At 36.1% G+C, this 72,089-nt stretch overlaps 3 non-coding genes across 3 annotated transcripts; all 3 read right to left on the bottom strand.

Annotated features, from left to right (window-relative positions):
- Positions 1 to 7,545: 7,545 nt before the first annotated feature.
- LOC121206422 (small nucleolar RNA R71) lies at positions 7,546 to 7,652 on the bottom strand. Its single transcript, XR_005901473.1, has one exon. It is a non-coding gene; the product is annotated as a small nucleolar RNA R71 (small nucleolar RNA).
- A 14,036-nt stretch (positions 7,653 to 21,688) lies between these two features.
- LOC121206764 (small nucleolar RNA R71) lies at positions 21,689 to 21,794 on the bottom strand. The gene has a single exon (XR_005901934.1). It is a non-coding gene; the product is annotated as a small nucleolar RNA R71 (small nucleolar RNA).
- Positions 21,795 to 48,981: 27,187 nt separating this feature from the next.
- LOC121208381 (small nucleolar RNA R71) lies at positions 48,982 to 49,088 on the bottom strand. Its single transcript, XR_005903387.1, has one exon. It is a non-coding gene; the product is annotated as a small nucleolar RNA R71 (small nucleolar RNA).
- Between the last annotated feature and the right edge of the window lie 23,001 nt (positions 49,089 to 72,089).

Raw genomic sequence — 72,089 nt, 5'->3', positions numbered from 1 at the left:
GCAAAATCTTGTCACCCTATGTCTAGGCGCACAATCAACTCCACTTAATTATGATAAATGTACTCTTAGATAGGATCTATTCCTCCTCTGAATAAGAGCTTATCTTGAATCAGTATCTTAGGATATCAAAACAAGAATTAAGAACACATAATTAAGAACAAGTTAAATATTTATCATACAATTCAGAAAATAATAACAAGATTCGTCTTAGGTTTCATTCCCCTTAGGTATTTAGGGGATTTAGTTCATAACAAAATAAGAAAACATCTCAGAAAAATAAAGAATACAAAACATAAAGAAAACCCAAAGCTCCTGAAGGGGAATTGAGGAGAGATCTTCAGTCTTGATGATGAATCTAGTTTCTGAGATGAATCAATCGGCTTCCTTGGAGTAATTTTTTACTCCCTATTCTCCGTGTGTCCCTTTTCTCCTCTTCTAGGGTGTATTTATAGGCTTTGGAATGCCTAGAAGCCCTCAAAATTAGCCTGTTCTGAATTGGACTCAACTTGGGCTCGGCAAGGACACGCCCGTGGCACATGCCCGTGTTCGATTACTTCAGGCCGTGTTCGAGCCTGCCAAATTGACACGACCGTGTGGTCTGCCTGTATGAGGAGGTCCAAGCCGTGTTGATTTCGTACTTTGGCCCATTGTCTCCGTTTTTGGCCTGTTTTTCATTCCTTTCACTCTCCTATGCTCTCCTAAGTATAAAACATGAAATTAAAGCATTAGGAGCATCAAATTCACCAATTCTAATGGAAAATCATCCATAAAATATGTTAAACATAGGGTAAAAATATGTATAAATTACAGTTTATCAATTAACGAGATTAGTGTGAGACCAATCATAAGAAAATCGGTGTAAAAAAGAAGACAAAGAGTACAAAATAACAATTCTTAGAATAATCACAATCGTATAGCAATTCAGAGTATCGATTTTTTTCAGATCAGCACATTAATATAATACTTTGGAATTCACAGTTTTGCATGTACATGTTTATGAATGACAATGCAATTTCAATTTATCAGAAGAAAAATCTTACCCAACTTCGCTACATACCGTAGTAAGAGTTCTCCAAAACTCATCCATCCCTACACGTCGTGTTGTGGATAAACCACCATTAATCTGCAGATAAACTGCCAGTAAAAAATTTTGTGGTTAAACCACCAGTATTTTCACTTAAAAAGTTTGCAGATAAACTGCTAGTAAGTTATGGATGAACCACCAGTGTTTGTAGATTATTAAACTACCACTACTTCATCCGTATCTATTGTCCCACCCCATGCAATGCAATATAACATGTTTGTAATAAAATAATATAGAAACAGTAGACATGCTTGACATGTATTCAATTCAATAGAAGCAATGGACATGCTTAACATGTACTCAGTAGGACAAAAGCAATAATATTGGTGACAACTTATCAGAATTACGATATCAATAGACATGTAACATTCACATATCATTCAATATATCAATAGCAATTCAGTCATTAAATCACATGTTCCAGCATATTCATAATATCAAAGACTCAATTAAATTAATAAAATTTCTAAAAATAATTCGGGCACTATATAAGGACTAAACTGAGCAATTCAAAAAATTTTGGGTTAAAACGTAAAACAAGGGTCACACGACTGTGCAACCAAGCCGTGGAAGAGTTTTGAGGCTATGCGGAAGGGTTACATAGTTGTGTAGCCAACCCGTCTAATAGCCTGACGTCGTGTAGAAAATGATAATTTACCCTATAAGAAGGACACAACCATGTGGCAGGCCGTGTAACAAGCTGAGACTGTATGGGAGATGAAATACCCTGTGATTTACAGCAGCACATGGTTGTGTGGGAGACCATGTGACCCTAACCCTACTCACGACCACCATCGATTCACTTGGGAAAGACATACATTTTTTCCACGGGTCAGATTGACGTTCTTCATAATCGATTTAAATTTTATTCACCTAGATCCGGTCCTTCAAATGACAACCATACAAGTATTCATATGTTAAATTTGGCAGTAAGGGTTATGGTGAATATCAAAAGAAACCAATTAAACGAATCAAAAAGATCAATATTAGGGATTGGCACAATGGATATATGGAATCTAATCATTGAAACGAAGCATACTTACCGATTCTTCGAAAAGGTAACGGGTGCTACTAACAATAATATAAACTTGGATATAAATCAATGAATGTGGAGTGATTTAATAAGGGAAAATTTTGGCAGCACAAAAGATGGAATTAGGGTGCAAGAATAAGAGAAAAAATGAGGTAAAAGAAAAGAAAAAGGAGATGAAAAGCAAATTCTATTAGGATTTTGAGAACGGATAAGATGTAAATTCTAGTTAGGACAGAACTGGTTAAATTCTTAGGGTTTGTAAACCCTAGCACATACAAACTTCCCTTAGACTTGCTGAAATTGGAAAAATGAAGGGGAAGGAAGGTGCTCAAACCTAAGATCTCTAGGAATGAATACTAACGCTTAACCATTAAGCCTATTTCTTATTTCTTGCTTAATTTAAACATTGAACTGTACATACATTTTAGGGTGTTATGACCAAAATTAAATAAAAACGAAAGGCGAAGGAAAGTCTTGAACCTAGGGCTTCTAAAATGGATGTACTATCACTTAACCATTGAGCATATAGCTCATTTCTTCTTTAATCTTATTTCTTAACCATATTTATTTCGAGGTGTGACAACTGGATTCTACTATCATTTAACCATTGAGCCTGTAGCTTATTTCTTGTTTAATCTTATTTTTTAACTATATATATTCTAGGGTGTGACAACTGGATTGCCGAAAATTCTGAAAAAAAATTGAGAGGGGAGGGCTCGAACTTGGGACTCGAAGGTGGATTCTCTAACACTTAACCATTAGGCTAGTAACTCATTTATTTATAAACGCACAAGGATAACTTTATAAATCAGGACATGGCCACTTTTACTAACCCAATTTTTGGGATGTGAAAACTCTCCCCTTCTAAAAAGAAATTTCATCCCCAAAATTTCCTTGCTGACACACCAATTTTAACTGTAAAATTTCCAAAATTTCCTTAGCTGTAAAATTTGTTATCCCTCTTTTTAAACCAACCATACTCTACTACACAACTCTGATATACTTCTCTTAAACCTCCAATGGATTCTCTTGAAGATCATATTCCCTACCATGGACACTCTCAAAGGACTAGCTACAGTAACTTCACTAACAGTTCCCTTTACCACAAATTCCTAGTCTAAAGTTTTATGCTTATCTACCATACAGAAGCAAAGTTCTTAGTCATTTCTTAAGTGTTTTCAGTCTAATGTTTTATTACAGTTTGTCTATAATTTTTATAATTATTAGTAATTGAGTTGGGAATGGCATCGGAGTCTCAAATTTGATTTCTTTAAAGAACATCATTTTTCAATAGTTTGTTATATGTTTTTTCCCAAGATACCCCTTCTTTTTTATAAAACATGCATGCAGACTCATTCAAAAATCCACAGCCTAGGTTTTGATAATCTGGCTCTGATACCACCAAATATAACATCCCTAACCCAACCTAGACGTTATAGTAAAATTCTGAAGGTTACATTGGCCATCAAAATGGCCTAATAAGATTATCGGAGTTTATGAAACAATCATTTTAAAACTTTTGTTTATCTTAATAGAAAATTTTATCATGTTCCTAAAAGATACAATCTAATTTCAAAAATCAATTGATTTTAATGATTACTTTGCAAAAATTGATTTTCAATTTTATATTTTTTTTCAAATCTCATTTACATAATAATGCAACAGAAAAGTGATATTCGACATAGTTTTAATTAAAAATTAGATTTCATGTATCATAAATTTATTATCCAAGTTTCAAAAATCTAAACCTAAGTCCCATGCAACAGTTCAAATAAAAGAATGAAGGTTTCAAATAATAGAAATTTCAAATAATAAGTCTAAATATTTTTATAAAAAAAAACTACCCGAGCTGAGCCCTCTAGATGCCGAGTCCGCGTCCTAACCTTGAGGATTATCTATAAAGATGGAAATTAAAAGAGGTGAGCTTAACGAACTTAGTGTAACTCCAATCACAAGAAAATCAATGTAAAACAATAGACAAAGTGTAATGCCCCAAACCCGATCATTAAGGAGGACCCAAGTTTGGCGTAACATTACTTTAAAATCCTTTCCCTTGAAATTGTACAGGCGTGGTCTTCATAAAAATACAGTTCAAATAAATATGAGTTGTAAATCCTTTGTGAAATTAAAGATAAATAAGGTTATACATTTCCATGGAAAATGAAAAACATAAAAGCTCCACTAGAAGCTCTTAAAACCATATTTTTCGTAAACCTATATTTAACTACAACATTGTATACATATACATATAATTAGACAAACATGAATCATTCATGGTAAATAGTCTGATACTTTGAAAAAAATAATAAATTCACTGAGGTTTCATTAAATTAACGATTTCAAAAGAATAGCTTTAGTATACAAAAAACTTAGAAATCTCATGGCAAAAGATGCCCTGTGGAGTAGTCTTCAAAAAGACCTTTACTTCATCAACGATCCTAAGAAGGAAAGGTAACTAAGTATGTTCAAAAAACTTAGTGATTTCCAGAGCAAACATCTCAATAGCTATTTATAATACCAATAAACCTTTCTAACTCAACAAGTCCTACAATTCGCCCATTGGCAAATATCATACACAAGTAGATTTACTACAGACAATATTCCTTTGGCGTATACACTACACCCAAGTAACCATGCAGACCACCGTCTTCGTGCTAGCCACACCCAAGTTCATGATCAAGCCTTAGCATTCATTTCATTTGTTCTATCATGATTTACCAATCTGGTTTGCAATAACTCTTGCCCTACCAAAGGCTATATGATCTCATTTCATGTATCGCGATCTGCCAGTTCAATGCTCATTTCATTGAAGGCATCGCCATGATTTTATTTCCATAACTTAGTTTGTATTGTTCATTCTAGAAACAACAGGTGGTGGCTTAAACATGAAGATAGGTCCTTACTCTATTTACATAGACAACTAACTCAGACTTATAACCACGAACCTTTATTACCTATACAGAAACAGATGATCTTATAGGATAAGAGTGCTTACCTCAATTAAACATAAACAAGAGCACTATACACACACATAGAAACAAGAAGTAACTCACCAGAAAATGTAAGAATGTTCAAACAGCAAGACTTTTGCCCTTATCAAGGGAGCCCTCGTGATTATCTTGAGCTATAGTATAAATAGTTAAACTTATTAGTTCATTGCACCAGAAAACTAAACAAGTTCACAAAAACATGAATCAAAAAACCTAGAATTTGGAAGTTTCTTTCCTAACCCCTTAAATTGACCCTTAAGCATGGAACCTTAAGGCCCTGTAAATAACCATGAAAATAACATGAGTTTCATCAATATTTATTAGGTACTAAGAAACAACGGAGTTAGCTGAGTATAATGAACCCAAAATCTTCAAGCAAGTCTTAAGTCTAAGATTTTCCACGAGAAAATTTCAAAGAAGGTTTAGGAAGAAAATATGGTTGCCAAAGAAAGCAACAAACTTGCTCAGGAAGCCGAAGCTTGCTTTGTACAAATTGATAAACCATAAAAGTAACATGTTTTAATCCCATGCTTGGCATGTTTTTGGATGATTTATTATGTGAATTAGTGAATTTGATGCTCCTAATCCTTTAAATTTATGTTTCTATACTTAGGTAAGCATAGGGAAGTGAAAAGAGCGAAAAAGGGGCCAAAATTGGACAAAAAGAGCTATCTTCAGGAACCACAAGTGCCAACCCGTGTCGATTTCAAACCATGCTTCTCTTTTATGCCGAAAAACCAAATTTTTAGGGCTTCTGAGCATTCTAAAGTTTATAAATACATATTAGAAGAGGACTACATGGGGCACGCAGAGAAGAACGAAGAATTTACTTGAAGAACACCATCGGAATCAACTTAGAAGTAGATCTCCTTCAGGATTGAGTTTCTCCATTCAAATTTCCTTTGAAGTGTTATTGGGTTTTTTATGTCTTGTTGTTATTATAATTTTGATATGTTTTCCTCCCAGATTATGAACTAAATTCCCTAGATACCTACAGAAGAAGAAACCTATGATGGATCTTATTATTTGATTTTTTGAATTATATGATAAATACTTGATTCTTGTTCTCTATTATGTATGCTTATTTCTTGCTTTAATATTTTCAAGATATTAATTCAAGTGTGATGTGCTTAATTCAATGGGCCAAAAGTCTATGTTTAAGAGTAGATCTACCATAATTGAGTAGAGTTGCATGCAATCCTAGAAATAGGACGACATAAATCTATCGGATTAGAGTCAAATCTAATAAGGGAATCCATAGATTGAGTTAATGCAACAATAAGGGTTTTAATTAGAAAAAGATTTCAATTAATCAACTTAGAGTCAGTTGTTCTTACTCTTGAAAGAGATATTAACATAATTTAGAGATTTCTATGCATCAAGACACAAATGAATAAATCGTCTAATTTAGATTCGGAATAATAAGTGAAGTTTATGTGGATTCTTTCCTGGGTATTGTCTTTATCTTTGGTTATATTCAAATATTTTCTCATTTTATTCTCTATCGCACTCTTAATAATTAGTTTAGTTAAATTTAGATTAAAAACATTGCCTTTAATTTATAGGCTAGATAATAAAAAGATAGTAATTACTAGTACTTTTAGTCCTCGTGGATACGATATTCCTGGCTCACCATAGCAATACTATTATTTGATAGGTGTGCTTGCCTCTGTCGTGATTTTAGTTAGTTTAGTGACTCATCAAGTTTTTGGCGTCGTTGCTAGGGACTAAAATATTAGGAACACTAGATTTTTATTAATTTAGCCATTTTTATTTTTTATTGCATTCTATTTTTGTTTTAGTTTAATTTTTATTTTCTAATTTTTCTTTTGTTTGTTTCTGGCAGATTCCGTTAGTTTATGACTAGAAGAAACCCATTAGGACCTTTAGTATTCGATAGTGAAATTGAAAGTACAACTCGTAGAAATCGTAGAGAAGCAAGGTAGAGTCGAAAAAGTACAGTGGAAGAGCAAGAGGATGTTATAATTATTACTGAGGAGATGGCTAAAAATTAGAATAATCAGCTACCTCCTGTGGTTGCTGTGAATCCTACAAATTTGAATCCTGCTCATCGTACTACATACGATTATGCCAAGCCCACTCCAACTGGGGTTAAATAGAGTATTGTAAGACCTGCTATTGCTGCGAATAACTTTGAACTAAAACCTAACACCATTCAAATGATTCAGTAATTTGTTCAGTTCGATGGTTTACAAGATGAAGATTCAAATACTCATTTGGCCAACTTTCTAGAATTCTGTGACACTTTTAAGATAAATGGTGTATCTGACGACGCCAGTCACCTACGGTTGTTTCCCTTCTCGTTGAGAAATAAAGCTAAATAGTGGTTGAACTCTTTACCACAATTTTCTATCACTAGATGGGAACAAATGACCGAGAAATTTTTTGCTGAAGTATTTTTCATCAGCTAAGATAGCAAGCTAAAGAAAGATATCTCTTCCTTCATGGAAATGGATTTAGATACTCTATATGATGCATGGGAGAGGTATAAAGATTTATTGAGAAGATGCATTCACCATGGGTTACCTCTATGGTTACAAGTTCAAACCTTCTACAACGATTTGAATCCTTCAAACACCTAAAGAGGCTTATGAGTTTATGGAGGAGATGTCACTGAATAATTATCAATGGCAAGTCATGAGGATGAAGCCCACAAAAGCAGCCAGTGTTTTAAACTTAGATGCGGTCACCATGTTGTTGAATCAGGTAGAACTCTTGACTAAAAAAATTGATGGTTTATGTGTTTCTACGCAGGAATAAATAATTCAGAATATTTACCCTATGGCCCTTGCATGGAGAATGAGCAATTAAATTATATGGGTAATAATTATATACCTCAAAATAATCCTTATAGTAATAACTATAACGCAGGATGGAGGAACCACCCAAGTTTCTCATGGAGTGGTCAAGGAAATCAAAGACCACAACCCTCTTTAGGTTTTCAACAGTAACCTTATCAGCAAGAAAAGAAATCGAACCTTGAAGAGATGTTGGCAAAATTTATTTTGGTGTTAGAGACTCGTTTTTAAAACACAGAGACAGCTTCGAAAAATCAGCAAGCATCGATTCATGGGCTCGAAAATCAAATTGGACAACTTGCTAAATTGGTTTCAGAAAGGCAGCAAGTTAGTTTATCTAGTAACACCGAACCCAACCCAAAAAAGCATGTCAAAGCAGTTACACTAAGGAATGGGAAAATGTTGACTGAACTTGAAAAGAAGCTGCAACAAGAATCTGATAAGGCAAAGGACAAGGAGGTAAAACCTGAAATGAGTGAAACACCGGTACTTAAGGAATATAAACCACTGATCCCCTATCTGAAAAAGTTAAAGAAAGATCGTAGGATGCACAATTCGGTAATTTTTTTTAACTTTTCAAATAATTGCATATCAACTTACCTTTTGTTGAAGTTATTTCGTAGATGCCCACATATGCAAAATTTTTTAAGGAGCTTTTAACAAATAAAAGGATGTTTGAAGAGCTATCTACTGTGGATCTCAACGAGGAATGCTCAGCTATTCTTCAAAATAAACTACTAACCAAGCTAAAAAATCCAGTAAGTTTTACTATTCCTTATTTAATTGGTAGTTTAAATATTAAGAAAGCATTAGTTAATTTAAGTGCTAGCATTAATTTGATGCCTTATAAAATGTTCAAGCAGCTTAGTCTTGGGGAACCAAAACCCACTAGGATGAGTATTCAATTACCTAATAGATCTGATAAATATCCTAGGGGTATTATTCAAGATGTCCTTGTAAAAGTAGATAAATTTATATTCCCTTTTGATTTTGTTGTGCTTGACATGGACAAGGATGTTGAGGTACATTTAATTTTAGGTCACCTATTTTTAGCCACTACTAGGGCTGTCATTGATGTGGGTGATGGTAAACTTGTGCTTAGGGTAGGTGACGAAGAAATTATTTTTAAAATCTATTATGCCATGTGATTTTCTATAGAACAAGATGATTCCTGTTATTTTATTGATTCTATTGATCATGTTATTCAAGATTCTTTATAGGAAATTGTTCATAAAGACAAGTTGGAACTGTGTCTTGTCCAAGGAGAGGAGATAGATGATGATATTGCAGTGATAAGTAAGACAAAAATGAATTTAGATTCTAATGAGTCTTCACTGAGATAGAAGAATTATGAGGGAATTGAGGTAAACAATAAATTCAAATTAAAACTCTCTATTGAAGAACCTCCTAAATTGTAACTGAAGCAATTACCAAATCACCTAAAATATGCGTTTCTTAGAAATAATTCCACACTACCAATGATTATTGCTTCAGATTTGTAGCCGGATGAAAAAGATGAGTTACTGAAGGTATTGAAGGAGCATAAAAGAGCAATAAATTGGAAAATTTTGGACATTAGAGGAATCAGTCCTTCTTTTTGTACCCATAAAATTTTAATGGAAGATGAATACAAACCATGTATGAAAGCTCAAAGACGACTGAATCCTAACATAAAAGAAGTCGTTAAGGCTGAGGTAATTAAACTTCTAGATGCTGGAGTTACTTATCCTATTTCTGACAGTACTTGGCTAAGTCCTGTGCTGGTTGTTCCTAAGAAGGAAGACATGACTGTTGTAGCAAATGAAAAGAATGAGTTGATTCCAACAAGAACAGTCACGGGACGGAGAGTTTGCATTGACTATAGGAAGTTGAATGATGCCACAAGAAAAGATCACTTTCCTTTGCCTTTCATTGATCAAATGTGGGAAAGGTTATCTGGGTATATGTATTATTGCTTCTTAGATGGACTCTCTAGCTTTCAAATCCCGATAGCTCCCGAGGACCAAGAAAAAAATGACATTTACATGTCCGTATGGTATGTTTGCTTACCGAAGAATGCCTTTTGGATTATGAAATGCTCCTGCCACTTTTCAGCTCTGCATGTTGGCCATTTCTGATGAACTCGTAGAAGAGATTATGGAGGTTTTTATGGATGACTTCTTGGTATTCGGTAATTCTTTCCATCTTTGTCTTAAAGTTTTAAAACAAGTTCTAATGAGATGTGAGGGAACGAACCTTGTACTTAATTGGGAAAAATGTCACTTCATTGTTCGAGAAAGGATTGTTTTAGGCCATAAAATTTCTAGTAAAGGGATTGATGTTGATAGAGCAAAAATTGAAACCATTGAAAAATTACCTCCCACTAATTCAGTTAAGGCTATTCGAAGCTTTTTAGGACATCATCATCAAAAGAAGCGATTCTTTACCGATGTGAAAATTTATTTTTAGGAGGATCTCTTTCTTTTTCATGTATGTGTAGATCAAGTAATTTGGAGATGTGTTACAAAATTAGAAGCGACTAAAATCTTGGAACGCTGCCACTTAGGACCAACAGGAGGACATTACAGTGGGACTAGGACAACATATAAAACACTTGAATTAGGTTTTTATTGGCCTACACTATTCAAGGACGCAGACAGGTATGTTACTTATTGTGATAAATGCCAGAGAACTTGTAATATTTCTAAATGTGATGAAATGCCTCAAACTTATATGCTCTCATGTGAATATTTGATGTCTGGGGCCTTAATTTTATGGGCCCATTTCCTAGTTCGTTTGGCAATAAATACATCCTAGTAGCGGTCGATTATATGTCAAATTGGGTAAAAGCTCAAGCTTTACCTACCAATGATGCTAGAGTGGTAGTTAGATTTCTAAAGAAGCTCTTTTCTCGATTCAGAACACCTAGAGCAATTGTTAGTGATAGAGGTACGCATTTTTGTAACGCTCAATTTGATAAAGTCCTTAAAAAATTTGGAGTGCATCATATGACAGCTACCCCTTATCACCCTCAAACTAGTGGACAAGTTGAAGTTGCAAACCGAGAGCTTGAACATATCCTAAAGAAAATCGTAGAGTCAAATAGGAAGGATTGGGTGAAAAAAGTAGATGATGCTTTATGGGCCTATAGAGCTGCTTTTAAAACTCCTATAGGAACATCTCCTTACAAACTTGTTTATGGAAAAAGTTTTCATTTATCGTTTAAATTAGAACACAAAGCATTCTAGGCTATAAAATTCCTAAACTATGATGTTAAACTTGTAGGTTGGAAAAGATTGATGCAGCTGAACGAGTTAGATGAATGGCAAGCGAATGCTTACGAGAACTCGCGATTATATAAAGAAGCAACAAAGCGATGCCATGATGCTCGTTTGAAGCAGCCCAAACTATTCGCAGCTGGAAATCTTGTCCTTTTATATAATTCAAAGCTCAGGCTATTTCCTGAAAAGCTGAAATCAAGATGTTCAGGTCCATTCGCAGTACAAATCGTTTTCCCATACGGTATGATCGAGGTAACTCATCCAAAATATGGTACAATTAAGGTAAACAGTCATCAACTTAAACTTCATAGTGTTGAGGACTTTAGAAATGATAGAGAGGAGCTTTAGCTTCGTAAGCCTTCACAATTGTGCACACAAGGTAAGTCTAGCTTAGACTTTAGATAAGCGTTTCTCGGGAGTCAACCTGAATGTTAACATTGCTAATTTCCTTATTTTTATTTCATAGTATTTTTCAAATTAATAAAAGTGTGTTTTTTGACCCATACGGCTTGGACACACGGGCATGTCCCAGGCTGTGTGCACTAACAAGGGCTCGACAATGAGTTACACGGACTAGCGACATGGCCATGTAACCCACACAGCATGGACACACGGGCGTGTCCTTGGCTGTGTGACCCACACGGTCTGAACACAAAGGCATGTCTTTGGCCGTGTGGATCTTGAGACTTAGTTTTTAAATTTAAAGGAAATCGACAGTGAGTTACACGGCCTGGCAACATGACCATATAACCCACACAGCCAAGACATACGGGCCTGTCCTTGGCCGTATGGATCCTAGGATTTAATTTTTCTAAAAATCGATAGTCACGGCCTAAAACATTCCACACGGGCGTGTGACACGGCCGTATGAATCATGCGGCATGGACACACGGGCGTGTCATAGGTCGTGTAAACTTGGAGCTAATTTTTTCAAATTTAAAACAAGTCAGAAAGTTACACAAACAAGGCAAATGACCATGTATGAGACACGGTTGAGCCACATAGGCGTGTGGAAGGTCACACGGGCGTGGAAGAAGTGAAGGAGATTACACACAGCCGTGTGACACAACCATAGTCGTGTGTACCATATGGCCTGGACACATAGGTGTCTCTGAGACAGTGTGAAGACTGGACTTATTTTATTGATCGCACATGGGCTGAACAGAGGCCACACAGGCATGTGACACGGTCATGTTGTCCAACACAGGCCTTACACGATCGTGTCCTCCTTTTTAACCCCAAACCCTAACTTTTTCTTTTACTTTTGTCTTTTTCCCCTCTTTTCAACCCTAGCTATCGGTCTTCCTTACCCTCTATAATCTAGCCACCATCGTCTCCCTTCCTTTCCCTTTAGTTCCCCTAACCCATCGACCTCAACCGCCCCACCTCCCTTCTATTCCTCCCTCTCAAAACAACCATCGCCGCACCTACCTTCTCCCCATGCACCTCTCTTCCATCACTGTCACACCATACCCCTCACCTCGCACCGCCCGAACCAACCCTCGCCTCCAGACCAGCCCCGTCTCCCTAGCCCCCTACCACATTGCACCTCCTCTTTCCCTTTACCGAACCACCACGACCACCAGCCTTCAACCTTCACGCACAACCCATGACTGTCAAACACCCTCCACGCCGCTCCACCGTCGCCCGCACCAGCCCCCTCCCTTTCTTTTTCCTTTTTCATTTTCTTTCCCACACCCCCTTCTCATTTTTCCTCCCCATTTCCCTTTCTTTCTTCCCACCATCACCCTGACCCCTCTCACCCTCTCCAACCCCAGCTGCACGCCCATCGCACCCCCACACGCTTGACCAAAGTAGACCCGACCCTCACCGTTCCCCGTCAACCCACAATACTTCGACCACTAGTATCCCACTATCAATTTTGTCCCCTTTTACCCTTTTCTTTATCTTATTTAATATTTATTTATTTGTTTATTTATTTTTATTTGTTATTTTATTTCAATTTTAGCTTATTCTTTTTTTGTTATTTTTCAGTTTATGTTCTTTAGTTTTCTATGTTAGTATTTTTATTATTTTCCTTAGTTGATGATATTGATTCCTATTTAGTACAGTTAGATTAGATAGCTGTCATTCTCATGCTTATTCTTATTAGTATTAGCTATATTATATATTATTCCTACTTGTTTCTTGCTGCTATTTTTATATTCTTCTTGCTAGCCTACTTTTTTTTTATTGCTCATTATTAGTTTTTGATTAGTCTCTTAGTTTTATTATGTTCACAGTCCACTCATTTATTAATCTAATTGTTGAGCTTAACTTAGATTTTGATCTTCTCTTAGCTTATTTCTATTTTGTTGGGTTGCCAATTTAATTTATTTGATCGCTTTATTACAGGAACATTATGACGGCCACACGTGGCAATTCCAAGTCCAAGACCGAAGTCCCCACTTCGAAGAAGCGGAAGACCCATGGTAAGACCTCGTCTTCGAGCGTTTCTGCTGAGGCCTGTCACCCCTATCTCTAATTTTTGGCGAGCCCCCAGGAGAATTTATACAAGCTCATTTGCATATGACCACTCAGCCTAGGTCGTTGTATTGATTGGGTCGTGTTGGAGCAGGTCCACCTCACTAACGATGTTTGCACCTTCATTACCATAGCTTTATGAGATAGATTTTTCTCCATCATTGAACCCACCTACATGGAGCTTACCTTAGAGTTCTACGCGACATTTATGGTACAGTAGGTCATGACGACTTATGGTAAACCAGACACCACTACTTTTCAACTCGGTGGTTTGGTAAGACATATGAGTGTCCCCGAGTTTGGTACTACTATGGGACTTTACACAGAGGAACTTATGAGCGGCAAGCACTTCCTTCGAATTTATCGACATATCTATTACTCTCCATCTCATTGTTGGACTGAGCTTACAGTGAGTCAAACACCATATGACGCAAGTCACTCGAAACCGACCTCTCTTCCTCCAGCCTTATGGTACCTTCACGCACTTTTAGCTCACACTCTGGCTAGTAGAAGGAAGAGCACTGGAGTCGTTAGCACTTATGATGCCTATTTACTATGGAGCATGGCCACTGGGCATATCTTTAATTTAGCGTACTTCATTGCCTTAGCCTTTCACCATAAGACTAACCGCCGCAGGAATGGCCCCATTGTTTAGGCCCTTATGTGACTCGCCTCACTCGACATTTTGGTCTCCTTGACACACCAGAGCAGTCTTCCACACTTACACTTGTTGGCCAGATGTCCCCATAGGTAATCTCGAGCATGACACACATGAGGATGATCGAGCAGTGTCGTGGAGTAGAACCTTCGCGGTATAGATTGTTTCATTCTGACGCTTAGAATGAACTAGAGGACTTCACTAATGAAGTTCCTTTCCATCACAAGGACCCACCACAGTATCCACCTTTGAGTCACCGTCATATTCCTATTGCTCCTACTTCAGAGGACATCTCAGAGTAGCTCACTCACTTTGAGTAGTACTGTGTTCAGAGGTTTGACATTCTTGACACGACATTACAGAGGATCTGTCAGCATTTTCATATCTCTCTCCAGCACCAACGACTCACAATACAGATGTGTCTGATGATAAGGACCATTAAGTCCATTCATTTTATTTTATTTTTATTTTTATTTGTATTTGTATTTTTATGTTTATTGTTATTTTCTTATACTTCTTTTGTTTTTATATTTTGAACTATATTTTTATTTATTATGGTTATTTCTAATCGAGTAACCTTTTAATCTACTTCAACATTTATGTTTATTTTCTTATTAGTTGCTCAAAATCATGCACCGCATTTAAGATTTTTCTACAATTCCGCTTTTCACTATTCTGGGAATTTCATCCAATATTCAGGGCAATTTCAATTATCTCCCTCTCTTATGATATTATGTTTCTACTGTGATTATTTTTGTTTCTACATTGAGGACAATGTACATCTTAAGTGTGAGGAGGTTATTTATATGATTATTATAAAATCCCTAAATTATGTCTTATGTTCAAGTAATTTTCTCATATTACTATTAGAATGAATTCTTATCGATTTGTGATTATCATTGATATGTTTTAGATTAAATTCAGAGATATTTTTGCATTGATTGTTTAAACTTTAAGACATGAGAGAACCGAGCATGATAAGTCTTAGGTTGTTTCCCTAAATTGAGATATTACCTAGAAGTTTGAGATTTGCAAGATTGATATCAAAAACCATAATTTTTTGTGAGATTTTGAGCCTTTAGAGCATACACTTTTGCTGCTCATGTTATTATTGGTTATGAGTGTGTCAATATTGATTGGTTATTCTAGAACTTGCTTCGATTATGCATGTCGAGACCACACCTTTATATTGAGATGATAAAGGTACTTAGGTCTTAACCCACTTATCATATAAAAAACCTACCCACATAATTAACCCTTAGCGAACCCCTTTGAGCCTAACACATCATTTCTTGATGTACCCATTAATGTTAACTCATAACTCATTTTTAATTCGTTGAGAATTGTTCCCGATTGATTGACTCCCTTTTTATCAAGATTTGATTTGGTTAGTTGCCTAACTATATTCTTTTGTTTTAGTTGTTAAGTTATTTCTTATTATACATTTTTGTAAGAAAAAAGAAAAAGAATATATATATACATATTTATTGATTATTATGTAGTTCCATGTTGATTGAGCTTGAACGGTTAAATTCATACTTTGAGAAGAAGCTCGTGTTATTCTTGATAAGTTTTCAATTGATGTAATTATTCAGCATTAGTTTATTTTTTGAGTTTGGCAATTTATCAATTCGATCTCAATTCTAACCTTCTTTTTCAGCCTTTCTCTACATCTTTAACCTAAGCCCCATTACAACGTCTCAAAGGCTTTTTGATTTATGTATCATCTCATTTTATAGTGGTAAAGATTTGATTTTCATGCAAGTGTAACACCTATTGCCTGCACTCAACGCTAGAGCAGGGTACGAGGCATTACTGTACTTGAACACAATCAAACACACAAAACTGAACCATTAAATTTCGTTCCAATTTAAGTCATTCAAACATATAGTTAACATCCCTTATACGGGCCTACGAGGCCCAAGACATGCATTGAGAAAGATTTGGGACTAAACTGGGAACTTCTAGAACTTTTAAAACACTTATAAAATTTTCATGTTTTGGAGAGTCACACGCCCGTGTGGGTAGGCCGTGTGGTCACACAAGCCTGCGTGGCTTGGGACATGCCCGTGTCCTTAGCCAGTGTAACTCTCTAACTATAACGTCATCAACCAAATATGGTCACACGGCCAAGGTACACGCCCGTGTCCTTAGGCCATATGGCGAATTAAATTCCAAAATCCTGACTCATCTCATTTTCAATAACCATTGTAGTCATATCCTACCTCATTCAATTTACATAATGTTCAATATAACTCAAGATCATAATTTCTTTATTCTCATCTTATTGAAGTTTCATCATTTCGTAATCTCAATAACTATGAGCTTGCCGTACATACCTATACCCTTTCAACATGATCATACATCGTCATTTCTTTGACAAATCCTTGGACTACCCGTTGAGCCAATTGGAATACTAGGGACACTCGAAATTACCATACACAATAAGATGCCAATGCCATGTCCCAGACATGGTCTTACATGGGATCTCACATCGATGTCATATCCCAGATATGGTCTTATACAAATTCTCATTTCGACGCCATGTCCCAGACGTGGTCTTACACGAAATCTCATATCAACGCCATATCCCAGATATGGTCTTACATGATAACTCATATTGATGCCAATGCCATATCCGATATATGGTCTTATACAGGATCTCATCAACCCAAACATCATAATATTTATACCCTAAGTATTCCAAAGGTTCAACCAGTTTTTATCACCTCAAATCTTTATCGAACAACATCAATAATATTAACGAAGACAATTATACAATTCATATAACATTAAATGCTAAATGCATAAAAAAAGTTGTATCAATCACACACAAACTTACCTCGGTACAAAAATATGAACAATCAATTCGATTTAGTCTAAGATTTTCCTCTTTCCCCGGACTAGGCTCGGACTCCATTTTTCTTGATCTATAATAGCAAACTTTACTTATTTAGTTACCACATTATTCAAAACAGCCCATAAATCATATTTTGGTAAAATTATAGTTTTTCCATTAAACTTTTACATAATTGCAATTTAACCCCTAGGCTCGTAAAATGAAATGTGTCCATTTTCTTGGTTACTCAAGCCTAGCCGATTCATATTCCCTCTTATAGCAGCCCATATTTTTCATCAAATCGCATTTTTAACACCTATTTTTACATGTTTTACAAACAAGTCCTTTTAGGTGTTTTCATAAAAAAATCACTTAGAAAAAGATGTTCATCTAACACCAAACTTCCATATTCCTCTATTAATCATCAAAATATATGCATGACACACATGGGAAAATTTTTGAACATAAACCCTAGCTCAAAATAATAGTGGAAATAGTTATATCATGCTTTAAGGATCTCAAAAACATCAAAAACTAACACCAAAATGACTTACATGTAGAGGGTTTATTGTGCTAAAATTTAAGCTTCCATGGAGGATTTTCTTCTTCAATTTTTGGTGGAGACAAGATGGAGAAGAAAGATGGCCATTTTTCGTTATTTTATTCATTTAGCTATTGTCATCAAATACCAACCCTACCAACTTTGACTTTTTGACTTTTCTTCTCCATGTACATCCATTCACACATATAATGGCCTATTTACTCATTAAGGACCTCAAATTTTAAGTTCTATAGCTATTTAACACATTTACCTAATAAAACACACACTTTACGTGATTTAGTCCTTTTTCACAAATTAAGCATTCAAATGATAAAGTTTCTTAATAAAATTTTTACACAATCCTATTATCATGTTGTAGACCTTAAAATAATACTAAGATAAATTTTATGACCTCAAATTTGTGGTCCCGAAACCACTGTTCCAACTAGGCCCAAAATTGGGATATTACAGCAAGCCTATGGTAATGACTTTTCATGTTTGACTATTGAGTGCTTATTTTTGAACCTTAAACACTTTGAGTGATTTGAGTGAATATTTAGCGAGGATATCAATTCTTGTCAGTTTTGAATTAAAGGTAATTACTTAGATAAGGGGAAATACCTATGTTTTCATGATTTAAAAATGCTCTACTTGGATTGTTTGAATCTTTAATGCTCTTTTAGTTGAATTATCAATGTATGATTATTTTTGAATTATGATAAAACATTATTGATGAGAATTATGAATTGAGAAAGTTTAATTTTAATTGTGAGTTGAGGATTTTGCTTGAGGACAAGCAAACGCGTAAATGTGCGATATTTGATAAACCATAAAAGTAACATGTTTAATCTCATGCTTGGCATGTTTTTTGATGATTTATTATGTGAATTAGTGACCCTGATGCTCTTAATCCTTTAAATTTATGTTTCTATACTTAGGTGAGCATAGGGAAGTGAAAGGAGTGAAAACCAAGACAAAATAGGAAAAATAGCTATCTTCAGGAACCACACGGCCTACGCACATCCACACGGGCTGGGCACAAGCCTATGTGCCAACCCTTGTCGATTTCAAACCCTGCTTCTCTTTTACAGGAAAAAACTAAATTTTTAGGGTTTCTGAGCATTCTAAAGTTTATAAATACATATTAGAAGAGGACTAGAGGGGGCATGCAGAGAAGAAAAAAGAATTTACTCGAAGAATGTCGTCGGAATCAACTTAGAAGCAAATCTCCTTCAAGATTGAGGATCTCTATTCAGATTTCCTTCGAAGTTTTATTGGGTTTCTTATGTCTTGTTGTTATTCTAATTTTGAGATGTTTTCCTCCCAGATTATAAACTAAATTCCCTAGATACCTAGGGAAGATGAACCCTATGATGGATCTTATTATTTGATTTTCTAAATTTATAATAAATACTTGATTCCTGTTCTCAATTATGTATGCTTATTTCTTGCTTTAATATTTTCAGTATATTAATTCAAGTGTGATGTGCTTAATACAGTGGAGCAAAAGTCCCTGTTTAAGAGTAGATCTAGCATAATTGAGTGGAGTTGCATCCAATCCTTGAAATAGGATGACATAAATCTACCTGATTAGAGTCAAATATAATAGGGGAATCCATAGATCGAGTTAATGCGACAATAGGAGTTTTAATTAGAAATAGATTTCAATTAATCAACCTAGAGTCAGTTGTTCTTACTCTCGAAAGAGATATTAACATAATTTAGGGATTTCTACGGATCAAGGCACAAGTGAATAAATCATCTAATTCAGATTCAGAATAATAAGTGAAGTCTAGGTGAATTCTTTCTTGGGTATTGTTTTTCTCTTTGGTTATATTCAAGTATTTTCTCATTCTATTCTCTATCGCGTTCTTAATAATTAGTTTAGTCAAATTTAGATTAAAAACATCCCCTTTAATTTATAGGCTAAATAATAAAAAGATAGTGATAAACCGTAATTTATACATATTTTTAGCCCATGTTTAACGCATTTTATGGATGATTTTCCATTAGAATTGGTGAATCGATGCTCCTAATGCTTTAATTTCATGTTTTACACTTAGGAGAGCATAGGAGAGTCAAAGGAACGAGAAACGGGCCAAAAATGGAGAAAATGGGACAAAGTACGAAATCAACACGGCCTGGACCTCATCACACAGGCAGACCACACAGCCGTGTCAATTTGGCAGGCTCGAGCACGACCTGAAGTAATCGCACACGTGCGTGTCACACGGGCGTGTCCCTCCCGAGCCCAAGTTGAGTCCAATTCGAAAAAGGCTAATTATGAGGGCTTTTAGGTATTCCAAAGCCTATAAATACACCCTAGAGGAGGAAGAAAAGGAGAGGACAGAGTAGGGGGTAAGGAATTACTCCAAGAAAGCCGATTGATCAGAAGTCGGATTCATCATCAAGACTGAGGATCTCTCCTCAATTCCCCTTCAGGAGTTTTGGGTTTTCTTTATGTTTTGTATTCTTTATTATTCTGAGATGCTTTCTTATTTATTTATGAACTAAATCCCCTAATTAACTAAGGAGAATGAAACCTAAGATGAATCTTGTTATTATTTTCTGAATTGTATGATAAATATTTGACTTGTTCTCAATTATGTGTTCTTAATTCTTGTTTTGATATCCCAGGGTACCGATTCAAGATAAGCTCTTATTCAGAGGAGGAATAGACCCTGTCTAAGAGTACATTTGTCATAATTAAGCGGAGTTGATTGCGCACCTAGACATAGGGTGACAAGATTTTGCCGGATTAGGGTGAAACCTAATAAGGGGATCCACAGATCGAGTTAATGTAACCCTAGAGTGTTAATTAGAGAAAAGTCTCGTTATTCAATCTAGGGATTAGACGTTATTAGTCTTGAATAGGGATAATAACATAACTTAGGGATCTCTACAGAACAAGTTAAATGAATAAATCGTCCGATTCGGAGCCAGAATAACAAGTACAGTCTAGGTAGATTTTTCCTTAGGTATTGTCTTCATTCAATCGATTTTTCCAAAAGAAATTTCCCAATTCCATTCTCTGTGTATTCTTAGTTTAGATAATTAGTTAGTTAAAACAAAAACCTCTTAATTCTTAGGCTAGATAATAAAAAGACAGTCATTACTAGTACTTTTAGTTCCTTTGGGTTCGACAATCCGGTCTTGCTAAAACTATACTATTGTTCGATAGGTACATTGCCTACATCGCGATAATAGTTAGCTTAAGAACGAGTAATTATAAATATTTAAAACCTATCACGAAACCTCACGATCAAGTTTTTGGCGCCGTTGTCGGGGAACTGAAATATTAGGAACACTCAATTTTTATTACTTTAGCCATTTATTTTTTCGTGCACTTTAATTTATTATTATTTATTAATTTACTTTTCCCTTCTCTTGGAAGGTTTTTATAGTCTATGACTAGAAGAAATCCGTCAGGACCATTACTTTTTGACGAAGAAATCGATCGTACAGTTTGCAAAAATCAAATAGAAATAAGGCAAAGCTTAAGATACACAGAAAACGAGCAAGAAGATGATACTCAACCCCCAACCGAAGAGATGGCTGAAAACCAAGGCAATCAGCTACCTCCTGCAATTGCGGTTAATCAAAATCCTACTCCATGCACTATGTATGATTATGCTAAACCTTCTTTAACAGGAACTGAATCGAGCATAGTTAGACCTGCTGTAGCTGCAAATACTTTTGAATTAAAACCTAACACTATTCAAATGATACGCCAATTTGTTCAGTTTGATGGTTTGCAGGATGAGGATCCCAATGCTCATTTAGCCAACTTCTTAGAACTATGCGATACATTTAAAATTAATGGTGTTTCTAATGATGCCATTCGTCTTCGGTTATTCCCTTTTTCATTGAGGAACAAAGCTAAACAGTGGTTGAACTCATTACCACGAGGGTCAATTACTACTTGGGAACAAATGATCGAGAAATTTTTACTAAAATATTTTCCGCCGGTTAAAACGGCTAAATTACGTGATGATATCACTTCTTTTGTGCAGATGGATTAGAAACACTCTACGATGCATGGGAGAGATACAAGGACCTTTTGAAAAGGTGCCCTTACCATGGGTTACCACTTTGGCTCCAAGTACAAACATTCCACAATGATCTGAATCCTTCGACTCGACAAATGGTTGACACAGCTGCTGGCGGAACCATCAATAATAAAACACCTAAAGATGCCTATGAGTTTATTGAGGAGATGTCACTGAATAACTATCAGTGGCAAGTCATGAGGATAAAGCCAACAAAAACAGCTGGTGTTTATAACGTTGATTCGGTCACCATGCTCTTTAATCAGGTAGAACTCTTAAATAAAAAGATTGATGGTTTTCTTAGTGCTTCGCAAGTTCACCCAGTAATGCAGTGCGAAGCAAGTGGAGGTGGAACAAGCCATTCGGAATACCAACCTTATGGCCACAACATGGATAACGAGCAATTAAACTACATGGATAATAATCCTCGACCTCAAAACAATCCATATAGTTACACTTACAATGCAGGTTAGAGGAACCACCCCAATTTCTTGTGGAGCGGTCAAGGAAATCAAAGACCACAACCACCTCCAGGCTACCAACAACCACCCTACCAACAGGAAAAGAAGCCGAACCTTGAAGAGATGCTCTCAAAGTTTATTTCAGTGTCAGAAACTCATTTCCAGTACACCGAGATAGCACTTAAAAATCAACAAGTGTCGATCGAAGGGCTTGAAACTCAAATAGGCCAGCTTTCCAAACTAATTTCTGGATGACCACAAGGTAGCTTGCCAAGTAATACTGAACCCAACCCAAGGGAACAGCTCAACGCAATTAATATTCAAGATAAAGAAGGAGTTTTTGAGCCTGAACCAGAACCGAGGCAAGAAACTGGGGTAAGCAAGGGTCAAAGTGAGGTAGATAACAATAAAAACAAAACGGTGAATGTAAAATATAAACCTCGTGTGCCATACCCCAATGCGACGAGGAAAGATCATTCAGATGAATAATTTGGTAAATTCCTTAAACTCTTAAAAAATTACATATTAACTTACCGTTTATTGAAGCCCTATCACAGATGCCAAATGCAATGAAATTCTTAAAAGAGCTTTTAGCAAATAAGCGAAAGTTGGACAAGGCATCGCATGTCGAGCTAAACGCAGTGTGCTCAGCTATTCTGAAAAATAAGCTACCGAATAAACTAAAAGATCCAGGGAGTTTTACGATTCCCTGCTTAGTTGGTAGTTTAGATGTTAATAATGCATTAGCTTATTTAGGGGCTAATATCAACGTCATAACTTATAAAATATTTAAGCAACTAGGTCTCGGGAAACCCAAAAAGACTAGGATGAGCATTCAACTAGCAGATAAAACTATAAGATTTCCTAGGGGTATTATTGATGATGTGCTACTAAAAATTGATAAATTTATATTTCTCGTTGACTTCATTGTTTTAGACATAGAAGAGGATAGCAACACTCCTTTAATTCTGGGAAGGCCCTTTTTAGCAACTGCAAAAACAATTATTGATGTTGGCACAGGTGAACTCACGCTTCGCGTAGGAGACGAAACACTCACCCTTCAAGCTCGCAATTCTGACAACACATCGAAAATTTAAGGTAATCCTCTAAACCATTCTATTAAAATTGACCACATGATACAACCCACTTTGCAGGAGATAAGTCTGAAAGAAGTACATGAGCTACTCTCAAACAATAGTAAAGGATCTATCCATGAAGAACGAAGGTTACAAATAGAGGAGCTAGATGAATGGCAAACACATAAATCGAGAACACACGATATACTGAAACTACGCCAAGACGAGCTTGATACCTTTCCAAATCAACTTAAAATTGGAGATAAAGTCTTATTAGATGCCGCAGATTCCCACGTTGTCACTACCACACCGAATGAAGAAATCCCTCTTACGATACTAAACATTTTTCCATTCGGTATGGTGGAGGTGAGTCATCTGAAGTTCGGCACTTTTAAGGTAAACAACACCCGTTTAAAACCCTATTCTAAGATTGATAGCAGGAATGAGGAGTATAAACTCCTCGAACCATCATGATCATTCAACAGAGAGGTAAGTCAAGCTTAAACTATAAATAAGCGCTCCTCGGGAGGCAACCCAAGCACTAACTATATTAACTTCTTTCAAAATATAGTCTTCAACATCTAACTTACTAACGGAGCTCTCGAACACAGGTTTTCCATAGAGACACGGCCAAGCACACGGGTGTGCATATGACCATGTGAAAACAGGGTAAGGATTTCCCCAAACACGGGCTACGATCCTGCCAAAACAACATGGGCGTGCGACACGCCTGTGTGGAAGACTCGTGGTTGAAACTGAGAAACTAGCACGGGCGTGCAACACGCCCGTGTCTCACACCTGTGGTCGAACCTGTTAGATTGAAACGGACGTGGGGATTTCCCACATGGGTGTGGGAGAAGCGAACAAAGCTAGATACGGTCGTGTGACAAGGCCGTGTGTACCCACACGCCCAAGGAACACGGGCGTGTACTAAATGTTAGACGTGCCCAAATTCGAAATTCGCGAATCACACAGGTAGAAATTGGGAAACACGGGCGTGTGCCATGGCCGTGTGGCCCAAAATCTATAAATACCCTGCACTATTCACTTTCTTCCCCATTCAAAAACCCTAACCCTAGCCGTTCCAAGTTCACACGGCCTCCCTGCCACGCCCGTGCACCGCCTCCAACTTCATTTTTGACGTTCATTCTCCCCTTTCTAGCGTTTGTTTACTCTTTCCCCTTTAATTACACTTATTTATAATGCTATTCATCTTAGTAGTCTATATTTTTCATGTCATTTTTATTTTTCTATCACACAAATTTCATTTATAGGACAAGTCATCATCCTTTTCATGTCCAAATTCCTACTCATTACATGATTTATCTACTCAATTTAATTAGTTAGAAATGAATATCCATGGTTAGGATAGTTGAAATAATCATGCCTTTTGTATTGACAGTTCTATTCATTCATGTAGTAATGTGCATTCCATTCTTTTCCATTTTACTTATATCAACATGCTAGTGCCACAAAAGTATACCATTGAACTTATCGTTTTTAATTAGTTTTAGTGGTTGAGGCTTGAATATGATTTTTAAGATTTGAATTTGTTTTACTTTGACCACCCATCAAGATGACTTGATGAATCTAATCGTAGGTACCATATCATCTTCATGTGGTAAAAAGGCTACTGTCCCTGCTTCCAAGAAATGGAAGGGAGCGTCATCTTCTGCAGGTCCAACCGCGAAAATTCGTTACCCCTTCCTACAGTTTCCCCGTGGGCCCCAGGAAGAACTTTTCTAGCTACTTCGGGCCCGACCTTTAATTGCGGGCCGCTGCATCGACTGGACCACCATAGAATAAGTTCAGTTGGCTAATGCAATTCGGGCCCTCTTAACCACCGACCCTTGGGAGCTATTTTTTGGGATCATCGAACCAACATACCTCGAGCTCACGATGGAACTATGCTCAACGTTCCATCTCCAGACCGTAATGACGAACTATGATGATCTCGGCACGGTGCTGTTTTGCCTAGGTGGGTTAGTCTGCCAGCTAAGCATCCAGAGTTCGGTGCTGTACTAGGCTTATATACGGACGAGTTCAAGGAGGAAAATTAACTACATGCTCTCACTCGCCACATACACTTTTCTCCCTCAAAGTGCTAGCACACTTTGGCCCCTGGCACAGCCCCCTACAATCCTAGCCGCTCCAAGGCATCACTTCTCCCACCATCCCTGAGGTGCCTCCACGCCATTTTAGCTCATACGATTACAGGGAGGCGAGAGAGCACTGGTGCCGTCAACACTCACAACGCCTACTTCTTATGGTGTATGTCGCACAGGCACGTCATTGACCTTGCCTACTTTATCGCCCTCACAATTCAACACCAGACGGAGTGGCATAGGAAGGGGGTCATCTCCATTAGCCCCTACGTGACTCGACTGGCGCGACACTTCGGGCTCCTCAACACCGCGGCCCAAGAATCATCCCTCACCCTCATCGGCTAGATGTCCCCACAAGGCATCTCGAGCATGCTTAGCATGAGGATGATCGAGAGCCGCCGAAGAACCTACCCTCCCTAATATTGTCTCACCCAATCTACTGAGAAGGAGGCCTACGAGGACATTCCTGATGATCTCCCCCCACAGCACGAGGACCCACCGACTCAGCCACCACCACCCTCTCGTCCAGTTCATGTGGCGGCTTCATATGCTGACATCTCTAAGCGCCTCACTCGATTCGAGCAGCAATGTTTTTAATGATTTGACAACATTGATGGTACTCTACAACAGATTTGTCAGCACCTCCACATCTCATCGCCAATCCCACCTCGCGAACCATCTAGCGATGAAGATGTTTAAAAACATTTATTTATTATTTCATGTTTTTAATTTTTATTAAAACTACTTTTTATTTTGATTAGATTTTAGAAATTTTATATTTAATTATTAAGTTCGGTTATTTCTTATTGAGTAATTATTCTTCCTAATATCCCCTAAAAAGTTCCTGATTATATCACAGTTATATAGAGCTCTTAAGCTCATCATCACATAGGAACTAAAACTCCACCGGGAAAGGTTCTCTACGACTGCCATGTCCTGCTCGCCCATTACCATAGCTACCACTAGAGATAATATCCTTTTGGTGCAAGACTTATGGCCTAATGAACCTCTACGACCGCTGGAGTATCCTCCTCCACTCTCGAACCGATTACTCTCCAGAACTCCAGTTCGAGGAATTCATCATACAAGAAGTTTCACTTCTCTCCCTATCTTATTTTTATACTCGAATATCTATCTTTGTACATTGTGGGCAATGTACATCTTCAGTGTGGGGGGTATTATTTTCATTATTAGAAAAATCCCTAAATGATTGCCTTGTTCTCTTGAAAAGCTTTCATATCATATTTAGGATAAATTTTAATTGATTTATGATTTTGATTGATATATCTTGAATTAAAACATAGGCAACTATGCATTGATTGTTTAAACTTTAAGACATTAGAGAATCAAGCATGATGAGTTGATTTTTAAGAATTTAAAATCTTAGGTTGTTTCCCCAAAGTTTAGGTATTACTTTGAGTTGGAATTCACAAGTTGTTAAACATCAAAAAGCCATAATATTTGTGAGATTTTTGAGCCTTTCGAGCATCTATTAATTCTTTTCATGCTCAATTTTTATTATTGCTTTGAGTGCGTCAGTATTGAACTGTTATTCTAGAACTTTCTTGATTATGCATGTCGAGACCACACCATTTGATTTGATATGTCAAAATGATTAAGGCACTTAGGATTAACCCACTCATGCCATGAAAAGCCTACCTCCACGATTAACCCCTAGTAAATCCCCTTGAGCCTAACAAGCCATTTCTTGTATTACCCCTAATATTAACCTTTAACCCATTATTGTTGAAATCCCCTCAATTAATTTAAGCCCCATTTTTGTCGAGATTTGAATTGAAATAGTTACTTAGCTATGTTTTATTCTACTATGTAATTTAATTTGTTCCTAAAAAAAATATGTATACATATTAGTAGTGATCTTCTGTTTGTAAGCTTCAGAAGTTAAATTCCTTAGTCTGAGAAGAAGCTCTGTTGTATGCAAGTGATGATTAACTCTTTTTCTAGTTAGTTAATTTTTCAATTCAATCTCGATTCTAACTCTTTCCTTCAGCTTGTGACCACACCCCCTAACCAAACCTCATTACAACCCTCTAAAGACCTTTTTGATTGATGTATCATATTAAATTATAGAGGTGGAGATTTGATTTTCATGCAAGCCTATGGTAATGACTTTTCATTATTGACTATTGAGTGCTTCATTTATTGTCCTTAAACACATCGAGTGATTCGAGTGAATCTGTAAGTGAGGATGTGAAACTTTGTGATATTCTGAATCAAAGGTAATTACTTAAATGAGGAGAGACACCTATGTTTGTATGATTAAATACTCAACTTGGAATGTTTGAAACTTTTATGTTCTTTTAGTTGAATTCTCAATGTATGATTAACTATGGATTATTATGAGATATTATGGATAGAAATTATAAGTTGAGAAGAATTTATTTTGATTATGAGTTGAGAATTTTGCTTGAGGACAAGCAAATGCTTAAGTGTGGGGGTATTTGATAAACCGTAATTTATACATATTTTTACCTCATGTTTAACGTATTTTATGAATGATTTTCCATTAGAATTGGTGAATTCGATGTTCCTAATGCTTTAATTTCATGTTTTACACTTAGAAGAGCATAGAAGAGCGAAAGGAACGAGAAACGGGCCAAAAATGGAGAAAATGGGCTAAAGTACGAAATCAACACAGCCTAGACCTCATCACACAGGTAAACCACACGACCGTGTCAATTTGGCAGGCTCAAGCACGGCCTGAAGTAATCGCACACGGGCGTGTCACACGGGCGTGTCCTTCCCGAGCCCAAGTTGAGTCTAATTCGGAAAAGGCTAATTTTGAGGGCTTTTAGGTATTCCAAAGCCTATAAATACACCCTAGAGGAGGAAGAAAAGGGGAGGACAGAGTAGGGGGTAAGGAATTACTCCAAGAAAGCTGATTGATTCATCTCAGAAGTCAGATTCATCATCAAGACTGAAGATCTCTCCTCAATTCCCCTTCAGGAGTTTTAGGTTTTCTTTATGTTTTGTATTCTTTATTATTCTAAGATGTTTTCTTATTTAGTTATGAACTAAATCCACTAAATACCTATGGGGAATGAAACCTAAGACGAATCTTGTTATTATTTTCTAAATTGTATGATAAATATTTGACTTGTTCTTAATTCTTGTTTTGATATCCCAGGATACCGATTCAAGATAAGCTCTTATTCAGAGGAGGAATAGACCCTGTCTAAGAGTACATTTGTCATAATTAAGCGGAGTTGATTGCGTGCATAGACATAAGGTGACAAGATTTTGCCAGATTAGGGTGAAACCTAATAAGAGGATCCATAGATCGAGTTAATGCAACCCTAGAGTGTTAATTAGAGAAAAGTCTCGGTTATTCAATCTAGGGATTAGATGTTATTAGTCTTGAATAGGGATAATAACATAACTTAGGGATCTCTACGGAACAAGTTAAATGAATAAATCGTCCAATTCAAAGCCAGAATAACAAGTACAATCTAGGTGGATTTTTCCTTAGGTATTGTCTTCATTCAATCGATTTTTCCAAAAGCAATTCCCCAATTCCATTCTCTATGCGTTCTTAGTTTAGATAATTAGTTAGTTAAAACAAAAACCTCTTTATTCTTAGGCTAGATAATAAAAAGACAGTCATTACTAGTACTTTTAGTTCCTTTGGGTTTGACAATCTGGTCTTGCTAAAACTATACTACTGTTCGATAGGTACACTTGCCTACATCGCGATAATAGTTAGTTCAAGAACGAGTAATTATAAATATTTAAAACCTATCATGAAACCTCGCAATCAGATAGTAATTTCTAGTACTTTTAGTCCTCGTGGATACAATATTCCCGACTCACCATAGCTATACTATTATTCAATAGGTGTGCTTGCCTTTGTCGTGATTTTAGTTGGTTTAGTGACTCATCACAAATATACACAAAAGGAAAAACTTAATGGATAAGTTTGATTTCCTTCCAAACCCCTCGTTCCTAGTGACTAAGCACTTCTTTCTCTTCATAAATATGAGTCTAACAAGTTACAGAAACTTAGTCCTATACTAACCAAATTCTCATTCGTCTAACCAGATTATTCAACCAGGATAATAAAATAATAATAAAGCATACAATTCTTTTCAAATTAAAGTCTTAACACTAATGGCTTAACATTTCGTCTAACAGCTAAAGGGGCGTATACTCTTCAGAAGAGTCCACCAAACCACCAAGCTCGCCTAATGCAGACTTTGCCCAAAGGTGCAACCATAGACTCATTTACTTAGTTAATTTAATACCTACCTACTCAGAACTTACTATATAAAACTTACATCTATAAACAGTATTCAAACACTAGGGCTTCATCAGGTAGGAAGTTATACTAAGAGTATGAAATAACAATTCTTAGAATAATCAAAAAAATATAGCAATTCAAAGTATCATTTTTTTCAGATCAACACATCAATATGATATTTCAGAATTCACAGTTTTGTATGTACATGTTTATGAACGATAATGAAATTTTAGTTTATCAAAAAATATTCTAACCAACTCTGCTACACCTCATAGTAAAAGTTCTCCAGAACTCATTCATCCTTATAGACCGTGTTGTGGATAAACCACCACTAATTTGCAGATAAATTGGAAGTAAATTTTTTTTTGGCTAAGCCACCCGTATTTTCACTTAAAAAGTGTGTAGATAAACTGTTTGTAACGCCCCTAACTCGTATCCGTTGCCGAACTAGGGTTATGAGGCATTACCGGACATATCAGAACATTTAATAATCAATTCACAAATATCATCCACACATCATAGCATCATAGTCAAACATCATTTCAAAGTCCCTTCCCTAGGTCATCGAGACCTTAAACATGCTTTAGGAAAGGGTTGAGACTAAACAAAGCACATACAAAATTTCTTAGAAACTTAACAAATTTTCAAAATTACAGAGGTCACACGCCCGTGTGATCAGGCTGTGTACCTCACACGGCATTAGACATGCCTGTGTGTCTAAGCTGTGGCTAAATAGGGCATACATGCTGACTTGTACCACACAGCCAGAGACATGCCCGTGTGCTTTGGCCGTGGTCAAAACTGACTTACGGCTAACCACACGCCGATGTGTCTAGCCCGTATACCCTTCGAAATGGCCATACATGCCTATGTGCCAAGGCTGTGTGTCTCACACAGCCACTAGACACGCCCGTGTGTCTAGGTCGTGCTCGAGACTGACTTTAAATTGTATGACTACCCCAAGGGACACATGGCAGTGTAACATAACCGTGTGTCACACATGGCTGAGACACACGCCCGTGTCTCTGTCCGTGTGGACAAAAATAGACTATTTGCAAAGCCAATTTACCACCCTTAATGGTTATCCCTACAAATTCAAAATCAAAGCACAATTCATGACCAAATAGCAACCAAAACCATACTCAAACATGCATAATTCAATCCACAATGTCACCAATCAATTTCATTCTTATTATCTGAACCAAAACATACCAAAATCACATAACAAACTCATTCATTCATACATGTCATTATCTCAATTTTTCACATCCATTCTCATATCAAAATTATACCATTTTCATAACTAACTCACATAACTAACTTACCAAATTGACTATTTCTCACTAGGCCATTTATGCACATCAACACATACCATTTCTTAACATAACTTATATAACAAAAACCACCAAAAACCACACAAATAGCAACTTTAATCTAACCATATCACATGGCATGATATACACTTCAAAAAATCATATTCAAATACTTCTAGCTTATACATGCCATACTTCAATATTCACATTTTCAAAAGGTACCAAAATAGAGTTCGATAGTGTGGTGATGATCCTCGACGATCCCTCAGCTCCCGGTAGCTTCGATAATCTATAAAACAATTGAAAAACATGCAAAGTAAGCTTTCAAAAGCTTAGTAAGCCATATACAAATAAACTTATCACATAACATAATTCTAAACCAATTCATTCATGTAGCTCATGGCAAAATACAATCACATATCCATATGTCTCATATAGCTCATTTGATCACAATTCACTTACATATAAGACATCTAATTCTCATAATAATAATTCATACATATATCATATGACCACAAATGTACATATACTTACCTTTCATTCTCAAACATGATATACATTTCAAATGTACCTGAATTGGATATACATTCACATAGTCATTCGTTTCTCGAATTTTCCTTTGAACCGTACAGAATCAAATAGGATACACAGATAGCTTGGAGAGCTCGTACAATGCCAACGTCCCAGACATGGTCTTACATGTAATCAAATATCGATGCCACTGTCCTAAATAGGGTCTTACACGAAATCAAATATGATGCCGATGTCCCAGACATGGTCTTACACGTAAATCTCAAATCAATGCCAATGTCCCAGATGTGGTCTTACACGAAATCACAAATCAAAATCCTATGTCATGACATATGTATCCTAACTATTCTTATTGTTCATACGGGACTTTTCGGGCGTCGTCACATTATCAGAACTTTCTCGAATTTCTTATTTTCAACTTAAATAGCCATTCATCACTAGTCATTAACATATAAGCAATAATAATTCAATTCAAACACATTTATTTGTATATCGACTTACCTCGTACGAGAATGAACAGAAATGAACGGCTATTCAACTACTTTCGACTTTCCCTGGTCTAATTTTGTTTCCTTTGGTTCTTGATCTATACACATTCAAATTTAACTCCTTTATTCACTAAATCATTCAATTCAATTCAAAAACATATAATTAGAGCATTTTATAAATTAGCCCTCATATTATCACATTTTGACATTTTAGTCCCTAATTAACAAAATCACAGAATACACAAAATTTCCTTATACACATACTTGGACGAATATTCATGTAGTCCATATATGCCCATATCTTTCATTTATTACACATTTTAGTCCCTAAAAATATCATTTTCACAATTTAGCCCAAATTACTCAAATTCATCAAAAATTCAAATACAAAACATATTAATCTAACACATGCCTTTCATTTTTCATAATTAACATCACAAAACTGACAATTTCATCAATGGCTCAACTCAAAATCTTCATCAATTTCTTAAATTGAGACATGGGATTGATAGAATACTTGACAACGATTACAAAAAACATAGAAATTATAAAAAAAACTGATCAAAAATACATACCTTAATTAAGCCAAAACCATAGTCGAACCCTAGCAAGCTTTTATGCTTTCTTTTCCTTTCAATTTCGGAAAACCAAGATGATAATGCGTGAATTTTGGCTTTTTTTGTTAATATTAACATAAATATCAATTTCCAATTTTAACCTTAATGTTAATTCATGAAAACTCATTAATACATGCCCATAATGGTCCATTCAATCTTAAAATGGTCTATTCAGAACATAAGGACCTCGCAATTAAAAAGCCAGAGCAAATAGGCACTTTTAACATATAAAATGCAACTTTTGCATTTTACGCGATTAGGTCCTTTTATCAAAATTAGGTACACAAACGATAAATTTTTTATAGAAACTTTCACACTTATTAATTCACATATTATAAGCATGGAAAATAATATTAAAATATTTCTCTGACTCAGATTTATGGTCCCAAAGCCAAAATTCTGACTAGGGTCTAAACCAGGCTGTTACACTATCAGTAAGTTGTGGATGAACCACCAATGTTTGCATATTATTAAACTGCCACTACTTCCTCCATGCAATGCAATATGACATTTTTGTAATAGAATAGTGCAGAAATAATAGACATGCTTGACATATATTCAGTTCAACAGAAGCAGTAGACATGCTTCACATGTACTCAGTAGGGCAGAAGCAGTGGACAGGCTTAACATGTACTCAGTAGGGCAGAAGCAGTAAAATTGGTAACAATTTATCAGAATTACGATATCAGTATACATGTAATATTCACAAATCATACAATATATCAGTAGCAATTCAGTTATTAAATCACAAATTTCAGCATATTCATAATATCAGGGACTCAATTGAGTGAATAAAATCTCTAAAATTAATTTGGGGACTATATAAGGACTAAAATGAGTAATTCACAAATTTTTTTCTAGAATTTTTGGTCGAGCCAATTAGTACAGTTTATTAGTTAAAGTCTCCCCTGTTTCAGGGTTCGACTACTCTGACCTTCATGCATTACGACTTAGATATCTCCCTGTACAGGGCTTCAATACTTATTCCGTTTGTTTCTAAAGAAACTAGACTCGAAAAGGAATCTATACATATATGGTATGACTTCTAATTATCTCTGTTTAATTTATAATGAATTCCAAAGTCAGAACAGGGGATCCAGAATTCGCTCTGGCCCTGTTTCACGAAAACTTAAACATCTCATAAAATACGGCTCATACGATCTTTTCGTTACTTTCATATGAAAGTAAATTCATCAAGGTTCGATTACATAATTTATTCACAATTTAATTCTATTCCTACTATTTTTAGTGATTTTTCAATTTCACATCATTGCTGCTGTCGGTATCTGTTTTTAAGGTAGACTTTACCTATTTCATAATTTCCATGATTAAACTAGCCCTTTCACATACATAGCACAAAAAAATGATCGTGATTAACCATTCCAATGGCTAATCATTGCCAAGCATTTCCACACCTCTCAATAACCATATATATACAAAATGATTATAACGCTATGCTCAAAATATATAAGCCATTTTCGCATGGCTATCCAAATATATACAATACCAAAGTACTTGACTAACAACAAAAGGGCAGCCCTATACATGCCATTATCAGAGTTCAACTAAAAGAGTACCAAAAGGGCTTTGATAGTGTGGGCAACTTCGACTTTGACACTCCCGAGTCCGATAGCTGACGAACCAAAATCTATAAAACAGAGAATCAAAGAAACGGAATAAGCATTTAATGCTTAGTAAGTTTGAGCAATGAAATTAGGCACAACTGAAGTATAGCATTCATATGACTAAACGAATAATTTCATATACACATATTCTCACAACCATACCTACTTCACATTTCCAACCCTTATATTCATACATAAGAAATCAACTTGACTAAAGGCCGGAAGCTTGTTAATCGATTGAGCGAATACTATTTAAAAGGAATCAATTATTCCAATGCATATACAAAACATACCTCATCGTTGGGATTTTATGAGCGTATTAATTGAAATTATTACAGCAAGGTCGCTCATTCCCAAACCAAGTACCTTCGGGATTTTGCCGGATATAGCTACTCGCTCAAATGCCTTCGGGACTTAGCCCGGATATAGTAACTCGCACAAATGCCTTTGGGACCTAGCCCAGATATAGTAACTCGCACAAATGCCTTCGTGACTTAGCCCGGAATTAGTCACTAGCACAAAGGCCTTCGGGACCTAGCCCGGTTATCATCCGAATATTTATGCACATATATCAATAAATCATATCACATCTATATTCCATTTTCATCACTAGAACTCAAACACAAGGCACTTATCAACCATCCCATTTTCGTCTCAATAGCCACATACAAGGAGCATGATTTGATTTTCTTTATGACATGATCTCTATGCACATTCGGCTACCCGTCATAAGTACAAACTAATTATCTCGACATATAATTCATAAACTACGTTCCATTACTCAAAGACTTACCTCGGATGTTGTCGAACAGTTTCGACGGCTATTCGATCACTTTTTCCTTTCCTTTATCCAACTTTGATCCTCTAAGCTCTTGAGCTAGTTCACACAAGTTTAACTTATTAAAGTCTCATTATGCTAGCTTATGGCTGAATGTGACAAGAAATTTAATAGGTCATATAGCCACTTTTAGCTCAAATACACAATGGTCATACGCATTTTTAATCACATTAAGCAATTTAATACAATTAATTTAACATTTCCTCATGTACACCTTTACGACCGAATACACATTTCATTAACCTAATATCAATTAACTAAGCACTTTAACAAGATTTCTTTAACTATACACACATTCGGCAATGACAAAGACAACTTAACCAACCTTAAATTCAACTTATAACAATATATACTTAATATTCAAAGCATTTAACATCACTTCATCAAAGTTTTACATCATGGTCGAATGCTCCTTTTAAACCATTTACCCTCACAAAGCATGAATTTCATCATCCAACTTACAAGCTTACAATCCCATGAATTTTAACCTCATAATATCTATCCAACTCTCACTCATTAGCTTCTATCATAAATCTCCAACAACACCAAGTAAAAATATACTTCATGGGTCTAAGGTAGAACCAAGAAAGGAACTCATAAATATCAAGATGTAAGCAAACTACCATTGTTCATCTAGATTTAGCATGAAACAACAACCATCACCCTTATTAATTTCCACAGTCGAAAACCTTACTCATTCCAAAATCAAAATTTCAATATGGGTTACAAAAATAACTTGATATCTCACTCAATATCAACTAAAATTTCAAGAACTAGTATAAACTCCCTTACCTTATTATTGACCTTAGATGACCGAATGCTTCACTCCCTTCTTCCTCTTTTCATTTCGGCCAAGAAGAACCGATTTCTTCTCTTGTTTTCATCACACTTTCATTCTTTTCTTTCTTTTATTATCCTTAGTATTTCTTTTATTTATTTCCTTTCTTTTACATAAAATAATGACCATTTCATGAAGATTCACTACATATTCTAATATATGCACCATCATGGCCGGCCACTATGTATAAAAAAAAGAGTATTTGACATGCAAAACCATTGTTTTCACTACATGCTTTAATAGGTCCTTATAGATTAACCTATCACATTTCAAAAGTGTCACACATAAGTCTTATTAACTAAATTCACATGCAATCGACTAAATTGAAGCTTAAAACTTTCACACATTCTTATACTTCGGTGACTCGATTTAGCGGTCCCGAAACCACTTCCCGACTAGGGTCAATTTAGGGCTATCACAAGTCTGATGTCGTGTGGAAAATGATAATTTACCATACAGGAAGGGCATGACCGTGTGGCAAGCCGTGTAACAAGTTGAGGTCCTGTAGAAGACAAACTACCCTACGATTTACAGGGACACATGGTCGTGTGGTCCACACACCCGTATGGGAGACATTGTGGCCTTAACCCTACATACGATCACCACCAATTCACTTGGAAAAGACACACACCTTTCACCATGGGTCTAATTGATGTTCCCCACTATCGATTTTGATCCAATTCACCTAGATTTGGTCATTCAAATGACAACCTTACAAGTATTCATATGTTAAATTCAATGGTAGGGGTTTTGTGGAAATCTGAAAGAAACCAATTAAACAACTCAAAAATATTAATATCGGGGATTGGAACAATGGATATACGGGATCTAATCATTGAAAAAAGGCATACTTACTGATTCTTGGAAAAGGTAATGAATCCTACTAATGATAATATAAACTCTGATATAAATCAACGAATGGGGAGCAATTTAATAAAGGAAAATTTTGGCAGCACAAAAAATGGAATTAGGGTGCAAGAATAAGAGAATAGAGGAGGAAAAGGAAAAGAAAAAGAAGATGGAAAGTAAATTATGTTAGGATTTTGAGAAAGAGCAAGATGTAAATTCTAGTTAGGAAAGCATTGGTTAAATTCTTAAGGTTTGTAAACCTAGCACATGCAAACTTCCCCTAGCCTTTTTGAAATTGAAAAAAATGAAAAGGAAGGAGAAGGCTCGAACTGAGGATCTCTAGGAAGGAGTACTAACGCTTAACTATTGAGTCTATTACTTATTTCTTGCTTAATTTAAACATTGAACCACACATATATTTTGGGGATGTTACGATCAAAATTAAATAAAAATGAAATGAGAAGAAGATGCTTGAACCTAGGGCTTCTAAGATAGCTGTACTATCACTTAATGATTGGGCCTATAGCTCATTTCTTATTTAATCTTATTACTTAATCGTATATATTTTGGGGTGTGACAACTGGATTACCGAAAATTCTAAAAAAAATTTGAGAGAGAAGGCTTGAATTTGGGACTCTAAGGTGGATTCTCTAAGACTTAACCATTAGGCTAGTAACTCATTTATTTACAAATGCCTAAAGATAACCTTATAAATTAGGGCATGAGCACTCTTGGTTTTACAAAGGAAATTCTACTAACCCGAGTTTTGGGATGTGCCACACTCTGTTTTCTAAAGATGAGACATTAGAAAGTTACGTAAGTGTAATTTAGGGACCATAACCCCAATATATAATTTTTGCACATTAAACCTAATTTCTAATCAATCTATCATCAATTAGAAATTAGTTACTAGAGTATCTACACAGATTTGACCCATACTTTATTTAATAACTAAAGCCCAATAAACATTAACCAAATTAGATCACTTTTAATTTGGGCTAATCTTTTATAATAGTAAATAATAACATGTAATTATGCGTATTATATATGTGATGTCCATATTTTTTCAACATAAGATTTATAAGGATTTCGAGTTCATTTTTTATGACTGATGGTAGAGCTAAAGGATTAATCATTAAATGAATTAAAAATATTATTATAATGAATTTACATATTGTTAAGCATGACTAGTTTTTAATAAAATGAAGAGGGGGTGGAAATTTTTCAAAATTATGATGATCTATATGTATACAAGGTATGAGATGGGTGAGCAAAAAGACTGTTACATGAGACACTAAAGCTTAAAAGTCATGTTCAATGGCAATGGTGATGGCTAATGTGTATATATTGTGTGAAATTTATGAGCATAAAATTATGTGATGGGAAATTAGTGACTTTAATTGTTGTTTGAATTAAATGGGAAGGAAAAACATGTAATGAAAGTATTGCAAATGAGGCTAATTCAATAAATTCATTTATGAATGGGAGTTTTTTAATTTATTAATTAGAGGAAGAATGTTGTTTCTTGACACAATAGTCATTACATTTGACCATAAAAATTGTGGGATATATTTTGTTAGAGTCTACTGTAAGTAGTTGCAGTTAGTTGGTTTGTTTTGGCTGTTAGCCTTTCTATTAATAGCGGTTAACATTCAATGTTAGTATAAGTGATGTGAACCGACTTGGTGATGTTGAGTCAAGTAACCTAAGTTGCCTGATCGTCATTGAGGAAGTATTGTTCGGCTTAAGAAAAGGACGTATTAAGTTAAGTACGAGCGGAAGTTGACAAAGTGATTCGAATGATAGGCTAGGTATGATTTTGGTAGGTTCAGTTTAACAAAGAAATAAAGTAAATAGTTGATAGATAGGATGGAATGGAAAAGTGAACTCAAGCTCCAAGAACGATTGGAGGGGATGATATGACCACGCCCCGGGAACGCCCTTGGTTCTGCCCATCAAGCGTCGTTTGCAATCTTTTGTAAGCTAATCTAGATCATTCCAGCTCAATGGAGCTCAATTCGGTTAGATGCTAGCTCATTGGGCTTGATTTTATTTTATTTAATTTCATGCATTTTAAGTTGCTGGAATAAACTTAGCTGTTTAATTAAATTAGTTAATTTAGTTTCAGTTCATAAATGTGTCTTATTAATTTAGTGTTTAATGTGTTTAATTTTAATCCATGTTTTAAGCATGTCATAGTTAGTACATGATTTTAATATGTCAAAGTAATTAAATGTGTTTTGAATCCTACAGCCATTTAATTTTTCTTAGATTCATTTTAATTTGTCCTAGCTCAAACAGCTCATTAAAGTGTCTTAAGTTTAGGCAAAGTAATTAAGCTAATTATTATGTCTTAATCGAATTTATTTCATGTTATAACTGTTCACACAAGCTAAATTCAGCTAGCTCAAGTGCATGGAACGGCATTAAGGAGGAGCGTGTATTTAGTTGGAGCATTAAGTGGAATTAAATCATCTGTTGTTTTGAGTTTCTCCAAGTGGCTCTTCGAAGAGCTCAATGGACAAGGCTGCTCAAATGGAGTCCATTCAGCTGATGGCTAATCAATTTCGTCCCTTCACACTTGGAGGCTTTTGGAGTTCAAGTATTCACACTATTTCGGTTGTCCGTGCTCCAAAACTCCCATTAAAATGCTATTGCACATTCAGCTTCTCAATGTAGGATTAAAGGAGCTCATTTAAGCACTTGGCCGAACACAGACATGGCCAATCAGCTCCCAACTCTTACAAATAATTCAGCTGACTTTCCTTTATCTAGAAGCTATCCAATGGCATTCTAAAGAGCTGAATATAGACATGGAATTTATTTGGATTTATTCTAGAATTTTCCAACTCATTTAAGCTGAATTACTTAGCCATTAAGTCATGAATGTGTCTATTCAGCTAGCATTGTTTCTAGCTATAAATATTTAGCTAATTTGATGTATGTTAGACTTTTGCCGTATTATTATTGAATGAACATTGTTCTTGTGAGGTTTCTTCCTCTCTATTTCGTTTGAGTCTTAATTGACTTATCTAGCTTGCTAGTGGCGTCAGCCCGAACTCCTTCTGAACTTATCACCAACCTTGGTATGGCGTTCATCCATCAAATTATACCTTTGGTTCCTACCTTTTTAGGGAACGGGTCAAGGTCCATCTTTTATCATCCACTTAACCACCTTAAGCAATATAAGTTCCGGGGCAATACTCCTTGTAGTATTGAATCGTTTTTGGAGCTTGAGTTCACTTTTCCATTCCATCCTATCTATCAACTATTTACCTTATTTCTTTGTTAAACCGAACCTATCAAAATCATACCTAGCCTATCATTCGAACCACTTTGTCAACTTCCACTCATACTTAACTTAATACGTCCTTTTCTTAAGTCGAACGATACTTCCTCGACGATGATTGGGAAACTTAGGTGACTCGAGTCAACATCACCAAGCCGGTTCACATCATTTGGTATCAGAGCTACTAAATCGAGAAGTACAGACGTTCGAGGCCATCCTGGAATAGGTTTGTGAAAAAAATTCAAAAAAAAATTCAAAAAAATATTATTTCGTATATTAAAAAAGTATATAGAAACTAATTTGTGTATAAAAGTCGTGATATTGTAAAAAAATTAAAGTTTAAAAAAAAAGTGTTAAAGTTTTGTATTCATCTTCTGTTGTTCCCGATCATCAAGTTCCCTTTCTACTACCGTCGTCTACCTTTACGCTACACCCTAAAATTGAATTTTATTTTCTTTCAGCCTACCCTACACACTCTACAATATAGCCCTTGTTAGCCACTTTGAAATCGACCCCTTAGGTAACAAATAAGTCATAAAGAGACAAATTATGAAATTACGAGAGAAAGAATTAAGTGGTAAAAGGCACGAGTGTGCGAGTGCATTAGAGAGAAGAAAAGCCTTAAAACGAGAGCAAAATCATTAATTTTCTTTTTGAGTGACTAGTGAGGTTTTTGTGGTGAGGACTATAAATGTTCTATGTCAAGGAGCCCGGAGCAAAATATGGCAGATAGATTCGAAAGAAAACCAGCTCGCAACATACAGGATCTCAATCTTCAAGCTCTCTTGTGTGAAGTGAAGTGACTATTCGATCGAAAGCTCGAGCCTGTACAAGAAAGTCTTAACTACATAGAGGGAAGAGCCCAACGAGAGAGGACACCCCTAAGTCTACCGAGAAACTGAGGCTGGTTACGAATGTAAGAAGATGAGTTGTCTAAACCTAACGATGCCGAGAGTGATCAAGGCTCTAATATAAGTGATTGGCATAGAGGAAAATGAAACCGTGGCCCAAGAGAACGTAAGAGATATGATGATAACCTTAAAAGCATCAAATTGACAATTCCACCTTTCCAAGGCCAATCGAACTTGGAGGCTTATCTCGAATAGGAAAAAGGATAGAACTCGTGTTTGAGTGCCACAACTATTTCGAAGCCAAAAAGGTCAAGTTGGCTACAATTGAGTTTTTTAACTATGCCATGATATGGTGGGACCAACTTACAACGAGTCGAAGGTGAAATGGAGAGCGACCCATTAGCACGTGGGCCGAAATGGAATCGGTGATGCACCGGAGACTCATTCCATCATACTATCACTGTAAGCTCTACCAAAAGCTCTAAAATCTTACCCAAGGGACGAGAAACGTAAAATATTACTACAAGGAGATGGAAGTTGCTATGATACGGGCGGACGTGCAAGAAGATAACGAGGCGAATATGGCACGATTTTTAGCCGCACTTAACTGTGACATAGCTAACATTATGGAGCTTCAGCACTATGTCGAAATCGTTGATATGGTGCATATGGCCATTAAGGTTGAGAAGCAAATCAAGAGAAAGGGTGTTGTTCGAGGTTTCTCCACTTCTAGTGTTTCTAAATGGAGTCAAGGTGCAAGTAAGAATGCTTCAATAAGCTAAACCAAAAAGCCAACGGTGTCGGTAAAGTCAACTAAACCCGTGGCCAAATCTAGCAAAGGCAAGGCTGCCAAAAGTTTCCCAAACCGTTTGAAAGACATTAAATGTTTTAAGTGTATCAGAAGGAGCCGTATCAATAGCCAATGCCCAAATCAAAGTGTAATGGTGGTTCGAGTCAATGGTGACATTGAATTAGAGGAGGAGAATGAAAAGGTTAAAAAGGAACACGACACACTTACAGACGAAGAAGAAGAATTGGAGTATACGGTTGAAGGCAAGATGCTCGTTGTAAAAAGAAGTTTAAGTGCGCAAAGCACCGGAAGTGAACGGCAACGTGAAAATCTGTTCCATACCCATTGTCATGTCCAATGGAAGGTATGTAGTTTAGTTATTGATGGAGGAAGTTGTACAAATGTTACAAGTACACTCTTGGTTGAAAAGCTTGTTTTGCCGACTATTAAACACCCGAGCCCCTACAAGCTGCAATGGCCCAATAAAGGTTTCGAGTTGAAGGTAACTAAACAAGCCCTTGTTGCATTTTCGATTGGAAAGTACCATGACGAAGTTCTATGTGACGTGGTACCTATGCATGCGGGGCACTTGTTGCTTGGAAGATCATGGCAGTTTGATCAGAGGGTCAAACATGACAGATTTGCAAACCAATATACTTTCAAACACCAAGGTAGAAATGTAACTTTGGAACCTCTATCGCCAAAACAAGTGTTGGAGGATCAGAAAAGATTAAAAATTTTTATGGAACATTAAGAGAAAAAGAAAAGAGTAAAAATTGTGAGAAAATTATGAGTGAAGATAAAGGAAAAGAATAAACGAGGGAGAAAAACAAAGGTGTCTTGACTAATCAACATACTCATTGTCTTTGTGTTTTCCCTTCATTTTAGGTTAATCCGAGTAGTGAGCTTTAACTTCAATACCTCCCGAATGAGAGACGGTTCACGTTGGTTGGAAAAGTAATGTTTTGAACGGCCCTAGTTCACCTACACCAAAAGGTAAGCAAGGTATGGGTTTTGAAGTTTTCCAGTCAAATGAGCATCATTCTCTTGTTAATGAAAACATTGTTGTTGATTTGGTCTTAGTAAAGCAATCGTACTTTGATATGGGTAATTGTTATTCTTTAAATAGTAATGATTTGTTTGTTTCAAATAGTGATAAGGAGAGCATTACTAACGAAGATTGTGTTATTGACAAGCAAATTGGTAAGGTAATGTCTAATCGACAATTGTAAGGCTTGGATATTCTAGATAATGATAATGATTCATATAACCTTTTCCATTTGCTCAATTGTGGTGAAAATGTGTGTCCAATGATCTATTGTGCGAAACCAATTAGTCTGAACAAGGATGTGCGAATGAGATTCGAGACATATGTCTATTTGAAAACATGCATGTCTAATTTACCTTTGATGCGATTGTGTGATAAAACAACGACATGTAAAATGGTTAATTCATTTGATTGTGATGATGGCGTATTGAATCTACCTTGTTGTGTAAATTATGCATGTTTGAGTAAGTTTGATCGAGTGAAAATTGGATTACATGAACGTTTGGATGATTTCTTTATGCTTTTTTATTATAATTTAAATTGAGTCATATGCTTTCAATGTTGCCTATCATGGAGATCCATTTTGAAAAGGTCCTATCCCATCACCCAACCCACCTTAAGCATCCTGTAAGTATCAAGTCAGCACTCACTATAGTGTTGGTTCGTTCTTGACACTTGAGCCCACTTTGTTGCATCTCCATCATCCATTTCATTACCTTTGTTTTCCTTGTTAGCCAAACATTTGTCAAACCATTCTTGACTTAAGCCTATTCCCTCCATCCGTATTAGCCATTTTAAAGTTCTCTTATTTCTTTGTTTAACCAAACCTATCCATAGCCTACCTTAAAACTCTTTGAAACCCTTTTTGCTTAAGCCTATACTCAACTAAACTCCGAGTTGAACGATACTTTTCCATTTTACGATCGAGTACAACAACGACTCAAATCAAGTCATGAGACAAGATCGTATCATTTGGCATCAGAGTTTATTACCTTATTTCTTTGTTAAATTGAACCTACTAAAATCATACCTAGCTTATCGTTCGAACCACTTTGTCAACTTCTGCTCATACTTAACTTAATACTTTCTTTTCTTAAGCCGAACGATACTTCCCCAACGACGATCGAGCAACTTAGGTGACTCGACTCAACATCACCGAGCCGGTTCACATCATTTGGTATCAAAACAAATGATGTGAACCAGCTCGGTGATGTTGAGTCAAGTCACCTAAGTTACCCGATCGTGGTCGAGAAAGTATCGTTCGGCTTAAAAATGACGTATTAAGTTAAGTATGAGCGAAAGTTGACAAAGTGGTTCGAATGATAAGCTAGGTATGATTTTCGTAGGTTCGATTTAACAAAGAAATAAGGTAAATAGTTTATAGATAGGATGGAATGGAAAATTGAACTCAAGCTCCAAAAACGATTCAATACTATAAAAAAGTAATGACGTATTAAGTTAAGTATGAGCGAAAGTTGACAAAGTGGTTCGAATGATAAGCTAGGTATGATTTTCGTAGGTTCGATTTAACAAAGAAATAAGGTAAATAGTTTATAGATAGGATGGAATGGAAAATTGAACTCAAGCTCCAAAAACGATTCAATACTATAAAAAAGTATTACTCTGGAACTTATATCGCTTAAGGTGGATAAGTGGAAGATAGAAGATGGACCTTGACCCATTACCTAAAAAGGTAGAAACCAAAGGTATAATTTGATGGATGAACTTATCACCAAGATTGCAAACGACGCTTGATGAGCTGAACCAAGGGTGTTCCTAGGGAGTGGCCATATCAATAAGTATGTAGCTCAGCAGAAAATGCACATCATATAAATATCATTTGACAATATTTCAAAGAATTAGCTTCTCATCTATTCTCAGATTTGTTTCTTCTATGTATTCTTTACCCTTGTTCAACATTTCTTTCATGGTATCAGTCGCCTGAGATTCTGGTGCACTTCTTGCTATGCTCTCAATGGCTTAGTCCATAAATTCTGTAGCTACTAATGGTCATTCTCCACCTATACGTGCTGCGACACATTTGTTACACTCTGACTTTGGTACGGTTCGTTTGGTTCAAAGTTTCCTTAAATATGACACGATTAAATTGGATGATGGAAACTTCATCCAGTGGCAGCAACATGTTAAACTAATTTTAGAAGGATATAATCTCACCAGATTTATTGATAGATCTCATTTGTCTCCGATACAATTTGTGCTGAGTTCGAATGGCTAGATGGTTTTGAATTCAGAGGCTTCCATTTTTCATCAGTAGGATAAACTTCTTGCATCCTGGTTACTTTCCACAATCAGTGGTTCATTACTATCGTGCTTTACTGATGTGTGAACATCTAATGATGTTTGGATCACCGCTAATCGCATGTTTGCTATTGTATTTGGTGCTCAATTATCTCTAATCAAACACGATCTACATTAGATTAAGAAATGTACAATGACAATCAAAGAATATGTTGCGAAGATTCAAACACCTGCGTTCTCTTTGTGGCCTCTAGCCACCAGATTTCGGACTCTGAAAAGGTTAAGATTGTTATCGTGAGGTTGTCGTCAGAGTATGACACGGTGGTTACCCTTGCATCCTTCACTAAACCCCTCCCACTGCGTCAATTGATAGATATTCTTCTTGAGTTTGAAATGAGACAACAGCACCTGGTTGTTGAGACTCTTTATTATACAAATCTTGCTGAGTCGGTCCCACCTTCGGTACCGATGATGGCTGACACTTATAGGTCCATTTGACCCTCACCTGGCAGTCGTGGCCATAGTTTCAAGGATCGTGTGCAGTGCCATATTTATGGTTGATTAGGTCACTCACACAATAGTGTTTTTATCGGTTTAATCAGAGCTATAAAGGTTCAATGTCGGTGTTGGTTCATTCGTCTTTTAATCAATATTTTGGTACACGTGGCGGTGGTTACCAGTTGTACTTTATGCCTCAAATGCTGTCATCGGGTTTTGGCAATTTTCATGATAAATGAAAATGGGTTATTTTCTCTCTCTCATTTTCCTAATAATGATGCTAACCCTAATGTTTCTTCTACTTTGGTGATAATGAGCTGACTCTTCCACATGGTTTTAGGCCTCAACACTCTAGCCATGTGGGTTATGAAAATAGTGGGTTGCCTACATCTTATTTGGGCAATCAAATATAAACTCTAATAAGCCATGGTTAGCGGGCCTCAGTTGGGTCGTAAGTGCCTTGGTCCACTAAGCCTATGGCCGGTGTTTCTCATGTTCAGCCACTAAATTTTATGATAATACGTCAATATTTTTCTTCAAAACCACGTCTTAATGTTGGGCTTCATCGCATTCCTGATGTGTCAAGCCCTGACATTTCCACTAGTACTGCATCTCAAATACACTTGGCCTAATATGGATCTCCAGTTCAAAACATGGGTACTTCGACGTGGTATCCTGACTCGGGGGCTACGCACCATGTCTACAAGGAGGACTCTGATCTGAACGAGTCCACACACTATTTAGGTACTGCTCATATTTTAATGGGTGATGGGATTCGTGTTCCAATTAAGAGCAAGAATCTTCTACTTTGGCTGCGAATAATAAGTTACTTTATCTCTCTAATGTTTTACTTGTACCGACTATCTGCAAGAATTTATTATCCATAGGTTGTATCAATTTTCCCCGGTGTCTTCTGATGGTAACTGTGCGTATCCTTCCATGCATTACACTGGTGTTAATTCAGATTCTGTGGACAACAAATTTTTTAAGCTTTGGCATCAGTGGTTGGGTCATCCGTTTGGCCGTACTGTTCAGTCTGTGTTGCGTAAATGTCATGTTGTTTCTAATAAGGATGTTCTTGGGTTTATATGTATGCCTTTCAAAAAGGAAAATCTCACAAATTACCATTTTCTACATCTACTACTCAGTATGCTTGTTCTTTTGAGTTAGTTGTATCAGATTTGTGGGGGCCTACTTCTGTTGAACGTGGTAACAACTAGTATTATATCACATTTGTTGACATGCTTACTCATTTCACTTAGCTTTGTCTTATTTAAAAAAAATCCCAAGCCCTTGAATGCTTTCTTCAGTTTCAAAAGATAGTGAAAACTCAATTTGGGAAGGAAATTAAACAATTTCAGAGTGATTGGGGTGGCGAATATCGCGCTTTCACATTTGTTCTTGCTCAATGATAAATCGTAATTTATACATATTTTTATCTCATGCCTAGCGCATTTACGGATGATTTCTCTTTAGATTTGGTGAATTCGATGCTCCTAATCCTTTAATTTCATGTTTTATACTTAGGTGGGCATTGGAGAGTAAAAAGAGTGAGAAACGGGCTGAAAACAGAGAAAATGGACCCACATGGGAAAACAACACGTCCTGGACTTTCTCACACGGGCGTGTCACACGGCCGTGTCAATCTAGCAGGATCGAAGCACGACTTACACGGGTAGATCACACGTCCGTGCCTATTTAACAGCCTTTACCACAGGCTGGAGTAATCACACACGGGCGTGTCCCTGCTAAGCCCAAGTTTAGTCCTATTCGGAAAAGGCCAATTTTTAGGGCTTTTAAGCATTCAAAAGCCTATTTAAACACTTGATGAGGCACTTAGGAGGGGGACGCAGAGTAGGAGGCAAGGAATTACTCAAGAGAAGTCGATTGGTCCATCTCAAAAGTTAGATTCATCATCAAGACTAAAGATCTCCCTTCAATTTTCATTCAGGGGTTTTGGGTTTTCTTTATGTTTTGTATTCATTATTCTTATGAGATGTTTTATTCTATAATTATGAACTAAACTCCTTAAATACCTAAGGGGAATGAAATCTAAGACGGATCTTATTATTATCTGAATTGTATGATAAATATTTGACTTGTTCTTAATTATGTGTTCTTAATTCTTGTTTTAATATTCCAGGATATTGATTCGAGTTAATGCTCTTATTCAGAGGAGGAATAGACCCTGTTTAAGAGTAAATTTGTCGTAATTAAGCGAAGTTGATTGCACGCCTAGAGATAGAGTGATAAGATTTTGCCGGATTAGGGTGAAACCTAATAAGGGAATCCATAGATCTAGTTAATGCTACACTAGGTGTTAATTAGAAAGAGATTTCAATTAATCAAACTAGGGTTAAACTTTATTAGTCTAGAGAGAGATAATAATATAACTTAGGGATTTCTACGGATGAATCAAATGAATAAATCATCTGATTCAGAGTCAAATAACAAGTGAAGTCTAGGTGGATTTTTCCTTGGGTATTGTCTTAATCAATCGAATTTTCCCAAAAGCTTTTCCCCAATTTCTCTCTGTGGACTCTTAGTTTAGTTAATTAATTTAGATAAACAAATCCCTTAGTTTTTAGGCTAGATAATAAAAAGAAATTTCTAGTACTCTTGGTTCCTTTAGGTTCGACAATCCGGTCTTGCTAAAGCTATACTACTGTTCGATAGGTACACTTGTCTTCATCGTGATAATATTTAGTTTCAAGAATGCTTAATTATAAATTTTTAAAACCTGTCGCGAATATCATGCAATCAAGTTTTTGGCATCGTTGCCGGGGATCTAGGATATTAGGAACACTCTATTTTTATTACTTTAGCCATTTTACTTTTATTGAAATTTAAGTTTTTATTTTCTTTTCTAATTCTTCATTTATTTTCTTCTAACAGGTTTTTCTAGTTTATGACCAGAAGAAACCCGTCAGGACCACTACTTTTTTACGGCAAAATCGACCGCACAGTTCGCAAAAACTGAAAAGAAATAAGGCGAAGCCTAAGATACACAGAGGACGAGCAAGAGGATGATACTTCAACCACAATCGAGGAGATGGCTGAAAACCAAGAAAATCCGCTACCTGCTGCGATTGCTGCTGATCCAGTAAATCAGAATCCTGCTCCACGCACTATGTATGATTATGCTAAACCTAATTTAATAGGAACTGAGTCAAATGTAGTTAGACCTGCTATTGCTGCAAATAATTTAGAACTGAAACCTAACACAATTCCAATGATACAACAGTTTGTTCAGTTTGATGGTTTGCAGGACAAGGATCCCAACGCTCACTTGGCAAATTTCCTAGAATTTTGTGATACCTTTAAAATTAATGGCGTTTCGGATGACGCCATTCACCTTCGGTTGTTTCCCTTTTCATTAAGGAGTAAGGCTAAACAATGGTTGAACTCGTTACCACGAGGGTCAATCACTACTTGGGAACAAATGACCGAAATGTTTTTATTAAAATATTTTTCGCCGGCTAAAACAACCAAATTACGTAATGATATCTCTTCTTTTGTGCAGATGGATTTAGAAACACTCTACGATGCATGGGAGAGATACAAGGACCTTTCGAGAAGGTTCCCTCACCATGGGTTACCACTTTGGCTAAAGGTTCAAACGTTTCATAATGGCCTGAATCCTTCGACTTGGAAAATGATTGATGCAGCCACTAGAGGAACTATCAATAATAAGACACCTGAGGTGGCTTACGAATTTATTGAGGAGATGTCACTGAATAACTATCAGTGGAAAGTTATGAGAACAAAGCCAATGAAAGCAGCCGGTGTTTTCAACCTCTACGCGATTACTATGCAATCTAACCAAGTAGAATTCTTAAATAAAAAAATTCACGGTTTGTGTGGTTCTACTCAGATACATCCAGTGATGAGGTGGGATTCGAATGGAGGAGGAGCATGCACAGAATATCAACCCTTCAACCCTAGCATCGAGGAGGAACAAGTCCAATATATGGGTAACAATAACTTTAAACCCCAAAATAACCCATATAGTAACACTTATAATGCAAGTTGGAGGAACCACCCCAAATTCTCGTGGGGCGGTCAAGGAAATCAAAGGCCACAACATCCTCTGGTTTTTTAACAACCACCATACCAACAAGAAAAGAAGCCGAACCTTGAGGAGATGTTAACCAAATTCATCTCGGTGTTAGAAACTCATTTTTAGAATACTGAGACAGCACTCAAAAATCAACAAGCATCATTCCAAGGGCTCGAAACTCAGATTGGACAGCTCACTAAGTTAATTTTCGAACGACCACAAGGTAGCCTGCCAAGCAACACTGAATCTAACCCAAGGGAGCAACTCAACGCGATTGCCATTGAAGATGAGGAAGGGTTAGTTGCAAAACTAAGGCCAAAAACAATGGTAAGCAAATGTAAGAGTAAGGTAGGCCAAAATGACCCAAATTCGGTAAGTACAGAATATAAACCTCGTGTGCCATACCCCAACGCGACAAGGAAAGACCGATTAGACGAACAATTTGGTAAATTCCTTAAACTTTTAAAGAAACTACATATAAAGTTACTGTTTATTGAAGTCCTTTCGTAGATGCCAAACGCGGTCAAATTCTTAAAGGAGCTTTTAAAAAATAAATGAAAGTTAGATGAGGCACCGCATGTGGAATTGAATGCAGTTTGCTCAGCTATATTACAGAATAAGCTACCCAACAAATTGAAAGATCTAGGGAGTTTTACGATTCCTTGTTTAATTGGTAGTTTAGATGTTCATCATGCATTGGCTGACTTAGGGGCAAGCATTAATGTTATGCCTTATAAAATGTTTAAACAGCTAGGTCTTGGGAAACCCAAACAAACTAAAATGAGCATTCAATTGGCTAATAAAACTATTAGATTTCCTAGGGGTATCATTGAAGATGTTCTTGTTAAGATTAATAAATTTATATACCTAGTTGACTTTGTTGTTCTAGACATGGAAGAGGATAGTAACGCACCTTTAATTTTAGGACGACCCTTTTTAGCGACTGCTAGAACCATTATTGATGTTGGCACAGGTGAACTCACACTTCGTGTGGGAGACGAAACAATTACCCTTCAAGCTCGTAATTCGAGTAACACATCGAAAATTGAAGGTGGTTGTATAAATCATTCTACTAGTACTGATCATGTGGTGAAACCTTCTGTGCAGGAAATAGTTACGAAGAACGCATATGAGCAGTGTTCAAACAACAACAAAGGACTTACCTATGAAAAACGAAGACTACAAATCGAGGAGTTAGATGAATGGCAGACACAGAAACTGAGAACTCCTGATAAACTGAAACCGAGCCAGGACGAGCTCAATACCTCACCAAATCAACTTAAGGTTGGAGACAAAGTACTACTAGATGCAGCAGATCCTCACATTACCACTTCTGAACCTAATGAAAAAATTCCTCTTACGGTACTCAGTATTTTCCCATATAGTACAGTCGAGGTAATTCATCCCAAATTCAGTACTTTTAAGGTAAACAATACTCGTCTTAAACCTTATGTTGATAAAGTTGATAGCAGGGATGAGGAGTGTAAACTCCTCATGCCACCTTGACCATGCAGAAGAGAGGTAAGTCTAGCTTAAGACTATAAATAAGCGCTTCTCGGGAGGCAACTTGAGCATTAACAATAATGACTTATTTAAATTCTAGTTTTTCACATCTAACCTATTAACTAACTCTTGAAACATAGGCTTTTCACATCCACATGGCCAGGCACACGGATGTGCCGTAGGTCGTGCACATACCACGGGATGCAACACGGTCGTGCGATACGGCCGTGTAAAAACAAGGTAAGATTTTTCCTTAACACGGGATGTGATAAGTTACCATAACCGTGCGACATGGCCGTGGGTGAAACTGTCAAAACAACACGAGCATGAGACACGTCCGTGCCTTGAAACTATGGTTGAAACTGAGAATGTAACACGGGCGTGCGACACGCCCGTGCCCTCCACCCATGGTCGACACTGTCAAAACAAACACGGGTGTGGACCTATGTGCACAAGCGTAGGAGAAGTGAACGAAGCAAAACACGATCGTGCGACACGTCCGTGTGTGCCCACATGCCCGAGCCATACGAGCGTGGGCCGAATGTCAAACGCGCCCAAATTCAAAATTCACGAAACACACGGGCAAAAATTAGGGCACACGGGCGTGTCCCACGATCATGTGCCCCAAAATTTATATAAACCCCTTACTATTCATCATCTCTCTCCCCAAAAATCCCTAACCCTAGCCGCTGCAACTCCACATGCCCTACCCCCACACCCGTGCGCCACCTACAACACTAATTCCGATGCCCCAAGTTCCTTCTTTTTGCGTTTGTTTACTATTTTCTCTCTATTTTCTTTAAATATGTTGCTTATTTCATGATTCCTTTGCTATATTGAACTATTTTTGGATATTCATAGTTAGAATAGTAAAATACTAATGCTTTTTTAATAAAAATTTTTGTCATTTTAATTATTACATTATGCTATACTCTTCCATTTTTTCTTGTTTCCATGAAATTTATGCTTACTCACACGCATTCATTCATTATTTCCATAATCCTCTAACTTGATATATTTAGTGGTTTTAGTTTTATCATATCATATGTAAGTCTCATAAAATATTCATATTTAGCCTTGATTTTCCATACTATTCTTGGGGCATATTGATTGAACTTCGATTTTTCAATGCAGGTACAATGTCATCCTCACGTGGTAAGAAGACCATTGTTCCCGTCTTGAAGAAGAGGAAAGGAGCAGCGATATCCTCGGGTCCTACCATGGAGATTAGGCACCCATTCCTACAGGTTCTATTGGGACCCCAAGAGGAATTATATCAGATATTACGAGCCCGACCCCTAGGTGTGGGCTGCCGCATTAACTGGGACGCACTCGAGCAGATTCAATTGGTTGACGCGGTCACAGCCCTCCTAATGACTGACCCGTGGGGGCTCTTCTTCGAGATCGTCGAGCTGACGTACCTCGAGTTTACATTGGAACTCTGCTCGACGTTCCATCTTTAGACCGTCATGACCAACTTCGACGATCCTAGAATAGTCCAGTTCTACCTCAGTGGTCTAGTATGCCAGTTGAGCGTACCCGAGTTCGGGATTGCACTCGGGTTATACACTGAGGAGTTTATGGACAACAATGACCTCGACACCCTCCACTTCCACATCCACTACTCCCCCTCGAAATGTTGGAGGGACCTCGTCTCTACCTCGGCCACCTACGATCCTAGCCGCTCCAAGGGATCGACTCTCCCTTCTTCCTTGAGGTATCTACACGCCATCTTGGCTCACACTCTGATAGGGAGATGAGAGAGCACCGGCATCGTCACCACCTACAACGCCTACTTTATTGCCTTCGCCATTCGCCACCAGACGGAGCGACACAAGAGAGGGGTCATCTCTATCGAGCCCTATATGACTCGATTGGCTCGGCACTTCGGGCTCCTCAATACAGCTGCCCAATCATCCTCGCTCACTCTCATTGGCTAGATGTCCCCACAGGGCATCTCGAGCATGCACATACCCTCTTAAGTACCGCTTTTGTGACAGCCCTAAATTGACCATAGTCGGAAAGTGGTTTCGGGACCACAAAACCGAGTCATAAAAATAATTAACCGTTATATTTGATGCTTATTATATGTATATAGGCATGTGTGAAAATTTCATGTTTGAATTTTGTTAATTGTAAGTGAATTTTGCTAAATAGGACTTGTGTGAGAGAATTTAGAAATGTGCTAGGCAAATGTTAAAGTGGCCTATTGATGCATGTTAGAAAATGTTTGTCCTTGCATGTCAAAATACCCAAAACTTGGGATGGTGGCCGGCCATGCTATGGGTTAAATGGTATTATAAACATGTTATGTTAGTGTTTTATGGGAGGAATGATAAAATAAGGAGCATGGGTAATAAAATAATAGTAGTTAGTAGGAGGAGGAAGAGAAAAAGAAAAAAAAATGAGCTAGGCTACTCCTCCATTGCCGTGACTTGAGGAAGGGAGAAGAAAAGGATTTTCTTGCTTCATGTTCGGTTGGTTGGTGTTTAGGAGGAGGTATGTTTGATGTTGTTCCATGAGATTCACGCATATTTTTAGTTGTTAGCTTGAGTTCTACCTAGCCCATGGTTTAAATCTTTGCTATGTGATGGAGATGATATTTGGCCATGGCTGTTGTCTTCTTGGTTGGTGTTTGATGTTGTGGTGATGAGGCATGAAGATGAGTTAAGTTTCGGCTAAGGTGGATTTGTGTTGATGTCATTTCCATGCTAAATGTGAAGCTTTGTAATGACACATGTGATGGTGGATTGATGACTCTTGGATTTTCTTTTTAGCATTTTTGAGTTAGACATTAAGTTCTTTGTTTAACCCATGACCAAAATTGAAATGGTATGGTGTCTTGATGCATTCGGCCATGGTAGGAAGTAGAAGAGAAATATGGTTGTTGTTCATGTTATTTGGATGAGAAATGGTAGTAAGGTGAAGTACAAATGTTAGTATTTGATTACTAGTGTATATATGTGTATTAGCCGAGTTTTGAACTTGAAACAAAATGGTATGTAGTCAATACAAGTAACCATATTTGTAGGAAGTATTAAGCATATAATCGGCCTCAACATAGACAAGCATATTTGGCCACATGAGATAGATTGGTGTTGCATGTATTCGGTTAGAGGCAAGCATATTGATGCTTTTATCTTGGCTTATATAATCGGCTAAAAGAGAGTGTAGGCTAATATGTTGAGTTTGATTCATGATTTCATATATATGTGTGACTCTAATGTCTAATGTATATATGGGCTAAGTACCTTGAGTTTCTCTTTTTGATATTCAAATGATTAAATCAATTTATTTGTTAAATTAAGCTCAAGAGCAAAGGGGAACTAAATCCGATAAAGGGAAGGAAAAAGTGATCGAATAGCCGTCGAAATCGTTCGACAACATTCGAGGAAAGTTTTCGAGTAATGAAACTTAGTTTACGATTTGATTAAGTTATGACGTATAAGCATAACAAATAAACGGTGATATAATGATTCTACTTGAATTATATGTTGAGTTAATTAGTCTATACTATGACGGGTAGCCGTATGTGCATAGAGATCATGTCATAAAGCAAACCAAATCATGCTATTTGTATGTGGCTATTGAGCCGAAAATGGGAATGCTTAATAAGTGACTTGTGTTTGAATTCTAGTTATGAAAATGAAATAGAGATGTGTCATGATTTATTGATATGTGCATGAATATTCGGATGATAACTGGGCTAAGTCCCGAAGGCATTTGTGCGAGTTACTATATCCGGGCTAAGTCCCGAAGGCATTTGTGCGAGTTACTATATCCGGGCTAAGTCCCGAAGGCATTTGTGCGAGTTACTATATCCGGGTTAAGTCCCGAAGGCATTTGTGCGAGTTACTATATCCGGGCTAAGTCCCAAAGGCATTTGTGCGAGTTACTATATCCGGGCTAAGTCCCGAAGGCATTTGTGCAAGTTACTATATCCGGGCTAAGTCCCGAAGGCATTTGAGCGGGTAGCTATGTCTGGCTAAATCCCGAAGGTACTTGGTTTGGGAATGAGCGATCTTGCTGTAATAATTTCAATTAATACGCTCGTAAAATCTCAACGATGAGGTATGTTTCGTATATGCACTGGATTAGTTTATTCCTTTTAAATAGTATTCGCTCAGTCGATTAATGAGCTTCCGGCTTTTGGTTAAGTTGATCTCTTATGTATGAGTATAAGGGTTGGTAATGTGAAGTAGGTATGATTTTGAGAATGTGTGTATATGAAATTATCCGTTTAGTCATATGAATGCTATACTTCAGTTGTGCCTAATTTCATTGCTCAAAACTTACTAAGCATTAAATGCTTATTCCGTTTCTTTGATTCTCTGTTTTATAGATTTTGGTTCATCAGCTATCGGACTCGGGATTGTCAAAGTCAAAGTCATCCACACTATCAAAGCCCTTTTGGTACTCTTTTAGTTGAACTCTGAAAATGGCATGTATAGGACTACCCTTTTGTTGTTGGTCATGTACCTTTCGGTAATGTATATATTTGGATAGCCACGCGGAAATGGCTTATATATATTTTGAGCATAGCGTTATAATCATTTTGTATGTTGTTCATGGAGTGTTATGGAAATGTTGGTAACGATTAGCCATTGGAATGGTTAATCACGATCATTTTGGTGCTACGTATGACAAAATTTTAGTTGATCCATGGAAAACAATGAAATAGGTAAAGTTACCTTAAAAATAGATGCTCACAGCAGCAGCGATGTGGATTTGAAAAATTACTAAAAACAGTAGGAATGGAATTAAATAGTGAATAAATTATGTAATCGAACCTTGATGAATCTATTTTCATATGAAAGTAACGAAACGATCATATGAGCCGTATTTTATGAGATGTTTAAGTTTTTGTGAAACAGGGCCAGAACGATTTCTGGATCCCCTGTTCCGACTTTGTAAATTCACTATAAATTAACCAGAGATAATTAGAATTCATGCCCTATATTTACAGATTCCTTTTCGAGTCTAGTTTCTTTAGAAACAAATGGCATAAGTATTGAAGCCCTGTACAGGGAGATATCTAAGTCGTAATGCATGAAGGTCAGAGTAGTCGAACCCTGAAACAGGGGAGACTTTAACTAATAAACTGTACTAATTGGATTGACAAAAAATTCTAGAAACAAATTTGTAGATGGAAATATGAGTCTAGTTTTAGGAAAAATTTACGGAACTGGATTTCGAGTTTTGGAACTCGATATATGATTTTTAAGGTGACAGTGACGCAGTTAGCCAGCTTGTCTGGAAATTTTAAAATGGACTGTGCAAATAAATGAGTTAAGTCTGTTAGCACCTTGTGTTCGACTCCGGCAACGGTCTCGGGTACGGGGTGTTACAGCTTTACCCAGTCCACAGAGGAGGAGGACCCAGAGGACATTCCTGATGATGCCCCTCCACGTCATGAGGATCCACCGACTCAGCCACCACCCCCCTCTCGTCCAGTTCATGTGGCAGCTTCATACGCTGACATCTCTGAGCGCCTTAGTCGATTCGAGCAACAGTGTTTTCAGTGCTTCAATAAAATTGATGCTACTCTACAGTAGATTTGTCAGCACTTCCACATCTCATCGCCACCCCGACCTCGCGAACCATCTAACGATGAAGATGTTTAAAAACTTTTATTTATTATTTCATGTTTTTACTTTTATTCTATTTTAAGACTACTTTTTATTTTTCTTTAAGCTTAGTTTTATTAGATTTTATAATTATTATTTTACAATTTTAAATTTCGGCTATTTCATTACGAGTAATTATGCTTCCTTATATTTCCTAAAAAGTTCCTGATTCTATCACTGTTAAAAAGAGCTCCAAAGCTCATCATCACATAGGAACTAAAAACTCCACCGGGAAAGGTTCTCTACGACTGCCATGTCCTGCTCGACCACGACCATAGCTACCACCAGATATAATATTTTTTTGGCGTAGGACTTATGGACTAATGAACCTCTACCACTACTGAAGTATCCTCCTCCACTCTCACGCCGATTATTCTCCAAAACTCCAGTTCAAGGAATTCATTCATCATTCAAGAAGTTTCACTTCTCTCCCTATCTTATGATTATAAATCTATTTTTTTAATATATCTTTCTTTGTACATTATAGCAATGTAAATCTTAAGTGTGGGGGGTCTTTTATATCATCATTAGAAATCCCTGAATTATGTCTTATTCTCACATGAATCACTCATATCACTATTAGAATAAATTTTAATTAATTTATGATTTTTAATGATATGTCTTGAATTAAAATATAGGTATTTATGCATTGAGTGTTTAAACTTTAATACATTAGGGAATCAAGTATGATAAGTTGATATTTGAAGAATTAAAAACTTTTAGGTTGTTTTTTCGAAGTTTAGGTATTATCTTGAGTTGAAATTCACAGGTTTAAACATCAAAAGGCCATAATTTTTGTGAGATTTTGAGCCTTTAGAGCATCTATTATTTCTTTCATGCTCACTTTTATTGTTGCTTTTAGTGTGTTAGTATTGAATTGTTATTCTAAAGCTTGCTTGATTATACATGTCAAGACCACACCATTTGATTTGATATGTCAAGATGAAAAAGGCACTTAGGTTTAACCCACTCACTCCACAAAAGCCTACCTTCATAATTAACCCTTAGTGAACCCCTTTCAGCCTAACAGACCATTAATTGATTTACCCTCAATATTAACCCATAACCCATTATTGTTGAAATCCCCTAATTTGATCCCTATTTTTGTCGAGATTTGATTTGAACTAATTGCTTAGCTATGTTTTGTTCTTCTATGTATTTGACTTGTTCTTAAAAAAAAACAACAACAACAACAACAATATTTACATACATATTAGTAGTAATTCACCATTTTTGAGCTTAAGTGTTAATTCCATATTTTGATAAGAAGCTCATTTGTATTCAATTGATGACTAGTCATTTTTCTAGCTAGGTAATTTTTCAATTCAATCTCGATTCTAATAGTTTCTTTCAGCTTGTGACCACACCCCCTAACCAAAGCCATGTTACAACCCTCTAAAGACCTTTTTGATTGAGGTATCATCTCAATATATAGTGGTGGAGATTTTATTTTCAAGCAAGCCTATGGTAATAACTTCTCATATTGACTAATGAGTGCTTTAACTGATGTCCTCAAACACCTTGAGTGATTTGAGTGAATCTTTAGTGAGGATGTTAAACTCTGTGATATTTTGATCAAGGTAATCACTTAGATGAGGGGAGACACCTATGTTTTCATGATAAAATGCTCAACTTAGAATGTCTAAAACTTTGATGTACTTTTAGTTGAATTTTTAATGTATAAATACTTATGGATTATTTTGAGATATTATTGATAGGGATTATAAATTGAGAAGAATTTATTTTGATCGTGAGTTGAGGATTTTTCTTGAGGACAAGCAAATGTTTAAGTGTGGGGGTATTTGATAAACTGTAATTTATACATATTTTTATCCCATGCTTAGCACATTTACGGATGATTTCTCCTTAGATTTGGTGAATTTGATGCTCCTAATCCTTTAATTTCATGTTTTATACTTAGGTGAGCATAGGAGAGTAAAAAGAGCGAGAAACGGGACGAAAACGAAGAAAATGAACCCACATGGGAAAACAACATAGCCTGGACTTCCTCACACGGGCGTGTCATACGGTGGTGTCAATTTGGCAGGATCGAAGCATGACTTACATGGGTAGACCACACGCCCGTGCCTATTTAACAGCCTTGACCATGGGCTGGAGTAATCGCACATGGGCGTGTCCCTGCCGAGCCCAAATTTAATCCTATTCGGAAAAGGCCAATTTTTAGGGATCTTAGGCATTCAAAAGCCTATTTAAACACTTGAAGAGGCACTTAGGAGGGGGACGCAAAGTAGGAGGCAAGGAATTACTCAAGGGAAGCCGATTGGTCCATCTCAGAAACTGGATTCATCATCAAGACTGAAAATCTCCCTTCAATTTCCATTCAGGGGTTTTGGGTTTTCTTTATGTTTTGTATTCATTATTCTTATGAGATGTTTTCTTCTATAGTTATGAACTAAACCCCCTAAATACCTAAGGGGAATAAAACCTAAGACGGATCTTGTTATTATTATCTGAATTGTATGATAAATATTTGACTTGTTCTTAATTATGTGTTCTTAATTCTTGTTTTAATATTCCAGGATACTGATTCAAGCTAATGCTCTTATTCAGTCTAAGAGTAAATTAGTCGTAATTAAGCGGAGTTGAATGCACACCTAGAGATAAGGTGATAAGATTTTGCCGGATTAGGGTGAAACCTAATAAGGGGATCAATAGATCGAGTTAATGCTACACTAGGTGTTAATTAGAAAGAGATTTCAATTAATCAACCTAGAATTAGATGTTATTAGTCTCAAGAGAGATAATAATATAACTTAGGGATTTCTACGGATCAAGTCAAATGAATAAATCGTTTGATTCAGAGTCAAATAACAAGTGAAGTCTAGGTGGATTTTTCCTTGGGTATTGTCTTAATCAATCGAATTTTCCCAAAAGCTTTTCCCTAATTTCTCTCTGTGCACTCTTAGTTTAGTTAATTAATTTAGATAAACAAATCCTTTAATTTTTAGGCTAGATAATAAAAAAAAGTAATTACTAGTACTCTTGGTTCTTTTGGGTTCGACAATTCAGTCTTGCTAAAGCTATATTAATGTTCGATAGGTACACTTACCTTCATCGTGATAATAGTTAGTTTCAAGAACGCTTAATTATAAATTTTTAAAACCTGTCGCAAATATCACGCAATCACTCAACATGGCATTACTCATCGAGTCTCCTATCCACATACATCTAAGCAGAATGGAGTCATGAAGCGAAAGCATCATCATATTGTTGATATTGGTCTTACACTCCTCGCTCAAGCTAATCTACCTTTGCGATTCTGGGGGTATACCTTCACATATGCGATGCATTTAATAAACAGACTTCCTACCCCTATTTTGAAGGTCGACTCTCCATACAGGGTTCTTTATGGTAAAGATCCTTCTTATGATCATCTACGCGTGTTTGGATGCTGTTGTTTTCCTTATCTTCGACCTTTTCACAATCATAAATTTAAATTCTGATCTCAACCGTGCATATTTTTTGGTATAGTTCTCAGCACAAACGGTATCAATGTCTTACATCATACGGTAAAATTGTCATTTCTAGCCATGTTCTTTTTTATGAACATCGATTTCTACATCTTAACCAACCTCTATCTACTAACCTGACGAGTGAGCATGTTTCTACGCATATTCCTATTGTGTACCCTATCTCCTCATCTTCTGTTCTCTCTAATGGTCGTCCTGCGAAAGTTTCCCGTGATGTCATTTTCTCTCGTGGTACATCCGCTGGTGATGCTACAGACTTAGCTTCGACTAAAGATGTGCTTCCACCTCGGGGTCTTTCCTTCCTGATACCTCATGGTCTAGTCGGTCACTCCTACTGTTGCCTCTACACCTCCGCCACTTGGTAATACTCATCAGATGGTTACGCACTCCAAAGCAGACGTTTTAAAACCTAAAGTCTTAGCTGTTGAATTTTTTTAGCGTGAGTTGCACACAATTGATGAAGCTTTTGCTCATTAGGATTGGAAAGCAGCAGCTCAGGCTGAGTATGATGCGTTGATTCATAATCGCACTTGAAAGTTAGTGTTTTTACCACCTGGAAGGAAGGCAATTGGTTGTAAGTGGTTATTTAAGGTTAAAAGAAATCCTGATGGTACTGTAGCTCGTCGTAAGGGTCGTTTAGTTGCAAAAAGATGTTCTCAGGTACCAGTATGTGATTTTAGAGAAACGTTTAGTCCAATCGTTAAGCCAGTCACTATTCAAACTATTCTTTCTATTGCAATATCCAAACACTGGAAACTTTGACAAGTTGATGTCAACAATGCGTTTCTTAATGGTGACCTTACTAAAGAGGTTTATATGCAACAACCTCCAAGATATGTACAGTATGGTAATGATGGCAAACCACTTGTGTGTGGGTTAACAAAAGCTTTATATGGGTTGCGACGAACTCCACGTGCTTGGTTTGATAATCTGAAGAATTCTCTTATCTCATTAGGGTTTGTTCTTTCAAAGTCTGATGCCTCTCTATTTATTCGTGTTTTGTTCTTTCAAAGTCTGATGCCTCTCTGTTTATTCGTGTTACCAATAAGACCACTATGTACGTCATCATCTATGTGGATGATATTATTGTTAAGGGAGATTCGTCTGAGGATATTAATACGTTTGTTCGACAACTTCACATTGAGTTCTCCCTTAAGGACATGAGAGATCTGCATTATTTTTTTGGGTGTTGAGGTTACACATTCTGCCACCGGGACCCTTTATCCGTGTCAGCTTAAGTATATCCTTGATCTTCTTAGCTGGTGTTCTCTAACTAATGCCAAAGTAGTTCATACCCCTATGGTTAATTCTTCTACTTTGTCTAAACATGATGGTCGGCTTCTTAATGATCCTACAGAATATAGGAGTCTTGTTGGTGCGTTACAGTATGTTAACCATTTATGTCATTCCATGCATGCCTCGACAAACATTCATATGGTTGCTTTAAATCGGGTTTTACGTTATCTATGTGGTACTATTGATCATGGGCTGATATTTCGCCCTTCTACCCGGCTATCATTGGTCGACTATGTTGATGCCAACTGGGGATTGGATTTTGATGATCGATGGTCCACTACCAATTATTGTATTTAGACAACCTTATTTCTTGGTGCTCGAAGAAGCAACAAGTTATGTCTCAGTCCACTGCTGAGGCTGAATATCGAGGATTGGCTACTTCTGCATCCGATGTCACATCGATTATTTTGTTGTTACAAGAACTGAATTTTTTGTTCCGTTGATATTCCTACTATTTGGTGTGATAACTCTGGTGCTGTCGTTGTAGCTGCTAATCTGATTTTACACTCTAAGTTCAAGCATGTTGAACTTGATCTATTTTTTTTCCGTGAGAAAGTGGCTACTGGTTCACTTCTTGTTGAGGAGGTTTCGGCGTATGATCAAGTTGCTGATATTCTCACAAAACCATTGTCTGCCTCTTTGTTTGCTCATTTTAGAAATCTTCTTTGTGTTCTCGAAGTTCAGGAAGTTCGGTGAATGTTAGAATCTACTATAAGTAGCTGCAGATAGTTTGTTTGTTTTGGTTATTAGCCTTTCTGTTAACAGCGATTAACAGTCAATGTTAGTATAAGTATGTAGCTCAGCAGAAAATGAACATCATGTAATTTTCATTTGACAATATTTCAAAGAATTAGTTTCTCATCTATTTTTAGATTTGTTTCTTCTCTGTATTCTTTACCTTTGTTCAACATTTCTTTCATACTTAAAGAAACAAACTTGTTATAGTGTAAGGTTAGCAATATATGTTCTGTTATTGTATTTCATGAGGTGAATATTATGACAAAGCTAGCCGTGAGAGACCAAATATGTTCATGGCTTGATGATAAGATTTTTTTTTTGTTACTTATATTTTATTTCCTATAGTAATTTATTGATCAAAACACATAAACAAAGAAAAAAAAAGCAGCTTGCAATAGTTTAAAACACCTAATAAAGGGGTGACCTTCCAAACATTCAAACAATACATAGCTAGCTAAAATTCAAGTTGCAAAATTGAGATTTTAAAAATCAAAACTCATTTTCATTAATTTGGGTAGAAACAAGGTTCAAGGACTTTTAAGCAACAACCTTATCCAACCTATGTGCATTAGTGTTGATGGCCCTTGGGATATGAATGATATCTCATCTTCTATCTTGTCCAAGGCCTATTTTTTTATTTTTGTATATATTATTCAATTTTATTTTTTATAATTATGTAATTTATATCACATATTAAATACATAATAAAATATATGTAAACATTAAAATTTTTTGTTAAGTTTTATGTTTAAAATTTTAACAAAAAATATAAGATCATTAAATATTATATTAAAAATAATATAGTTTTAAAAAAATAATATTGGTGGCCCTAAGATGAGTTTGGGTTCGTCATCTATAAATATAGGCAGATTAAGCAAAATTTGTGGTCTATATTTTTTATTTGGTCAGGTTTGAAAAATATAATGTGTGTTAATATCATACATTGACCCAGCCTAAATTTAACTTAACTCAACCCGCGAACATCTCTATTTAAAATTAACTTAACAGTTTTTTAACTAAAATTATCTATTTTATGTTATTTATTACGAAATTATATATTTTATAACTAAGCAATTTTCACACATTATTATTTATAATTAATCTTTTTTAGTTAATAAATTATGGATAAATCACACATAGACATCAATTAATTTATTATATTTGCATGTATCATTTTTTTCGTATAATTTTAATTCAAACTCAGGTTCACATGTATCATTATTATATTAATTTTTTTATTTAAAATTTGATCAATTAATTATTTGAAGATATAATATCTTTTGATTTTTTTTAAAATGATAGCATTTTTCACCTTTTGAAATAAAGAAATAATTATTTTAATATGAAGTGATTCAAATTTTATAAATTATATAAATTATTTTATTTTATGAAATATTGTTAATATTAATTATGAATATATTTTAATATCTCTATTGTTGTGTCGATTATTTAGATCATATACAGGACGAAGTTAGAAAAAAAAACTTGAGCTGAATTAAATTGTATATTTTTACGATAGTAAAAATTCAATTTCATCATTTTAATAGCTTATACCTTTATAATTTTTTTAAGGATTAAATCAAAATTTTATCATTTATAAATTATAAAAATACTTAAATGTCAACCCCTAGCTCCGTCACTGATCATATATTTTTTATGTGGGACGTGAGCTAAAACTAGTTCCTTCTAAAAGATAAATTGATAATCTTCTTCTAATATTTTTATAGTCCATATGCAGTGAGAGAAGGGCCATGACTAGAGTTGTACCTGGGTTCGAGCTGGCCCTAATAAAATTTTAGGCCTGATTAATAGGTTTGGGCTCAAGCCAACTTAAAAAATGAGCCTAATTTTTTGTCTAAGCCCAAACCGAATTATAGATGCTAAATTCGGACTTGACCCATATTAACTTTTTTTCAAAATTATTTTATTATATAAAACAAATTTTAAAAAATATAATATATAAAATACAGTAAAAACATCAAAACAAATATTTCTCTAAAAATGCATTAAAAATATTAAAACAAATGTTTCTCAACAAATTTTAAAAAGACATGTATCCAAGCCGGGGTCGGGCCAAAAAAAGCTTATATGAGGCTTATTTTTTGCCTAAGCCTATACTTTTAGTCTATAATTTTATTTAAACCCTTTCATTTTTCGGATGAGTTTAGTCGGATGGCCCGACTCATAGACAACCCTAGCCGTGACATGACCGGGTAAAAAGCTTGAGGAATCCTCTCCAAAATACTGTATCTGATATTTAGAACCCTTATCATCTCAATTTGCGGCTCCTCTTAGGCGAAAGATATGCCTTGTGGGAACCGTTCCCCTGTGGGCCTTATGAATGGAAGTGCGAAAATTTCTGTGTGGATATAAAAGTATATGCCCCAAAGTCCATTCCAAGCTTCAGGAATATCAGTCATATATTGCCCTTTAGGATATTGAATGCCACAGAAAATATCAGTGCCTTTCGAGCACTTGGACAAGTATAATCCACTGATAAATAAATTTATATCATTCACTCATTAGAGTATATAATGCACGAGGACCACTCTTATAGAGGGAACCTTTGAATAAAGCAAGTAATCGTTGGATCTACTCAAACAAAGTAGTCAAAGACTATGCTTGTGGAATGTCCCAAAAGATAAGGATCAGCAGATGCTTTTGAAACTTCAAAACCAAAGAAAAAAAAAATTAAAACAGATGCTTTTGATGTTCTAGAAATCACCAATAGCTTGAAGCTGTTTTGCCTTGGCGTTGGTTTTCCTTCTGATAGAGAAGATTCAGATATTTGTGAGTGGCTAAAATTACACCAATGAATCCTTTTCCTTGCTTGGGCGGTTGTGTTCACCAGGTTTTGTGCTTCAAGCTTCATTCCACGATAAAGGAGATTATCTTGACCATAAATAAGAAATAATGCTGCTAACTAATATGAACTTAGGGTGCCTTTGTTTCTATCCTGTCATAAGTGAAATTTCTAATTGAAGCTTGTTCACTTATTATCTGTGAAGAAATATATAAAAAGTCTGGAACTAGTTTGTGTTGATTCATTGAAAAGGAGTTGCAGGGAAGAACACTGGCCTTTTGTTTCTGGTTATTTGGTTTTGATTAGATTATATGGGATACAAGTGAAACTTGATGGTTATGAATTCAACAAAATCTGGGTATGGTATTATTTTCTTATAACACGAGATTCAAGTACTCTTTCTCAACTTTGACTCCTTCCATTGATGACCAAGTAAACAAACAAGCTCCATACATGCTTTAAAGGATTATGTCATTGAAGTTTTTGGTGGCACAAACATCAACATCTCATTGACCCTTCCATCACCTACTTTTCTTTTCAATGAAATTTGTCATTTTTTATATATACATTGTCGAAACCATTTTTAAATCGAGTTTTGAAAAATGGGAATCGACTTTAAAAACGAAAACAGGAGTCGCCGCCAATCTTTTTAGGTGCGATTGGATCACCTTTAAAACATTTTGTTTTAAAATCATTAGTTTTGGTCTACGAAATCAGAAAACGGGTTTGGGAGCCGGTTACGTACGAGGAAGGGTTAGCACCCTCGTAACGCCCAAAAATTGGTACCTAATTGATTATCAAGTGTCTTTAATGTCGGAGATTCAAAAATTTTAAGATGCCATCCCTTTTAGAATATTTTGATTTTTTTTGTAAATTAGAGTTCACTCGTATCAAAGTATTGACACTAAGTTAGCTTTTTAGAAATCCCTATCTCGAAACAACAAAATGCTACATTCAATAAGTTAGGACATATTGCTTTGCAATTCCAAGACAGTTGCTCACGTTTTGCAAACATTTAAAAACTAAGAAGGGTACTTGATTATTCGAACTTAACAAGAAAAGTTGCAACCCAATAAATTAGGGCACTACTTTCTCGAAATTTCCAAACACCAAGCATTGCCTTTATATTTTTTGAAAACTTTGGGGCCTTAAAATGATGCGTGGGGAATTGTATTGTATTATAAATCATGCATAGTAACATATTATTGTAGTAGGTAAATAATACATACATTTAAATAAAATGATGGCAATAATATAAAGGTCTTGCATTAGATACATACATATAAAAATCATATATACATGGCAAATATTAACAATATACATATAAAGATATATATAGCATGTATTGAGAATGAATAAACAAAACATACAAACATACAAAGTAATACATAGACAATGCATGATATACAAAAAAGAGTAATACAATATCAATGTACATGTTCATGAACTGTAATATCGAATATAAAATAACATATAACACATGATACATAATATAAAAATACATAAAAGGATTAATATATATATATATAATACAATATAAGGTGAAAATTGTTAACAAAATATACATATAATAAAAAATATGATATTTAATAATAATTTTAAAATAGTATTTGATTATACAATATGTAATATATAATAACAGAATTTAAAAATATGTTGTTTTAAAAAATAATGTATAAGAATTTATATTCATAATAAAATACTTTTAATGTAAGTTTAGCATAATAAGTAATTAATGATGAAATATATGTATTATAATATTATAATATCTTCAAAATATATAATAATAGAATATAAGTAAAATAATTATTAACATATGAATAAAAATAAAAAAAATTGTAATAGTATAAAAATAGCTATAACTTATAATATGAAAGTGTATATATGTACAAATAATATATAATATGTACAAATAATTAATAAAAAAATATATATAGATAATAATTTAAAATAATAATAATTTGTGTAAAATAATATATAATAAATAATAATATGAAATAATATATTATTAAAATGTAAAATAATAGAATAGTATAAGGATATATAAACATTATGTGATAAAAATATTCTATAATAAATAATAAGTAATGATATACGTTAGAATATATATATTAACATAACAATAGAAAAAAAAACATGAAACAGTATAATATAATAACATATAACTAATAATTATAAAATATATTATATGTATACTTATAATAAAATAATAAAAAATAGGTTATAAATAAATTAAAATGGGTAAAAGGGACTAAAATTAAATATTAACAAAAATCAGTGGCTATTTTTTAAAAAAAACTGAGATCGGGCCTAATTGAAACGGCGATTAAAATCTTAGGGACTCATAAGGAAATTTTCCCTTGTCCCTAAACGGCGTTGTTTTAATCCAAGACTTAAAACATTTACTACAAGGACTAAATTAAAACTGAAGCAGAATATCAGGGCTAAATCATAATAAAATAAAAACAAAATTATAAATAAAAAGGGTGGAGAGACTAATTAGGTAATTATCCCAATATTCAAAAACACGCGGATCCTCCCCGGGTTATCGGGTCAACACGTGGATCCTCAAGTCTTAAAACGATGTCGTTTTAGGCTTATTGACTTAAGCCAAAACAGCACCGTTTCTTCCGAGCTATATAAGTTAAATTTTAAGCTTTAAAAATCATTTTACACCATTCTTTAAAAAAAAAGTTCGAAACTCTCTGAATAGGGGAAGAGAGAGGTCTGGTTTTGGCCTTCGGCCTTCGAGCAATTCAACCACACGCGCTACACGCGCCGACGCGAACACCATCCCACATGGTGGTCGGAGGGTTAAAAACTCTCGTCCTTCCACAGGTAACCCCTTTTTCTTTTAAATATTACTGTTTTCTTTAAAAACGATTTATATATTCATGAAAAAAGGGGAAAACAAAACAAGAGAAAAAAAATGAAGAATAAACACCTTCTGAAATTTTATTGCAAAGGTTTGGTGTACAATGCCTTTTTTGTGATGTGTTTTCCTATGCCTCTGTATATTAGCTTTTTTCTATGTCCCCCTTTTACAGATTTGCGAAAAGCTTTATAGCCTTAAACTACTATCTATTTTGGAAAGAAATCGGAGGATTTCTTTCCATTTCCTGTTCTAGTATATCCACTGCCCTTTTTGTTTTGATTTCTTTCCTTTCCTTGCTTTGCTCTTTTTTGTGTATCTGCTGTTTGTTTCCTTTTCTTGCAGGTGACTCGCGAAGATTTCGGTGGCTGGGCTTGCTGTCATGGATTCGAATCAATGCGGATACCTATTTGTGCACTGATGACCACGAGATAGCCTCTTTTGCGGGGATCTCGGCGTCAACGGAGGTACCTAGGTCAGAGGTGAGGCCTAAGATCACGGCGCTGAACGATCGTGAGAGGGACAAGCTACTGGACAACGCATTGATGGTGGGCCAGTGTGCATTGATGGCCTCGATTTGGGGAGTTGAACAAGTGCTCCCCGAGGCTTCCAGAAGCTGCTGCGGCGCTGTAGTCTTCAGGAAACCCTAAGGTTTCCTGTTTCTTAAAGTCTCTTGGGCTTTTGGGCCATTTTGATTTGGGCTTGGTATTCTGTTTGGGTCAAGGGTGTAAATGGGTCTGCTGGGTGTAACGGGTCTATTTCGGTTTGAGTTTAGGCTAGTTGGGTTTTTTGGGCTGTAAAAGGACTTGGACTGTTAAATTGTTTATTTATTTATCCCTTTTTATTTGGTTTTCAGCCCGGTCAAATTTGGGCTCTTACAGCTGCCCCTCTTTGCTCATTGCTATGTAACAGGAATCGAGCAAAGATTTAGAAAGACCAAATTTGACCGGTCCTATCAAATCATAGTCTTCAATCTTCTTAACTATCATGTTGATATCTTCGATCTGCTATCCGCCAAACACAGGGATGCCAAATCTGCTTCTTCGATTTGTTCTCTGACAATACAGAGATGCCAAATTATCTTAGATTTGCTTCATCGTAAACACGTGAAAACTAAATCAGCTATGTCTTCGATTTGCTCCTTGTAAGCATAAGGATGCCAAATCATCTTGGATCTTGTTTCAGTCTAATCTTCTGAAGGTCAGATCTGCTTTGTATCCGCTCTCTATTGAAGTAGAGATGCCAGACTTCGATTTGTTCTCTGAAAATACAGAGATGACAAATCATCTTAGATTTGCTTCATCGTAAACACGTGAAAGTCAAATCAGCTATATCTTTGATCTGCTCCCCGCCGAATACAGAGAGATAAGATCTGTCATCTTGGATCTGCTTCAGCATAAACATCTGAAGGTGAAATCTGCTATGTGTCTACCTTCAATCAAAGTGGAAATGCCAGACTTCGATTTGTTCTCTAACAATACAGAAAGGACAAATTATCTTAGATTTGCTTCATCGTAAGCACGTGAAAGCCAAATCAGCTATTTCTTCGATCTGCTCCCCGCCGAATACAGAGAGATAAGATCTGTCATCTTGGATCTACTTCAGCGTAAACATCTGAAGGTGAGATCTGCTATGTGTCTGCCTTCCATCAAAGTGGAAATGCCAAACTTCGATTTGTTCTCTGACAATACAAAGACGACAAATCATCTTAGATTTGCTTCATCGTAAACACGTGAAAGCCAAATCAGGTATATCATTGATCTGCTCCCCGCCGAATACAGAGAGATAAGATCTGTCATCTTCGATCTGCTTCAGCGTAAACATCTGAAGGTGAGATCTGCTATGCTGCGGCTTATTACCCTACTATTTTGGGGTTTAAAGCGTGCTGTCTCTGATAACCTGTAGAATGATTATGCGTGATAATTTAGGATGCTATGCTCGAAGTGATTCGAATATTCCTAATTAAACATGTTATGATGCAAAATGTTGTGAATATGACCCCTATCCTAGACGTCATATTCATTCATTCGTTTGTCTTTTCTTTTCTCAAAGTTTCATTCATGCTCAGCCTGTAAGCCATCCTCCAATGCTACGATCCACTGAAGATGTCTGTAAGAACTGAATTATTGGCTTTGTCTATTTTCCTTTTGGACTGGAAGAAAGGAATTCCACAAGTTCTTTCATCCCTTACTTACGTGAATTTCCCGAACAATTGTCCTGTTTTAGTTTCTTGTATTATCTAGAAATTCCAGAGTAATGCGCAAAACCTCGTTTGTGAACATATTTAATTCATCTATTATTATTTCAATGCAACATACTTAAAGAATAATAGAAGATGAATAAACTTTTAAGAATAATTGGATTTGAATGAATTATCAAAAAGATACAAAAAGGAATCAATCTGCTAGCCTATCTTTTAGAAGAAATAGAATCTAATGATAGCCAACAAGATAGAAGTTAGATCCTCTAGATATCGCCGCTTGAGTGCCTATACACCAGCTCCATGAAGTCTTTCTTGACTTCAACATATGTTTAAAAGATCCCAAGTACTCTGTTGATGCCCCAGTTTGCAGCATTCTTTGCTCTTTGTAGCAAGATCATTGTGTACTCTTCAAAATTTGAGCTGCCCTTTCGGGTTTTCAACTCAAAACCCCTTTGGTCACAAGGTGCCCTTTGCGGGTTTTCACCTTGGCCTCTCTTTTTTTTTTCTTTTTTTTAAATCTCAAGGTGCCCTTTGCGAGTTTTCACCTTAGATTTTCTTCTTCTTTAGACAAAGTATTTTTTAACTGAGTCCGAGTTCACTGGATTGGGTAAACTTTTCCCATCCATTTTCGCTAAGATCAATGCACCATCAGAGAAAGCTTTCTTCGCGACATACGGCCCTTCCCAATTCGGCATCCATTTTCCTCTAAAATTCTTTTGAATAGGAAGGATCTTTTTCAGTACAAGGTCTCGCTTATGGAATTCTCTTGGTCGAACTTTCTTGTCATAAGGTCGTATCATTCGCTTCTGATACATCTGACCACGTCGAATGACTTTTAGCCTCATTTCCTCAATCAAGTTCAACTGGTTATACCGGGATTGAACCCACTCAGCTTCATCTAACTTTACCTCCGTCAAAATTCGAAGAGAAGGTATTTCTACTTCAATAGGTAATACTGCTTCCATCCCATAAACTAGTGAAAATGGAGTTGCCCCAGTAGAGGTTCTGACAGATGTTCGATAGGCTAGGAGTGCAAATGGCAACTTCTCATGCCAATCTCTATAGGTCTTAGTCATCTTCCCCACTATTTTCTTAATATTCTTGTTGGCAGCTTCCACTGCCCCATTCATTTTTGGACGATAGGGAGAAAAATTGTGATGCTTGATCTTGAACTGGTCGCAAACCTCCATTATCGTTTTGTTATTTAAGTTCAATGCATTGTCATATATGATCTTCTCAGGCATTCCATATCGACAAATGATCTCCTTCTTCAAGAATCGGCTCACTGCTGACTTAGTAACATTCGCATAAGAGGCGGCCTCTATCCACTTTGTAAAGTAGTCAATTACCACGAAGATAAATCAATGTCCATTCAAAGCTTTCGGTGATATTGGTCCAATAACATCCATGCCCCACATGGAAAAGGGCTATGGAGAAGTCATAACATGCAAAGGAGAATGTGGAACATGAATTTTGTCCCCATAAATCTGGCACTTATGGCATTTCTTGGTATAGTTGATACAGTCCCCTTCCATAGTGGCCCAATATTAGCCAAACCTCATGATTTGCCTCGCCATCGTGAACCCATTTGCATGTGTCCCGCACACACCTTCATAAACTTCTTCTAAAATTAGCTTAGCTTCCACAGCATCGACACATCTCAAAAGTACTTGGTCTTTCCGTCTCTTGTACAGGATATCTCCATCTAAGACATAGTCGCAAGCTAACCTCCTCAAAGTTCGTTTGTCATTTTCACTAGCCTGCTCAGGGTATTTACAATCTCTCACATATTGTAATATATCCTGGTACCATGGGTTATCATCCTTTTCTTCCTTTTCAATGTTGCAACCATGACTGGGAGCCTCGTAAACACTCATTTGAATTGGTATCATCTCTTCTTCTTTATTCACCTTAATCATTGAGGCCAAGGTTACTAAAGCATCTGCCATTTGATTTTCATCTCGTGGGAGATAATTGAAGGTGATGTCATCAAACTCCTCAAGTA

Source organism: Gossypium hirsutum, chromosome A01, assembly GCF_007990345.1.
Source record: "Gossypium hirsutum isolate 1008001.06 chromosome A01, Gossypium_hirsutum_v2.1, whole genome shotgun sequence".
Taxonomy (NCBI): domain Eukaryota; kingdom Viridiplantae; phylum Streptophyta; class Magnoliopsida; order Malvales; family Malvaceae; genus Gossypium; species Gossypium hirsutum.
This window is presented reverse-complemented; position numbering and strand designations above follow the sequence as displayed.